Consider the following 63,640-nt stretch of genomic DNA (forward strand, 5'->3'; position numbering starts at 1 on the left):
GTTGAGGGACTACTGCAGTCTCCGTTACAACAGGTGTTACAACGATTCCTTAAACCTTTGAATCTTGTACTGTGCTGGCCACGAGTCTCCCATGTGAGAGGAATGAACTAGTATCACATGCATTCCACGTGGACACATAGCACATTTGTACGATATCCTCAAGGCTCACCCGGTGGGTCCCATCATGGATGGGCCACAACCAAAAGTCACGCTGATCTTATGACCCTAATAGTGTGATTGGAAGATGTCGTGCTGATCTTGTGATCCTGATAGTGTGATTGGAAGATATTCTTACCGAGAAAATATAAGGTTACGAAAGCTTCAACGAACGGCTCACATTTGATAGACATTTATCATAAGCTTCAACAACTTTCAACTCCTTTCATAGACTTCTTGAATCTACTAATAAAAGCAAGAAAATAGAAATAGTATTGATGAACATTTATAAATTACCTAATGATTGAAATAAACAAATCTATAACCCTTTAAAAAGAGATACTTAAAAGAAATTTAGCAATTAAATTATGATTAAAACTCCCTAAAATTCATAACTTACCATAAATATAAATTTTCTATTTCTAGTAAGCGTCCCGTGTGGCTTAACCACGTTATTCTCCTAATTTTTCTAAACACTCTTTATATTGAACCCAACTCCTGAAGCCAACAGATGAAGAGTTACAATCAAACCAAAATTTATTCTCTAAACTATCTTGGACATGAAAGTGTCTGCGACCCGCTGTACATCACATGGCCCATCCATGATGATGTCTTCGAGATGAACAACCTGGGTGCCGTACTTGTTGCCATCTCACCCTAAGGAGAGCATCTGATATTTCGCGTGTGATGTAGCCACCATCCCTCAGTTGGCCAAGGAAACTGTTCATGTACCGGACACGGATAGTACAGTGAGGAGCTCGGAAACTCTGATCACGTACCGGACACGGATAGTACAGTGAGGAGCTTGGAAACTCTGTGGGGCCCACGATGTATGTGTTTTATTCATGATGTTCATCGTTTTTCAGCTCATTTTAGGGCATGATCCCAAAATTTAAGCAAATTCAAATATAAGTGAACCACACACCACAGGAAATAATGAGAATGGAATGCCTACCGTTGAAATCTTCTTGCCAGCTACAAGTTTAGGATCTAGATAATATTTGTGCTTTGCAACCTTATGAACAGGTCGAATGACAAATAAACAGTAATGTGGGCCTTAGTAAGGTTTTAATGTTAGATGTCATTTATCTATAATAGTTGATACATCAAAATTAAGGTTCATGCAACCTGACTTGGTAGCATATTAGCCATCCATTTAAGCTCAATTACTTTTCATCCTATAATTTATCATTTTAGATGGCTGTTACCCAAAGACCAAGGGCTATTTGTCCACCCGATAGATCTGGGCCAACATAGTAAAGCCGGACACTGCATTACACATTCTCCACTGTTTATGGACTTAATATTTTCTTGCATCGAATTCACATAGAACCCAAAAGCTATGTTCATTAATTATTTCTTTCATAGTATAACAACAAGTGTACCCATAATCAGGAGTGCTACAACATGTAAATATAAAATACACAAGTTTGGATAGAATACACAAATATATATGTCATGTACGCACACACATATATGCATATCATACACTACAGATCAGGCACACACATTCAGACTAAACAAAGCAGAACTTTAGTAAATAGCACATGAACCTCTTGGTGCAATTTGCTAGAAATAAGATGTTTTCCTACCGTTAGGCGTCGATCTTCAAGATGTCGATGAACCAAGGTTCATCATAGTAGCTGTTCCGGCTATAGAATAGATTGAAATACTCAGCATGACTGAGGGTTTTGAAGAGGGCTGGATTCTCTGGGTTGATAAGATCGTGGGCAGGCTCAATTATGGCATCTTTATGAGGATAGCAGAAGGTGACGATCGTTAGCCTCTCCTTCAAACTATTTACAACCACTCTGTGATGCGGACTTTGGTAAATTCCATTACTCATTACCTGCATAATCAAGAAACTAAGGGGATTATCAAATACTCATGGTTGGAATTAGAATGGTAATCCAGCAACTGTGAGAAACTAATAACTATATGTCTGCATGCCATTTCTTCTTTAAGGTGTGTTTGGTTGCACCAAATATCATGATATTTCATGATTAATAAGTCTAATTTGGTGCAAATTTTCATGATAGTTCATGAAATTTGATGCAACCAAACATCCCCTTTAGCCAGAATACCAAGGCCTAAATGGCCCTTGAAGAACAATCAGCTACATCCATCTATTTTTAACAACATGGCTCAGAGACTGCAGATTTGCAGTTCTGTTTAGTGTGTGTTTCGGTGATTGAGCAGCATTGACGCTTTCACACAATGCTGTTTTTTTGTTCCAGAATCAAGAAATTTGCATATGCCCAAGCAGACATTTATCCAAATTTGGATTAAAGGAAATGCTGAATCACCCAAGTCATGATTTGGGCCAGCATCCAAACCAACCTATCAATCCCCACTTTGAAAGAATGAGCCAAATCACATTCAGGTGCGCATTTAAAGCACAAATGTAGTGAACAAAGTTTCCTTTCCGAATAAACACCACAACCTAAATGGATTGATAAAACTCATCCTGGTCATATGCAACTCACACAAGCCAACTTGAGCTAAGTGGAGTCCAATCTGGTTCAGAACCATGAGTGAGAATTAAAAATAGGGGGTGACTGATCCCGACTCAGCCAAGTCACCACCAACTTGGCCAAGTTGCCACTTGACTCAGGACTGAACTGAGTCAGTCGGACTCATCTTAAACCTGTTGAGTGTGTGGGAGTTTGCATGCATGTGCCTGTGACATTAGGTGTGTTACCGTTCCAATGTTCCCGACAATTACGAGAAATGCACCAGAGAGCATCTTGACGGGGACCCAATATCCATCTTTTCGAATCTGTAAGCCTTGTGTTTCGTCGAATTCGAGTAGGATAGTGATGCCTGTAAAGTCTGCATGTGCCGCCATGCCGACCACTTGCTGTGGTTGAGGGCAATGCGGATAGTAATTCATCCTTACATGGTATAGTCCATCTTCAAAATCCTTGGAGAATTTATGGGCCTCTAGCCCAAGGCCCTTGGCCATGAAACCCAGCAGGGAAAGTGCTAGCCTCTTCACCTCTCCCGAGTAACAGTCTAGAGCTTCCCTGTTTAATGAGGAGAAAAAAAAAGTTTCTTTATTAGAGATTTACTAATTCCACACACTGGCATCTGAGTTGTTCATCAGGTGGGATGGAGAGGAAATGACACGGTAGAGCCTGAAGAACTGGAATATGGTAGGCCTATCTCTCCACAGTACACGTGGAAGGATGATGCATCAATCTGAATTGTCCATCTAATACAATTCACAATACATATATTAAATAATCACATTCATCACTGACCGTTGCTTCACCTAATGAATTTTGACTAGCAACTATTTTCGTTTACTAGTATGGCTTTAAAGGTCACTAACCAAATGATGCTCATTAGGTCGATGTGTATTGCAAACCATTTTACATCCACAATATGGGAAGTAGGACAGTCCAATTGATGCATCAAGATATTATTGTATCACCTGATAGACTACCTCACATGTTTTCTTCTAGTATTTTAGACAAATTGAAAGTACACAAATTTTCATCATGTGGTGTTGTACTCTTGCTTGTTTATCCTGATGATTTAATTCTGACAATAAATGATATAGTCGGAATTGCAGAGTTTCAGCAAGTTCTTCAATCATCTTTCCACATGAAAGATCATGGCTATCTTACATACTTCCTCGGATTGGAGGATTCGTATACTGATTAGGGATTGGAATTTTCCTCCGATAGAATCTTTTTTAACAAGCCAATTCTATTACTTGTTCGGTTGATACAGGGTTTATTGGGAAACATGGGAAAAGTATAGAATTTTGTATTAATTCCTCAGGTTTTTCATTTTTTGTAAAAGAAAGGCTAGGGAATGGTAATGATGGGAAATGTAAAAAACCAACTAAAACCTCTAACTAAACTTGTTTCTAATTAAAAAGAACCATGGAATTACTAAACCAAGAAATATAAAATCCAGCAACCAAATTTGATAATTTGTCATTGACACTTGATATGCAGGCACTTAGAAATAGTATATCTGAGATATAATAACTCAAATTAAACCTACTACATTGTGGAATCTACTGTTGCAGAGTTACAGCCCAAAAATCAGGTTGTTTGAACAATCTAACTTGTCATTGGTTGACACTTCTCATTTTAACCATCCAATAAATGTCCACTAATTCAATAGTGAGGTAATCAAATAAGTGTAATATTTGGTTCATAATAGATACAAGGGGAATAATCACATACATTTTGAGAATATTCGAACTGTGTATGGTCGATCCCAAAATATATTACAATCCATAACTCAGTTGAGCAACACCAACCAAAACATGGAAGGATATTGAGTAGGGGTTGCCATAGAAACTTTCAAATGGAAATGTGTGGTCTACAGTGCCATGTATATGCCATCCAACCTATCCATCAAGTGTGCCCCACCAAAATTAAAGGACACACTGAAACTCAAACCATTAAAAAACTCATGTGGGCTGCAACAAGTTACCATATAGGTTTGGTGGGTGATTATACATTGCTCCCTGTGGTGTGTCCCACTGACCTTTTGATCGGGATGATTCTTGGGATGTGTGGTAAAAATGAGGAGGTGCACCAGGTGTATAGGTTGGATTCCATATGAACATCATAGGTGGGCCCCACATAGCTTCAATGTATGGTGATTAGTAATTACTGTATGTTTGAACATTTGTGATCATTCCCTTATATCAAAATTAGTTCCCAATAATGTCTCAGTGCCTGCGTATCATCCATCACACTCCACCAGATTATCAAAGTTTTTTCTCACAGTTTATTGGCATGACTGTAATTACCTGAATCCTTGAGGGCGATCTGGCCAGAAATTATATTTCCTGTCTTCATACGGAAGGGCATTGATGAAAAGCATATCACTCCAATCTAGCTTCTGTTCTTCTGAGTTTACAAATGTCTGACCATACCCTTCTACACTTCCTTCCTTCTGTGCGTAGCGTTTCTTTTCTTGGAGTGGAAAGTTGAAGAAATCTCGGCTCTTCTCCTTCATACTTTTAACCAGCTCATCCGCCACTCCATGGTTAACCACCTATACATTGCCACAAATATAGACACAAATTACGAAAACGCCACTGCTTCAAACAAGGTGTGAATGATCCTATGTTTAGAGCGAAACTATGATACTTTGGGAGGGTAAGATGGATCATATGCAGGCGCTCAGAAATTGCAAGCGTGGCATACTGGCATTTGTGCAACTAACACTAAACTGTCCAGATACTGGGCCTCGGATTAGATGGTTTCTAGAACAGCAATTATCCTAAAATCATTATTTCTTAACGGATTGATTAGCTGATATAAATGGACGGTTAATAATGAACGTTCAAATTTTCATAAAACAGATGTTGAAACCATTCTATGAACGTTATTTAGGCTTATTTTGATGATTTTTACCGTCTAGTTTGAGTTTTACATGTGTGCCACGCGTGCAAATGGATGTACTCGCATATCATCCCTCATACTTTGACAGAGTATCTAATAACATCGATTCCCTAGTGGGGGTGGCTAACAGTGAAGTGTGATCTGACAGTAGGTGTATTAACAAGCTAACGAAAAAAGAGAGAGAGAGAGAGAGAGAGAGAGAGAGAGAGAGAGTATCTAATAACTTTTAAAAAGAGGGATAACTTCAAACACTTCCCCTCATGTTTGGAATTTGGATGAATCCCAGGGAGCGGATTACGTGCAGCCCTTAACATGCGCCCACCTTTGACCTTGATGTAGGTATTCTATATCCACGCCGTCCATCCGTTTTGACAGATCATTTTAAGGGCATGAGCCTGAAAATGAAGCAGATCCAAACCTTAGCTGGACCATTCGGCCTATTGATAAGGTTATATATATGTGTGTGTGTGTGTGTGAGAGAGACCTTATCAATAGGCTCTTTTGATCCAAAACTTTCATGGCTCACAAAAAGTTCCACAAAAGTTTTTAATGGTCAAACATCACCGTTTCCTGTGGTATGGTCCAGCTGAGGTTTGAATCTGCTTCATCGTTTGGATCATACACTAAAGGCGAGGGTAATTTTGTCATTTGGTGTAAATTATTCCTCCAACATCTCTGGCAAGGAGGTACTTAAAAATAAAAATTGGGCAAGTGGGCCATTGATCGGCGATCCAGACTGTTGATCTGATGGGACCGAACGTGGGTGGGGGATTCTCTTCTTGGATATGCTATTATTAGTTGAACGGTCCACCTCGAAGTCTAAGGCAGTTAAACCTCTTTCATCGATTGTTTTTTTAATAAAAAAGAACAGTAAAAAATAAGCGAGATTTTTGTGGAATACCTGAAATGCCCCCCAATCTCTGCAAACGGAATAGAGCTTGTGCAGCTCTTCCGCTTGGGATTCTGCGTCCAACAGCTTAGACATGTCGACCGTAGGTATTTGGAGGAAAGGGTTGCAGGGATTGCTGACTGGGTCATCCACGTCATCCCTGAGATACCTACTTGGCACTGCATCTAACGGCTCACTCGCGAGCTCTTGTACACTTGGCACCGGCAGATTCCGTTGGAGGCTGAGAAGAGTCATATTCGGCTGCAGATCGGACAGTAATGGAAAGAAGAGGAAGAAAGCGCGTCTTGGAGATAAAACTCATGACCGGTGAATACCGGTCTTCTTGTACGGTAAAGATCAAAGATGCCGTCCCAAGACCAAGAGCCCCGTCTGCCGGACGCGGATTTGGTAGTGAGCCCCCATCACCTGTGGGGAGCGGATTAGGTGAGACCCCGACTCACCCAAGAAGGTGCGGCCCATACCGTAGCGCTCCCCCCGATAAGCGGATTGGCTGGTGTACACCAGCTATATAGCTGCTGCAGGTACGTGTCGTGCGAGGACGAGCACTGACGCTCCTGGAGCTCCGAGTTGTACGAACGGTTCAAAGGAGATCAAAGTTACATGGGCCCAACGGTGATGTATTTATTATATCTACACCGTTCATCTAATTTTAGAGATCATTTTAGAGCATTATCCAAAAAATGAATCATGTACAAAGATCTTCTCGACCACATCACAAATAGTAGTGGAGATAATGATTTTCACCGTTAAACAATTCATAGGGCCCACCATAATGTTTATTTTCTATCCAATCTGTTCATAAGGTTACAAAGACTTGAATGAAGAGGAAAAATAAATTTCATATTGATCCAAAACTTCAGTGTCCCTAAAAAAGGTTTCAATGGTAGACTTTCAATCCGCCACTGCTTTTTACAGTGTGGTCCACTTGATAATTATTGTTGGGAAAAAATATGATAAAGTCCGAAGATCCGGTTATGGAATGGACCAACTCTACTGACAACGCTCAGGATTTCGAGGCGAAAAGCTTGACCGGGACAAAGAATGAAAAAGCTTAAAGGAGATGCTTAACTCGGATCACGAGGAATAAACCCCAGTCGGGACTTATAAAGTCACGAGCCACATGGCCAAGCATATGAGATGCAAGTTGACTCGGAAGAGGAGGCAGTAACATCTAAAAGGTCAATTCAGGCCTGAAGCTTAAAAGCCACCCGACTGACCATAAAACTGACCTAATTAGGTCGGTTGTAAGGTCAGCTATCGGAGTAAGAGAGGATGACGATTACGGATCGGCTCCATCTCGCCCGACAGATGGTAAGCAACTTAATCCATAAAGCTGACCTAGACTAACTCATTGCTAGAGTTGGTCAGAACTAGGCCGAGTAAGGAAAAAAACAGTGTAAACAAAAACGCTGTCTTGAGAATCTCGTAAAAGGATCTCCGATCCCAAAGATCTCGGGATCGTATAGAGACCAAAAACAGATGAAATCAAATCTCCAAGATATCAGGGGAAGAATCCCTGTACGATGGGACCCTCCACTCCTATAAATGCAGAGAACTCCAAGTTAAAGAAGTACGCAGAAAACCCTACTCAAAAGCTCTCTTATATGACCATATCACTGACTTTGGCATCGAAGGGTCCCTGACTCTAGCCAGGGTCTCCCTTGTTTCATTTGTGTGTAGGAAATAGATCAAAGGAGAGCGCTCCAGTTTTTTGCATTAACAGATTGGCGCCGTCAGTGGGAAACGATACGAAAAGTCGTTTTCTAGGCTCTATCCATTAGTTTCACCTAGTTCTAATGGCGAGAACGAGAAAAATCGCTCAAAACAAGCCGGCTGAAGTCGATGTTGTTGAAACACTGGCACTTGAAGGTCCGCCGGATACAAGCGCCCAAGGGGCTCATAACCAACCTGATCATCGACAAGGATCTACCCCCCGTCCAGCATCCTCTATTTCAACTAGGCAGAATCAACGGAACCGAGAGAATGGTCGGCTAGATAAGGAAGTCCAAGATCTCAGGACCGATTTGAACTATATGAAGCAAATGTTGGAGCAGATCCATCGCCAGCAGGTTTCACCCCAATAGCAATATGATAATGGTTGGGCGAATGTTCCACAACAATTTGCCGACCCTCAGCCTACCGCTCCGCGATCTGTCCCTCAGCCGAGTCAGCACCAGGGTCCGGCCGAGCCTACGCAAGCTCATTCCATGACCACCCCGCTGCCAGCCTCCGATCTACGACATGAAATAGATCGAATGAGATGCAGCAGGCATCCGGTTGAGGGCATGGACAATAGTGACGAACCCTCGAAAGCCGACCTTCAGGACTTCAGGAAAGAAGTGCCGGAAGAGATTACAGATATGAAGCAGGGTCGTGGTACACATCAGATGAGGCCCGAGGCAAAAGCGTCTCTATTCATAGAAGAGATAATGCAAGCTCACTTACCAGAACGATTCCGTCTTCCTCAGATTACACCCTTCACCGGCAAGACCGATCCTACCGAGCACATCGAATCCTTCCGAACGTATATGGAACTGCACGATGCCTCGAACGCTGTGATGTGCCGAGCCTTCTCCCTCACTTTAGCCGACGTAGCTCGACTTTGGTTCAAGCAGCTGAAGCCAAAATCCATTAGCTCGTTCACAAAGCTCATTGATGCCTTCCTCACCAATTTCATTGGTGGGAAGAAAAAGCTAAAGCCGCATGTGCACCTGAATAACATAGTGCAAAAAGAGGGAGAGCTGCTGAAAGACTACATCAAGCGCTTTAACCTCGAGTCGCTCCAAGTTCGGAAACATTCGGATGAAATAACGCTCAACTCGATCATGCAAGGTGTTAGAGATAAGCCGTTTCTGGCATCCCTGGACAAGAACCCGCCTACTACTCTGGCTGAGTTTATGGCCCGGTCAGACAAGTATGCGGATGCCAAAGAAACCCGGATCATGCGCGAAGCCGCCCAAAACGCAAAAGTCCCGGCCAATGAGTCAACAAAGAAAGAAGTTGACTCGGCCAGTGGAAAGAAGCATAAAGATGATCGAACGTGTGATGATCATAAGTTGGGTAAACGGCTAGACTGCAAGTTTTTGACGTATACCCCACTCAATAAGCCTCAAGAGCAGGTGTTGATGGAAATTGAGGGTGAAGGATTCGTCAATTGGCCAGATCGACTCCGAAGCAATCCAAACCGACGGAGCAAAAACAAGTACTGTCATTACCATCGCAATCATAAGCACAACACAAGTGATTGTTATCACTTGAAAGAAGAAATCGAGCGACTCATCTGAGAAGGCCGTCTCAGAGAGCACGTCGAGAGAACTGGGACAACGGAAGAACACTCGGGTGACAACCGATCCACGGAAGAAATTCAAACCATTATCGGTGGTCCCCAAGGCAGAGGCGACTCAAACAATGCTCGAAAAAACCACATCAGGAGCATCAGTCGGCCCTAGTCCAAAATCCTGATACTTGCTCGGCCTTCGAAGGAAAAGAAAAGAGAAAAATATTGCATATCGTTCACCGACGAAAACGCTCAAGGCATTTATCATCCGCATGATGACGCATTGGTCATTACCCTTACGATAGCGAACTGTAAGGTATTTTGCATTCTCGTTGATACAGGGTCACCCGTCGATGTATTATTCACTCAGGCATTTGATAAAATGGGTGTCGAACGGTTAGTATTACGACCGGTTCACACCCCCTTGATTGGTTTCTCTGGTGGACGAACACTCCCCAGGGGAGTTATCTCATTGCCACTCACTGTTGGTAACTCTCCGCACCAGGCGACAGTAATGATCGACTTCTTGATAGTCGACCAACCATCGGTCTACAACGCTATACTCGGCCGACCCTCTCTGAGCCTTCTCCAAGCCGTGGTATCAACATACCATCTCTCCATGAAATTCCCGACTGAGTCAGGAGTAGGAGTCGTAAAAGGCGACCAAAAGGATTCACAGCACTACTACGCAACTACTGTGAAAGCTCCAGTTGAGGTAGGTAACCACGATTGAATCGTTGGACCCTCAAGCCGAGACATACGAGCGAGGTCAGCTGGTAGAAGATCTTATTCCAGTGCCTAGGAGCTATCTGAAGTCGAGAAAGCAGATCCCGAGCAATGCCCTAGAGGGGCAGACGCAAGCCGCATTGCAAAATGACCTGAAAGATTGCGACCATCCCATCAGAGGGACGATCGGGTAGTTCACTCGGCAGAGGAAGGCGAAGGATGACCAAGTCCAGAACATGGTACCCGGCCCTAATCCTATCTAGATCCGCCTCAGACAAAATTAAGGGAACCGATCCCTTCTGCTCATCTCCTGCCTCTTCCCCTTTGGTCGTCGACTCAGCAGTTCTTGCCAATCTCCGTAAGGGGACCGACTCACTAGCCCCTTCAATCTCCTCATCCTCTTCTTCCATTTCCACCCCAGGAGGATTAGGTCTGCCAGAGGCTGCCCCTCCGCGAGAGGGACCCACAGAAGCAAGGCACTCCGCCGAAGACCCAGTTGCCCTCTCCGAGTACTGGAAGGCCTCGTTGGCACCAATGGCCATCTCCGCTAGCAGTGAGGGCAATTTCGAGACATTCCAAAAATGTCTCGCTTCGCCTTCATCGCTAGAAACTCGCTCCCGGGGACTCTAAGAGGCTTGCATTGTTATGAGAATTAAAAATGAAAGGGAGGGAGAGAACTAGAACTCACTAGAGATGACAAAAAGCACGCAACGCAGACGAAAATCAAAAAAGAAAGGTGGAAATGGTGGAATGCACAGGGAGAACGAAAACGAGAGGAGAAGGGAGCGCGCGCGAAAATGAGAAAGGGGCGGCCCGCTCTTCCTTTTATAATCCTGTAACGTGGCAATGGCATTTAAGGAAGAGTTGAATCGACGGTCGTTTCGACTCTCCCGCCCGACACGTGGCGCACGCCGACTAATTGAGAAGTCGCCCGTGCCACGCGACCGAAGTTCATTAGCTGACGAAATGCTCTGACGGCTTCTTGCACGTGCAGCCTCGACCAGTGAATTGACGCATGTTCAAGACGACATATGAACATTAAATGCTCCATCATAATATCGGTCTCCGGTCCAATCTGACCCAAAACTCTACTCCTTAGCATCAACACGGTTGAAGTAATGAGTAAGGGGGCTTACTGATGGGGAAAAATATGATAAGTTCGGAGACCCGGTTATGGAATGGACCAACTCTACTGACAAAGCTCGGGATTCCGAGGCAAAAAGCCTGACCGGGACAAAAGAATGAAAAAGCTTAAAGGAGAGACTTAACTCGGATCGCGAGGAAGAAACCCCGGCTGAGACTTATAAGTCACGAGCCACAAGGCCAAGCATATGAGATGCAAGTTAACTCGGAAGACGAGGCAGCAACATCTAAAAGGCCAATTCAGGCCTGAAGCTTAGAAGCCACCCGATCGACTATAAAACCGACCCAATTAGGTCGGCTATAAGGTTGGCTATCAGAGTAAGAGAGGATGGCAATTACGGATCAGCTCCATTTTGCCCTACATATGGCAAACAACTTAATCCATAAAGCTGACCCAGATTAACTTGTTGCTAGAGTCGATCAGAACTGGGCCGAGTAAGGAAAAGACAATGTAAACAAAAACACTATCTCGAGAATCTCGTAAAAGGATCTCCAATCCCGAAGATCTTGGGATCGGATAGAGACCAAAAACGGATGAAATCAAATCTCCAAGATATCAGGGGAAGAATCCCTGTACAATGGGACCCTTTATTCCTTTAAATACAGAGAACTCCAAGCTAAAGAGGTACACAGAAAACCCTACTCAAAAGCTCTCTTATATAACCATATCACTGACTTTGGCATCGGAGGGTCCCTGGCTCTAGCCAGGGTCTCCCTTGTTTCATTTTTGCGCAGGAAATAGATCGGAGGAGAGCACTCCAGTTTTTTGCATCAACAGTTATATCTATCTTATTTTTCATCTCAAACCTTAAGACGAGCTCGTCAAATGGATGGACGGTTTGGATATAACACAGAAAACGTGATCAGACCCACAAAACTTGCTGACATCAATATAGCAGCTATATAGCTAGTGTGAGGTACACCAGCCAATCCGCTTCCTCTGTTACTTAGGCTCATGGATTATTTTAATGCATTATCTAAAAAATGAAGTAGATATAATTATTAGGTAAACCATATCATAGGAAAACAATAGTTATTGATATTAACAGTGCACGGCATAAATAAACGTGCTTCCTAAGAAATTTTTAATGGCAGGGCTTCCGATTATCACCGTTTCATATAGCATGGTCTACCTGATAATAAGACCTGCTTCATTTTTGTATTAAAACCGTAAAATGATGTGACAAAATGGATAGGCTGGGTGGACACGAAATACACACATCAAGGTGAGCCTCACAATAAGTGCTGCATTGTCTTAGGTGAGACCGGATCTCACCTAAGCCGTTCCCATCACCTGGTGGTGCGGTGACGTAGTAAGATTTGAATGATGTGACCCAACGATGTGGCCGCTTCGTCGAATCCATGGCTGTAGATTGCCCACCGTGATGCACGCGCCTTACATCTATGCCATCAATCCTTTTGGAAAACTCATTTGAAGGCGTAATCCCGTAAACGAAGCAGAGCCAAATCTCAAATGGACCATAGTACGGAAAACAGTCCAGATTAAATCCCACCATTAAAAAACTTCATGGGGTGATCCGAATGTTTATTTGCCATCCAACCTGTTGACAACGTAACAAAGGACTGGACGAAGAGACTACTCAAGATGTCCAACCTGTTGATAAGGTAACAAAAGGCCTGGTTGAAGAGATTACACAAACATCATCTTGATCCAAAACTTTTGTAGCTTACAAGAAATTTTTAATAGTCAATTACAATTGTTTTCTTTACTAGGGCACAGCCAATTGCCATTATTTTCTGTAATATGGTACACTTGAGATCTAAATTTGCTTCATTTTTAATTTTTTTCATACCCTAAAACAAATTTTCAAAACAGATCATGAACTTATATAGGATGTAAGGCATGTAGATCATGGTGGCCCGTAGTAAGGGACCAAAGATCCTAAAGCGCCCGTCGACTTGGCGAGTGCTTTTTCGGAGTGGATTAGGTGTTACACGGGTAACACCTTAGGGCTTGTTTGGCCAGTCAACATAAACGGAATTGAATAGGATTGAATGTATAGTATTCCATTACGTGGTTCCAATTTTTCAAATGATATTATCCTAAAACTTAAGTATATCCAAATCTCTAGTGGACAATACCATTGAAAAAAGTGGTGACTAACCATTAAAAACATTTCGGAGGCCACAAAAAGTTTTGGATCAAGCTGAGCTATGTATTTTCCCTTCATCTAGGTTTGATTGACCTTATCAACGGGTTAGATGGCAAATAAACATTAGGGATCTGCTTACTGTGGGCTTTGGAAAGTTTTAAACGGTGGGCGTTCAATCACCACTGTTTTCATATGCAATGGGTTCCACTCGAAGATTTGGATTTGCTTAATTTTTAGAACTACTTCTTAAAATGAGCTTAGAAACAATTGAACAGCATGGATATACAACAAATCATCAAGGTGGGCCCCAAAATAAGGGTAATATCCACTAGGTGTTCCCTACATAACACCTAATTTGCTCCCGGACTTCTATGAGCGGATTAGGTGTGACCCTCGACGTGGGAGCCACCTTGATGTATGTATTATATATATCCATCATCTATCTATTTTTCCATATCATTTTGGGGCATGAGGTCAAAAATTAAAATAGAGCTAAATCTTTAGTGGACCATACAATTGGAAACAATGTTTTGACCGTTAAGAACTTCTCGTGGGCTGCCAAAAGTTTTGGATCAAGCTAATATTTGCTTCTTCTTCTTTTTTTTCCATCCAGGTTTATGTGACTTTATCAACAGGTTGGATGGCAATTAAACATTACGAAAATATTATGGTGGGCCGTAGGAAGTTTTTAGTGGTGAAGTGTTTGATCATCACTATTTCCAATAACATGGTACACCTGAGATTTGAATTTGCTTCGTTTTTTAGCTCATACCCTAAAATTATCTTGCAAAACAAAGCATGATATAGAATATATATACACACATGCATTTATGTGCTATCATACGCTACACATCAGGCACAAACATGCTGACTAAACAAAGCAGAACTAAGTAGATATAGGAGGTTTCTTAAAAGTATATGCTGCTTGAGAAACAGAGGTAAGTGAGTACTTCATGGAAACTATAGAGCTGGTGAATGTGTTTGGCGATCTGGACCATTTATTAACTGTTGTACGTGGATAGGCCAGAGCCTACAGGTGAAAGTGATTGGATGACATTTCATTATTGTGAGTTTGGCTATTGAATGTGGGCCACCTTACTTTTGCTCGTCTTTGGATCGACCGCCCATTTGTGAGCCACTGACAGGGTGCCATCGGTGCTATGACCCTATTGATGTTGGCCCATGACCCATCCACGTGACAGTCTATCAAATCGGTGGCCGTGACCATCGCATCAAGTGTCACGTGTATGGCTGTGATATCTCTTAGAGCATAAATTACAGTTTTACTGAGTAAAATCACACTCATCGTATTATTAGTATCCTCTAAAAATGAGCGATCCAGATTTCCTGAAAGAACAATTCAGACCATCCATTTGGTGGTCCACAGCATGGACTGCTTATAGAACGGTTTTAATCAGATGATTTGGAAAAGGGATGGCTGTACAAAATGTCCAATTTGTAGAAAGATAAGGTCATGGCTTTGCTAAGCGGGACCCCTCATGAATTGAATTGTAGACCGTTGGTCAATATCATTGAACCGTATAATTCTATTTTTTACCCTTTTTTTTTCTTTTTTTTTTGGGATTTTTTTCTTATTAGTCTTGTATTAGATAATTCCTGTCAATTCGACTTTACTTGATATAGTCTTATTAACCCTTTTGTATTTGGATTACTTCATTTTCCTTGCAAATGATAAGTTTATTTTAATTAATTATTTATTTATTCCTTATATTTTACCTTAGAACAAATGTGATTCTCCCAGGAATGTAATTAAAGACTTTTGGTATATCACGGCCTGAAATGTAATTAGATCCAGATATTAATGAAAGCCTTCTAATTGCGTGTGCTCTTGTTTCGCTTCTAATGTTGTAAGTATATCTTATGAATGTTTTTATGAATAAACGACAATGAATGTGATGCCTGGAGCAATATTTATACAATATCCATCCTTGATCTAAATCCCATTCAACAAAGCCTTTTAATAAAATGAGATAGAGAATGGGGATTTTGCCTATTTTTATGCTTGAAATAGAGAGAGCTAGGGTTTTTACCTATTTTGGACTCAAACTAGGGTTTTTCATGCAAATGAAAATGAAAAAAAATACGAGGAAGAATATTTCCTCACAAAAATTTTAAATACAATTTAGAATCAAGATTTTGTATCGAAATCTTCTTGTCAAATCCTTACAAGAGGTGAACAACTATTTTAGTTTGATTTCAACAATCATAGTTTGAGAAGAAGATTTCTACCATTGGCTTTGATACCAATGAAATTCATGGAGGAGCATTTGCACAACTATTTGGGGATGAATCGCTAGTAGAAGTATTTCTCACCACCAAAGGGGCAGCCTCTGATTCTTATCTTGTGTATGTGTTTGCATCCATCAAATCCATTAATGGCTACCCCCTTTTGTAGAGTTTCGGATTGTAGCCGCTTTGAGATCTTACATTACTATTAGAAAAGTTATTTTTATGTATTTATTGCATCCATTATGAGACGGGAGGGGAGGGGTTTCATTCGTTTTTTGAATGAGAGAGCTATTATGGAGTGAGGCCATTAATAGCCATATGTTCCAACATATCAATCATCATACACATAATGCCCGAGTATATTATAACTCCTCTCTTCTCCATGCAGTGGCTACGGTAATGTAAGGGCCTATTTGTTTGCCAATTTCCTTAGTAATTTTAAGTAACTGTGTTATCATTGCCAAATCAAATATAAGAATGGTCTTTCAAATGCAAATAGATTTGGCTAATAAGTAATTCATAACCATTACACTTTTTATGTAAGTATTGTAAAAAAAATTAAAATTAAAATTAAAAAATCTCTAATCTAAACACGAACATCAGCTTAATTTGATGATAATTTATCATTTAAGTAATATAAAATTGTCATCATTATAATTTTATGATAGATAAATCAAACAATATAAAATTATCATAGTTTCTTTTAAATGTAATTGTTTTCAAGAGACAAAAGTAATTTATAATCATTCCTCAGTTTATATATATTAATGTGATAATAAGCAAAGCAAACAGACCCTAAAGGAAATATGCAACAATTACAAATTACTTTATTTGTCTCCTGGCAGCATCTACCTTCGATCATCAATTTCCATGTTTCGTTTATTGGCAATAAAATCGTAATGATGAAATTTTTACGTTACCATATGTAAAATTATTATAAAAAATACATGATGTGATGTTTGGATTTGAATTTTTTTCAATAATGGCGTGAAAAAGTATAATGACTATGAATGTCTTTATTCGTATCCGGAATACATTTGCATGTGACTAACGATTCCCATGTTTGACTTGGTGGTAGTAAAATTGTAACGATGATATATTTCCTTTACATTCCCATTGTAACGGGTGAAATAAATAGGAATGAGCTCACGGTCGAGTGTAGGGCCCATCGCATTATATATTTGGCCAATTTACTGAAGCCTTTATGGTTGTGATGGGATTTAAGGATATTCTACTTATTTTTTAATGTTTATTAAAACAAATGATTAATATTACAAGTGATTGATTATTAGGACCATATGTGGATTTCTTAGCTTTCTAGAAAGAGCATATAAACATATAAAGACTCTTTCACAAACAATTATGAGGATTGAATATATTGTTTTGAAAATTATGAGATGCCTTATTTATCTACAAGTCCTATAAATGTACTAAAGGATTATAATGTAGTCTTATCAAAACAATTAAAACTATCTCCTTTCTTACACCGCCTATTTATTCTATGATAGTTTTGATGGACATTACCTGTTCATTTATACTGCATAGAGAAAACTTTGACTTTTTAACAGAGTGTGATTGAAAATACCTAGGCACTTATTGTTGAGATGTGGAGCCACATCTAAACAGGGCCGCTCGACCAGTCGAGTGCCCTACTCAACCAATCGAGTGGCCCACTCGACCAGTCGAGGACTGGCTCAACTCAAAGTCCAATGAGCATCTGTTTTTGGGTTCCGAGGTGCTCGACCAGTCGAGATTACGCAGATTCGTTTTCAGATTTTGCGCGGACTGCGAATTTTTGAGTCTGTTTTCACAGATGTGCGAAAGGAAAGTTGCCTAAATATGGTCCCTAGGGCTTTTCTAGGGTTATTAGGAGTTATTATAAAGTGTGGGTAAAGGATTTTCTCTATACATCAAAGGGAAAAGGTTAGTATATCGCTTATAATCTTCGTTTTTCTTCATAGTGGAAGTTTGCATTCATATTTTTTTGCCTTTTTTTGAGATTTTTCCACGTATATCTTGTCTTGTGGTTTGTTTGGAATGCTTTGATTATTTTTCTAATTTATATTTCTTCTTGTTTATCGTTTGCAGGTGAGACCGAAGATTGAATCTCGATTCACTATATTGTTGGCGTGCTGCGCAACACTTATAAATTACTTAGAAATTGCATAGTGGCATATGCAAAATTTAAATTTGACTGTCCAATTTATGTATACAGGTTTAGAAATCTCATAAACTAAAACTTGCATTTACTTAATTATTTGACTTGTAGATATTTATTTGATGGAAAATCAAGTGTCCATGGATTAGGATTGTGCAACCAATATAATTTTTGCACTTAAACTTGGGAACACTAAAGTTTTAAAATTTAGCCCATGTGAATGCCACCTTGTTCGTGCGTGCACTTTTCCGACACGGTGCTCCATGTGTGAATGGTTAGTTTGGCATGTTTTCATTTCCTTGTTTGTATAATGCATTTCCAAGGTAGGTAGAATGGCACACTTGAATATTTAGAGTGTTTTAGAGTTGCCACTAGCCAAAGCAAGGCTTTGAGTCCTTAGAATCTGTTAGAAAAACAAAAATTTTGCAAAATTCTTGACTTAAATGACTCATATGTGGTTTATACCTTGAAATTTGGGTAAAGGGCCTCGGTTATGGAAAACGAATGGGTTAGGTATTATTTTCTATTCGTGCCACACACAGTCTCTACTTTACAGGATTATATGATTTTTTTGAGAATTTATGGAACTTCTGATATTACGTGAGCCGTACTATGCTAGGTTACAAGGCCGAGATAGGCAAAGTACAATAACACAAAGGTACCAAAGTAAAGGAAATGTACAACATTAAACCATATTGCACGGGCTTTTTTAGGGCCCGAGTAGGCGAGATGCTAAAGAAAGTAAAGCAACAAAGATGAAAAATGAGAGTGAGATAAATGTTGTTAGTGTATAGGGAATGGGCAAAGTTAAATACAATTTAATTTGAGATATGAGAGAGAACAAAATATCTACTCTCTGTTTTTTTTTTAATTATAAAAGGGATGGCCGTGTGTCTCTATTTTGGACCTTATTCATTGACTTGGGTGTTACTCCACTTTTAACTTCTCAATTTAAGGAGTAGTGGTAGGGAAGACTTCTCTATGGACAACAGAGAGAATTTGGATCAAACTCACTGCAGAGTAGATTTCGAATCGAACACATCTCCTACATCATTTGCCTTTTTCTGAATTCTCTAGTGTCTTTGGACAACTTCTAGTTGCTGCTCCCACCGTGTGATTGTCCCCTTCTACGGTTGCAACGGGGCCTTTTTAAATAGATGCTAGGGCGAATCGGTTGCAGAGCCGGTGAATCAACACCAGGCCAGAAATATAGTCCGCTAGGCCCGTCATTGGGCCAGCACACTTTTGAGTGAAACCGGTCAGCCTGAGATCGGTTCCCTGCAGAACCGTTTGGCGCAGGGTATTAGATGGGATTAAGTAGAATAGAATTGCAGTTGGTCCATGCAAATTTCATCCATATTTAGGGAGGATGAGAAGGGTTGAGATTAGGTGGAATGGAATTGCATTTGGTACCATGGAATTGCAATTGTCCCATGCAAGATTTCTGTGGATTTTGAAATCCACTACACATGTGGATCCCACATTGATACATAAGTTTATCCATGCCATCCGTCCATATACTCTGTTTACACGTGACATTCTGATTATATATGTGTACAAGTGAACAACATCAATTTAATACGTTGATTACAATTCCATTGCTTTCCATGTTCCCTTGCAATGGTCAATGTGAGTGGATAGGCATGTCAGGGGTGCATACTATACTGAACGGGTGGGACGCAGAAGTTACTGTGTTAGTATGTAAGGTGAGGCCCACCATTATGTTTGTTAGAAATCTAGACCTTACATCCATTTTGCAAGGTCATTTTAGGAGGACGCAGTTTGGCTAGTGATGCTGCCATAAGCATGGTAGCTAGCGGTAGGTGCTATGTGGACCCCACCATGATGTATGTTTTTTATCCATGACGTCCATCCATGAAAGATAATTTTAGAGCTTCGTCCCAAAATTAGGTAGATCTAAATCTCAGGTGGACCACACCATGGGATAATAGTAGTAATTGAATGTCCATCATTAAAAACCTCCTAATGCCCACTGTAATGGTTACTTTACATCTAACCTGTTGATTAGGTCATACAGACTTGGATGAGGAGGAAAATATATATCAGCTTGATCCAAAAATTTTATGACCCCTGAAAGTTTTTAATGGTGGGCATTTGCCGTTCACTTGAGATTTAGATCAACCTTATTTTTTGGGCACATACCATAGAATCATATGAAAGAATGGGTGGACGGAATGGATTGAACACATACATCATGATAGGGCCCACAAAACACTGACCAATACCCATTGGCTAGTTGCAGGGTCAGTAGCCAATCCCTTTCCATTCTTGGATATGCGACTGAAAATAAGGTGGATCCAAAACTCGAGTGAAGTGGGACATACGAGAGGGAAAACTAGGGAAAGAGCTTTCTACCATTGAAACATTCTTGGGTGGGGGGTCTACAACCAATTTGATACAAGTCATCGCATGCTACGTGTACCATTTCGAATTGCAGCATATCAAGCATCATATGTAGCTAGAGTATCAAATAACTTCCATAGGGTATAGCGTTGTCAACGGCCGGGCCTGGGGAAGCGGATTGCGTACCGAGTAACTCAACACCCTAGCGTACTGAGTAAACTCTGTGGGGTCCACTTTTATTTATTTTTTTTATCCACTCTTTTCATCTATTTTAAAAGATAATTTTAAAGCTTGAGTTCAAAACAGAAGCATATCCTAAGCTTAAACGGATACCATTGAAAAAATTCTTGAAGATCACAGGAGTTTTGGATCAAGTTGATGCTTGTGTTTTCCCTTCATCCATGCCTTTGTTCGGATGAGGAAAGAAAGCAGAAAATAGAAATAAATTCTAATAAATTCGAAATTGATTAATTGATGAATAAAAACAAGTTTACAACCCTTTAAATAGAGATACCAAGCAATGAGAAAGAAATCAGAATCAAACTACAACTAAAACTTCTAGAATTCACGACTTATTGTAAATAGTAAACTTACTATTTATAGACGGTCGTGATGTCTACTAGTGCGCAAGGTTTTCTGCCAAAAATAGTGTCCTATTTGGCTTCACCAAAGATGTTCTCCTAATTATTCTAAGCTCTTTTCACGTTGGGCGCATCTCCAAAGCCCAACGGATGAAGAGTTACAATCAAACTAAAACTTACTATTTATAGTAAAAACGAAATTAAAAGAGGAAACGACCATCGATCCAAGGATTTTTCACATTTGGGCAACCCGGCATAGCTAGCGTACTGAGTAAACTCTGTGGGGTCCACTTTTATTTATTTTTTTTATCCACTCTTTTCATCTATTTTAAAAGATAATTTTAAAGCTTGAGTTCAAAACAGAAGCATATCCTAAGCTTAAATGGATACCATTGAAAAAATTCTTGAAGATCACAGGAGTTTTGGATCAAGTTGATGTTTGTGTTTTCCCTTCATCCATGCCTTTGTTCGGATGATAAATAAACATCAGTGTTGACCCTAGGAAGGTTTCATAGGTGGAAATCATTATTCCACACTATTTCATGTGGTATTGTCCACTTGGGCTTTGGGTTAGGTTTGGCTTAGGGCTATACACGAAATGATTTAGCTTGGTTAGATCATTCAACTCGACTTGTAAAAGCTCAATTCGACTTAGTTCAAAAATGAGTTCCAGCTGATTTCTTGAGCTCGAAAAAATTTTGAACTAAGCTCATATTAGGGCATGAGCCCAAAATTGAAACATATTCAAATATCAAGTGAACCACACACATCCATAACTCAACTGGCAGACTGAGTGGAGATACCTGGTTTCAAAACTTGAGGTTTTGTTATCAATCCCTAGTGGGGGTGGATAACATGGAGTGTGTACTGACATGGGTTTTTTTTTTTTTTTAAACACACCCCCACACACTCACCCCATGGTAGAATTTCACCACCTGTGAGTACTTGAACCCTTGACTGGGTGTTGAAACTCCTAAGAGTCTACCACCCAAGCAAGTGTAAAGACGCTACTGACATGGTTGTGTACTAACAAGCTAAGCCAAAAAAAAAAAACACACGCCACATGAAACAGTGGGATTTGAACGCCTGCATTTGAAATCTTCTTGCCAGCTGCAAGTTTTGGATCTAGATGATATTTATGTTCTGTAACCTCATGAACGGGTCGAAATGACAAATAAACATTAATGTGGGCCTTAGTAAGGTTTCAATGTTAGACGTCATTATCTCCCGTGTTTATACGTAGTCAACTCGAGCTTTGTATATGCTTCGATTATGAGCTGGTGTGGATGGACGTAGCGGATAAAACACATATATGACGGTTGGCCCCAACGAGTATCACACCCGGTTGTGGAGCTCCCCACTACACAATCGGCGTCCTCACATACCATCTTTCCCTCCAACATGACACATATCCGTGCCATGAAAATGGTAGGGCCCACCATGAAGACCACGTAACCCAAAAATGGGTCTGTTCCCGCTAATCAAATGGGCCACATGTTGGAACCAATGAAAAACCGACGGTCTGACTCAAAATGCAGGAGAGGCCATCCTAGTGAGTTGCTCTGACTGAATTTTTGCCAGAAAGGTAAACTTAATGGAGTCTACTGTTTTCATGGTATGGATGTTCTACAAAAGTGGCACGTTTGCTGGAGGGATAGATGCTACCTAGCAGAAGTTATGTGGTGCCGGTGCCCCTTCTCTCCCCAGTTAAATAAATTACACGCATCTGATTATTCTAACGGTCCAAAAGCTTGACCACTGGCCGTGGCTGCTTTTGACCTTTGAATAGACAAGTCAATGAATGTATAACTCACAACAACCAATCAGGGTAATTTTAGGGAGTCAAGACGGGAAATCCTACACGGGGGATACGACCGATATACGGCTTGGATCTTCCACATTGGTACGTGAAGCAGTAAGCAGACTACAAAACATCAGCACCACTCATCTGATGCGGCCCTACTTGAGACAGCCACAGCTCCAAAATTTCATCGATCGGATGGTCCATTGGTCCTAGTCCGAACAGAGAAGGCAATGTATTGAAAGATCCCTACCAACCATCATCCGCAAGAATTTCGGGTAGGTGAGGCCCATTAGAGGAACGTTCGGGATCACCAGACCATTCTACTTCATTGTGGTTGCAGAAAATTCAAAATTACACTCAGAAACGAACCCAAATAGATTTTATCTTTTTTCTCTGTTGATTGAGGAAGCATGACCAAGAACTCCCGACTCCTATAAAAGAACCAATGCAATTTTAAAATGAGAAAGGACAAGCAGTTGAATTCCCATGAAACCTTTCTTCTCTGAAAGCTTACATTTCAGCTTTCTAGTAAAAATCTCATGATTCTATCAAATGCCTTGTGTTCGCCTCTTGCTTCTGTTTCTCCCGCTTTCCATCGTTGTTGTCACTGCCCAAACTTTCCGTAACGTTAGCTTAGGGTCTTCTCTCTCCACCAACGATGAAAACCCTTATTGGGTTTCGCCTTCTGGGGAATTCTCTTTTGGGTTCTATCGCCTTCCCAACGGAGATCGTTTCCTGCTCGCCATCTGGTTCGATAAAATACCAGAAAAAACTGTAGTCTGGTCTGCAAATGGAGATGAGCCGGTGCAGGGAGGATCGAAGGTTGAGCTGACAACAGAAGGCCGTCTACTTCTCACTGACGCTCAAGATGAAGAGATATGGAGGGCCGAATCCAACAACGGTACTGTAGCCTCTGCTGCCGTTCTTGACACTGGGAACTTTGTGCTGAGGAGGACCGATTCCGTCATCGTGTGGGAGAGTTTCGACGTACCCACTGACACCATCTTACCTTCTCAGATATTGGGATTGGGTAGCCAGCTTTCTTCTCATCTAACAGCGAAGAACTACTCGAAGGGAAGGTTCCAGCTTCGTGTACAGTCGGACGGTAACCTTGTGTTTTATCCTGTAAATCTCCCCACCCAATCCCGTTATGATGCTTATTGGGCTAGCGACACCGTTGATTCTGGTTATCAGCTCGTCTTTAACACGTCAGGCTATATTTACTTTACTCAAAGAAATGGAAGCATGTTCAACCTCTCAAATAATGGCAAAATGGTTTCGACGAAAGATTTCTACCACAGGGCAACACTCGATTTTGATGGTGTTTTCAGGCAATACATCTACCCAAAGAACCATTCGAGCAGCGGAAGCTGGGCTGAGTCCTGGTCTGTAGTCTGGTATGAGCCTCCCAACCTTTGCACAGCCATACGTTCGGAAGTCGGCAGTGGAGCTTGTGGATTTAATAGCTACTGCAAACCAGATGATGACCAGAGGCCTAGCTGCGAATGCCCGCCTGGGTATTCCTACCTGGATCCAAATAACACATTTGGTGGATGTAAACAAGACTTTGCTCCACAGAGTTGCGATTCAGGTGTGGAAGGTCTGTTTGAATTGAGGGAGATGACAAGCACAGATTGGCCACTGTCCGACTTTGAACGGTATAATCCCACAAATGAAGATGAGTGCAGAAAAGCTTGCTTGAGCGACTGTTTCTGTGCAGTCGCCATTTTCAGAGATGGCTACTGTTGGAAGAAGAAGCTCCCGCTCTCAAATGGGAAGATGGACCCGAGCGTCGGTGGAAAGGCCCTCATCAAAGTGTCCAGAGGTAATTTTACTTTGCGGCCTCCTCCTCCTCCTCCTAGCACAGGCACAGAGAAGAATGAGCGACGGACTCTGGTCCTCGTCTTATCAGTGCTTCTAGGCAGCTCGGTGTTTCTCAACTTCCTCTTCTTGTCAGTGGCTCTGTTTGCTGTTTTCTTCTCATATCATAAAAAGCTGCTGAAAACTCAGCCAGAGCAGAGCACGATGGGATTGAATTTGCGGTGCTTTACATACAAAGAGCTGGAAGAAATCACAGATGGATTCAAGGAAGAACTAGGCAGGGGCGCTTTTGCCATTGTTTATAAAGGGGTGTTAGCATCAAATTCACAAAATTTCATTGCCGTCAAGAAGTTAGACATGGTGTTGAAAGAAGCCGAGAAGGGATTCAGAACTGAAGTGATCTTAATTGGCCAGACCCATCATAAGAATCTCGTCAAGCTGCTTGGATTCTGCGAGGAGGGGTCGCACCGGCTATTGGTCTATGAGTTCATGAGAAATGGATCTTTAGCGAGCTTCCTCTTCGAAGGTCCAAGACCCAGCTGGAACAAACGAATGCAGATTGCTTTCGGAATCGCTAGAGGGCTAATGTACTTGCACGAGGAGTGCGGCTCACAGATCATCCACTGCGATATAAAACCCCAAAACATACTCCTCGACGACTCTTTCACGGCAAGGATATCTGATTTTGGAATATCAAAGCTTTTGAAGACCAACCAGAGCCGAACCACTACGTGCGTTAGAGGAACCAAAGGATATGTCGCACCTGAATGGTTCAGGAACATGCCGGTCACAGCAAAGGTAGACGTTTACAGTTTTGGGGTCATGTTGCTTGAGATCATTTGTTGCAGGAAGAACATCAAATCGGAGATTGAAGATGATCAGAATGCAGTGCTGACATACTGGGCTTCAGATTGCTATAGAGCAGGGAGACTAGATATGTTAGTCGAGGATGACACAGAGGCACTAGATGACATGAGGAGGATGGATAGGGTAGCCATGGTGGCACTTTGGTGCATTCAGGAGGATCCATCACTTAGGCCTTCCATGAAGAAGGTGACACAGATGCTAGAAGGAGCAGTAGAAGTTTCTGTACCCCCAAACCCTTACTCCTTCATTAGTTCAATTGGATGAAACCCTACATCCTGAATTTTATCATGTTTTAGCATGTTTTTTCTCTTTAAGTCACCATGTTTCAATCGAGATTGATTCTGTAAGTAGCATAAACAAGTTAGGCTATGGACTTGGAAATTCACTGCCTGAGACCTCTTGTATTTCTCATTACAAGTTTCCAACAATTTCTTTTTTAGTATGAATATCCACATTTTTATGGCTTCAATCATACGGTTGTATTTATCTATAATAGTTGATACATCAAAATTACAGGTCATGCACCCTGACTTTGTAGCATATTAGCCATCCATTTAAGCTCAATTACTTTTCATCCTATAATTTATCATTATAGATGGCTTTTACCCAAAGACCAAGGGCTATTTGTCCACCTGATACATCCGGTACAACATAGTAAAGCCCGACACAGCATCACACGTTCTCCACTGTTTATGGACTTAATATTTTCTTGCATCGAATTCACATAGAACCCAAAAGCTATGTTCATTAATTCTTTCTTTCGTAGAATAACAACAAGTGTACCCATAATCAGGAGTGCTACGACATGTAAATATAAAATACACAAGTTTGGGTAGAATACACACACATATATCTCATGTACACACACATATATGCATATCATACACTACAGATCAGAAACACACATGCAGACTAAACAAAGCAGAACTTAAGTACTAAATAGCACATGAACCTTGCCTACCGTTAGGCATCGATCTTCAAGGTGTCGATGAACCAAGGTTCACCAGAGTAGCTGTTCCGGCTAAAGAATAGATCGAAGTACTCAGCATGACCGAGGGTTTTGAAGAGGGCTGGATTCTCTGGGTTGATAAGATTGTGGACAGGCTCAATTATGGCTTCTTTATGAGGATAGCAGAAGGTGACGATCGTTAGCCTCTCCTTCAAACTATTTACAACTACTCTGTGTTGTGCACTTTGGTAAATCCCATTACTCATTACCTGCATAATCAAGAAACTAAGGGGATTATCAAATACTCATGGTTGGAATTAGGATGGTAATCCAGCAACTGTGAGAAACTAATAACTATATGTCTGCATGCCATTTCTTCTTTAGGGTGTGTTTGGTTGCACCAAATATCGTGATATTTCATGATTAATAAGTCTAATTTGGTGCAAATTTTCATGATAGTTCATGAAATTTGATGCAACCAAACATCCCTTTTAGCCAGGATACCGAAGGCCTAAATGGCCCTTGAGGAACCATCAGCTACATCCATCTATTTTTAACGACATGGCTCATAGACTGCAGATTTGCAGTTCTGTTTAGGGTGTGTTTCGGTGGTTGAGCAGCATTGACGCTTTCAGACAATGCTATTTTTTTGTTCCAGAATCAAGAAATGTGCATATGCCCAAACAGACATTTATCCAAATTTGGATTTAAGGAAATGTCGAATCACCCAAGTCATGATTTGGGCCAGCATCCAAACCAACCTATCAATCCCCACTTTGAAAGCATGAGCCAAAACACATTCAGGTGGGCATTTAAAGCACAAATGTAGTGAACAAAGTTTCCTTTCCGAATAAACACCACAACCTAAATGGATTGATAAAACTCATCCCGGTCATATGCAACTCATACAAGCCAACTTGAACTAAGTGGAGTCCAATCTGGTTCAGAACCATGAGTGAGAATTGAAAATAGGGGGTGACTGATCCCGACTCAGCCAAGTCACCACCAACTTGGCCAAGTTGCCACTTGACTCAGGACTGAACTGAGTCAGTCGGACTCATCTTAAACCTGTTGAGTGTGTGGGAGTTTGCATGCATGTGCCTGTGACATTAGGTGTGTTACCGTTCCAATGTTCCCAACAATTACGAGAAATGCACCAGAGAGCGTCTTGACGGGGACCCAATATCCATCTTTTCGAATCTGTAAGCCTTGTGTTTCGTCGAATTCAAGTAAGACAGTGATGCCTGTAATGTCTGCATGTGCCGCCATCCCGACCACTTGCTGTGGTTGAGGGCAATGCGGATAGTAATTCATCCTTACATGGTATAGTCCATCTTCAAAATCCTTGGAGAATTCATGGGCCTCTAGCCCAAGGCCCTTGGCCATGAAACCCAGCAGGGAAAGTGCTAGCCTCTTCACCTCTCCCGAGTAACGGTCTAGAGCTTCCCTGTTTAATGAGGAGAAAGAAAAGGTTTCTTTATTAGAGATTTAATAATTCCACACACTGGCATCTGAGTCGTGCATCAGGTGGGATGGAGAGGAAATGACACAGTAGAGCCTGAAGAACTGGAATATGGTAGGCCTATCTCTCCACAGTACACATGGAAGGACGATGCATCAATCTGAATTGTCCATCTAATACAATTCACAATACATATATTAAATAATCACATTCATCACTGACCGTTGCTTCAACTAATGAATTTTGACTACCAACTATTTTCATTTACTAGTATGGCTTTAAAGGTCACTAATCAAATGGTGCTCATTAGGTCGATGTGTATTGCAAACCATTTTACATCCACAATATGGGAAGAAGGACAGTCCAATTGATGCATCAAGATATTATTGTATCACCTGATAGACTACCTCACATGTTTTCTTCTAGTATTTTAGACAAATTGAAAAAGTATACAAATTTTCATCATGTGGTGTTGTACTCTTGCTTGTTTATGCCGATGATTTAATTCTGACTAGTAATGATATAGTCGGAATTGCAGAGTTTCAGCAAGTTCTTCAGTCATCTTTCCACATGAAAGATCATGCTATCTTACATACTTCCTCGGATTGGAGGATTCTTATACTGATTAGGGATTGGAATTTTCCTCCGATAGAATCTTTTTTAACGAGCCAATTCTATTAGTTGTTCGGTTGATACAGGGTTTATTGGGAAACATGGGAAAAGTATAGAATTTTGTATTAATTCCTCAGGTTTTTCATTTTTTTAAAAGAAAGGCTAGGGAATGGTAATGATGGGAAATGTAAAAAACCAACTAAAACCTCTAACTAAACTTGTTTCTAATTAAAAAGAACCATGGAATTACTAAACCAAGAAATATAAAATCCAGCAACCAAATTTGATAATTTGTCATTGACACTTGATATGCAGGCACTTAGAAATAGTATATCTGAGATATAATAACTCAAATTAAACCTACTACATTGTGGAATCTACTGTTGCAGAGTTACAGCCCAAAAATCAGATTGTTTGAACAATCTAACTTGTGATTGGTTGACACTTCTCATTTTAACCATCCAATAAATGTCCACTAATTCAATAGTGAGGTAATCAAATAAGTGTAATATTTGGTTCATAATAGATACAAGGGGAATGATCACATACATTTTGAGAATATTCGAGCTGTGTATGGTCGATCCCAAAATATATTACAATCCATAACTCGGTTGAGCGACACCAACCAAAACATGGAAGGATATTGAGTAGGGGTTACCACAGAAACTTTCAAATGGAAATGTGTGGTCTACAGTGCCATGTATAAGCCATCCAACCTATCCATCAAGTGTTCCCCACCAAAATTAAAGGACACACTGAAACTCAAACCATTAAAAAACTCATGTGGGCTGCAACAAGTTACCATATAGGTTTGGTGCGTGATTATACATTGCTCCCTGTGGTGTGTCCCACTGACCTTTTGATCGGGATGATTCTTGGGATGTGTGGTAAAAATGAGGAGGTGCACCAGATGTATAGGTTGGATTCCATATGAACATCATAGGTGGGCCCCACATAGCTTCAATGTATGGTGATTAGTAATTACTGTATGTTTGAACATTTGTGATCATTCCCTTATATCAAAATTAGTTCCCAATAATGTCTCAGTGCCTGCGTATCATCCATCACACTCCACCAGATTATCAAAGTTTTTTCTCACAGTTTATTGGCATGACTGTAATTACCTGAATCCTTGAGGGCGATCTGGCCAGAAATTATATTTCCTGTCTTCATACGGAAGGGCATTGATGAAAAGCATATCACTCCAATCGAGCTTCTGTTCTTCTGAGTTTACAAATGTCTGACCATACCCTTCTACACTTCCTTCCTTCTGTGCGTAGCGTTTCTTTTCTTGGAGTGGAAAGTAGAAGAAATCTCGGCTCTTCTCCTTCATACTTTTTACCAGCTCATCCGCCACTCCATGGTTAACCACCTATACATTGCCACAAATATAGACACAAATTACGAAAACGCCACTGCTTCAAACAAGGTGTGAATGATCCTATGTTTAGAGCGAAACTATGATACTTTGGGAGTGTAAGATGGATCATATGCAGGCGCTCAGAAATTGCAAGCGTGGCATATGTGCAACTAACACTAAACTGTCCAGATACTGGGCCTCGGATTAGATGGTTTGTAGAACAGCAATTATCCTAAAATCATTAGCTGATATAAATGGACGGTTAATAATGAACGTTCAAATTTTCATAAAACAGATGTTGAAACCATTCTATGAACGTTATTTAGGCTTATTTTGATGATTTTTACCGTCTAGTTTGAGTTTTACATGTGTGCCACGCGTGCAAATGGATGTACTTGCATATCATCCCCCATACTTTGACAGAGTATCTAATAACTTTTAAAAAGAGGGATAACTTCAAACACTTCCCCTCATGTTTGGATGAATCCCAAGGAGCGGATTACGTGCATCCCTTAACATGGGCCCACCTTTGACCTTGATGTATGTATTTTATATCTACGCCGTCCATCCGTTTTGACAGAGCATTTTAAGGGCATGAACCCGAAAATGAAGCAGATACAAACCTTAGCTGGACCATCCGGCCTGTTGATAAGGTCACACAAATCAATATGTGTGTGTCTCTCTCTCTCTCTCTCTCTCTCTCTCTCTCTATATATATATATATATATACACAAAACTTTCGTGGCTCGCAAAAAGTTCCACAAAAGTTTTTAATGGTCAAACATCAATGTTTCCTGTGGTATGGTCCAGCTGAGGTCTGAATCTGCTTCATCGTTTGGATCATACACTAAAGGCGAGGGTAATTTTGTCATTTGGTGTAAATTATTCCTCCAACATCTCTGGCAAGGAGGTACTTAAAAATAAAAATAAAAATTGGACAAGTGGGCCATTGATCGGCGATCCAGACTGTTGATCTGATGGGACCGGACGTAGGTGGGGGATTCTCTTTCTTGGATATGCTATTATTAGTTGAACGGTCCACCTTGAAGTCTAAGGCAGTTAAACCTCTTTCATCGATTTTTTTTCAATAAAAAACAAGCGAGATTTTTGTGGAATACCTGAAATGCCCCCCAATCTCTGCAAACAGAATAGAGCTTGTGCAGCTCTTCCGCTTGGGATTCTGCGTCCAACAGCTTAGACATGTCGACCGTAGGTATTTGGAGGAAAGGGTTGCAGGGATTGCTGACTGGGTCATCCACGTCATCCCTGAGATACCTACTTGGCACTGCATCTAACGGCTCACTCGCGAGCTCTTGTACACTTGGCACCGGCAGATTCCGTTGGAGGCTGAGAAGAGCCATATTCGGCTGCAGATCGGACAGTAATGGAACGAAGAGGAAGAAAGCGCGTCTTGGAGATAAAACTCATGACCGGTGAATACCGGTCTTCTTGTACGGTAAAGATTAAAGATGCCGTCTCAAGAGGGCCCATCTGCCGGACGCGGATTTGATAGTGAGCCCCCATCACCTGTGGGGAGCGGATTAGGTGAGACCCCGACTCACCCAATAAAGCGCGGCTCAATCCGTAGCGCTCATATGTTACGTATTCTCTGTACACACTCGTCCATAGATTATTTTAGAGCATTATCCCAAAAATGAAGCAGATCCAATTATCAGGTAAACCATATCATAGGAAACAATAGTTATTGATATTAACGGAACATAACATAAACAAACGTGCTTCCTAAGAAATTCTTAATGGCAGGGCTTTCGATCATCACCGTTTCCTATGCTATGGTCCAACTGATAATGAGATCTGCTTCAATTTTGTATTAAAACCCTAAAATGATCTGAAAAAATGGATAGATTAGGTGAATACATAATACACACATCAAGGTGGGCCTCAGGATAAGGGCTGCATTGTCTTTGGTGAAACCGGATCTCACCTAAGCCGTTCCTATCACCTGGAGGTGCGGTGACGTGGCAAGATTTGATTGATGTGACCCATCTTAAATGTCTATATGCCATCCAACATGTTGATAAGGTAACAAGGTACTGGATGAAGAGACTACTCAAGATGTCCAACTGGTTGATAAGGTAACAAAAGGCATGGATGAAGAGACTACATAAATATCAGCTTAATCCAAAAAATTTGCAGCTTACAAGAAGTTTTTAATAGTCAATTACAATTGTTTTCTTTATTATGGTACAGCCAATTACCATTATTTTCTGTACTATGGTACACTTAAGATTTGAATTTGCTTCACTTTTATTTTTCATATTCTAAAATGAGTTTTCAAAATAGATGAACACAGATAGGATGTAAGGCACCTAGATCATGGGGGCCTACAGTAAGGGACCAAAGATCCTGAAGGGCCCGTAGACCTGGCGAGGGCTTTTTCCGAGTGGATTAGGTGTTTCCTGGGTAAAACCTTTGTGGCATCCACATGAATGTGTCATATTCCTTTATGTGGTTCCAATTTTTCGAATAACATCATCCTATAACTTAAGCATATCCAAATCTCCAGAGGACAATACCATTGGAAAAAGTGGTGACTAACCATTAAAAACATTTTGGAGGCCACAAAAAGTTTTAGATCAAGCTGAGCTATGTATTTTCCCTTCATCCAAGTCTGATTGACCTTATCAACAGGTTAGATGGCAAATAAACATTATGGATCTGCTTACCGTGGGCTTTGGAAAGTTTTTAACGGTGGGCATTCAATCACCACTGTTTTCCTGTGTAATGTGGTCCGCATGATATTTGGATTTGCTTAATTTTTAGAACTACATCCTAAAATGAGCTTAAAAACAGTTGGATGGCATGGATATACAACAAATCATCAAGGTGAGCCCCAAATAAGGGTAATAACCGCTAGGTGTTCCTGACATAACACCTAGTTTGCTCCCGGACTTTTATGAGCAGATTAGGTGTGACCCTAAACGTGGTGACCACCTTGATGTATGTATCATATATCCATCATATATCTATTTTTCCATATCATTTTGGGGCATGAGGTCAAAAATGAAGCAAAGCTAAGGGGTCGTTTGGCACTTTGGATTAGAGGGGATTGACCGTTAAAAACTTCTTGTGAGCCGCCAAAAGTTTTTTATTAAGGTAATATTTGTTTTTTTACTTTCATCCAAGTTTATGTGACCATATTAATAGGTTGGATGGCAATTAAACATTACAAAAAAATGTTATAGTGGGCTGTAGGAATTTTTTAATGGTGAAGCGTTTGATCATCACTATATCCAATAATGTGGTACACTTCATTTTTTAGCTCATGCCCTAAAATTATCTTGCAAAACAAATCAACAGAGTAGATATAGAATATATGTACACACATGCATTTATGCATATCATACGCTACACATCAGCCACACACATGCTGACTAAACAAAGCAGAACTAAGTAGATATAGGAGGTTTCTTAAAAGTATATGCTGCTTGAGAAACAGAGGTGAAGTGAGTACTTCATGGAGACTATAGAGCGGGTGAATGTGTTTGGCGATCCGGACCATTTATTATCTGTTGTACGTGGATAGGCCAGAGCCTACAGGTGAAGGTGATTGGACGACATTTGATTATTGTGAGTTTGGCTATTGAATGTGGGCCATCTTACTTTTGTTCGGCTTTGGATCGACCGCCCATTTGTGAGCCACTGACAGGGTGCCACCGGTGTTATGACCCTACCCATCCACGTGATAGTCTATCAAATCGGTGGCTGTGACCATCGCATCAAGTGTCACGTGTATGGTTGTGATATCTCTTAGAACATAAATTACATTGAGAAATTTGCGACTGTACGACCCATTTATGGCCCATTTAGGAAACTACGCCCACCTCATTTTCCTTTGCGAGAATACGCCCGAGCTGTACGGAAGGCTTGCCAAAGTCGAAAATGCCCCTGCTTGTTCCTTCAAGCGGATATGCGGCGCTCGAAGACAAGCGCTGACACTCCTCGAACTCCGAGTTGTACGAACGGTTCAAAAGATATCAGAGTTACATGGCCCCACAGTTACGTATTTATTATATCCACAACGTTCGTCCATAGTTCGAGATAAGTTCGGAGCATTATCAAAAAAAAAATCCTATCCAAAGATCAACTGGACCACACCACAGAAAGCAACGGGAAAACTGATTTTAGCCGTGAAAAATTTTATAGGGCCCACCATAACATTTATTTTCCATCCAATATATTCATAATGTCGCAGAGACCTGGATGAAGAGTGAAAACAAAATTTGTAATGATCCAAAACTTCTGGGACCCCTAAAAGGGTTTCAATGGTAGACGTTCAATCTTCCACTGCCTTTTACAGTGTGGTCCACTTGATAGCTAAATCTGTCTTATTTTTCTTCCCAAGCGTTAGTGCGAGTTCGCCAAATAGATGGACGGTTTGGATATAACATATACCTCATAAAAGGACCCACAAAGGCGGTGGGGATTACAACGGAAAAAAAAAAAAGAGCTGGTATCTTTGGCTACGGATTATAACCGTAGCGATAACCGCAGCCAATGCTTTTTCAATATGTCCTCTACTATACATCGAAGGTCTTTCGATATATACTTCGATATATCGAATGTCTTTCGATTAATCGGAAAAGGTCCAAAACTGTCCAGCAACTTTGCATAAAAAATCCTGCAATTTTCGATTAATCGAAGTGTATTCGATATGTATCGAAGATATAGCTCCAGATTAAACAGTAGTCCGTAACAGTCTATGCAAATTTTTTATTTTATTTTATTTTTTATTTTTTATTTTTACATGGAGAACTTTATTCTACCTACAATTTTCTCTAATACATATTTATATAAATATGTATATATAAGCATATAAAAAAATTCTCTCTTTTTTTCATTTATTTCTCTATTCATTTAACAAGAATATCTTATAAACCAAAATTAGTTACTTGATGTACCCTATATGATTTTGGGGTAAGAGAAGATACTTTAGCCAACTAACCTAGTTATTTTCTAAGATTCCATTAGGTCGATAGTGAAAATCCATTTCATTCACTTTCGGTCAATTTCAATCGATTCGATTTTCAGTGCATTTCACACGAATTCTCACTTCGGACAATTCCATGCATTTCACGGCATCCCAAACAATTTCGTGTTGATTCACGGTCGATTTGAGGCATTTCGCGGTCACTTATCAGATCATTTGCGCGGTCAAATCGCTTCCAACCATGATCAAATTCATGCACTTCACGGTCATCCCAAACAATTAGTTGATTCACGGTCGTTTGAGGCATTTCGGTCAATTCCTTCACTTCACTGGTCATGAGCAATGAATCATGATTTGATGTGATATTGAGTGCGAAATGCATGCAAATGACCGTGAAGTGAAGGAATTGATGCGAAATGCCTCGAAAGATAGTGAATCAACACGAAATTGTTTGGGACGACCGTGAAATGCATGGGAATGATCATGGTTTGAAGCGATTTGAGCGCAAAATGCATGCAACTGACCGTGAAGTGAAGGGAATTGACCGCGAAATGCCTCGAAATGACCGTGAATCAACACGGAATTGATTTGGATGACAGAGAAATTCATGGGAATGATCATGGTTTGAAGTGATTTGACCTAAAATGCATGCAAATGATCGTCAAGTGAAAGGAATTAACCGCAAAAATGCCTCGAAACGACCGTGAATCAACACGGAATTGTTTGGGACGACCGTGAAATGCATGGAATTGTCCGTGAAGTTAAGGGAATTGACGGTGAAATGCATGGAAATGACCGTGGAGTGAAGCGAATTGACCGCGAAATGCCTCGAAACGACCGTGAATCAACACGGAATTGTTTGGGACGACCGTGAAGTGCATGGGAATGATCATGGTTTGAAGCGATTTGACCGCGAAATGCATGCAACTGACCGTGCAGTGAAGGGAATTGACCGTGAAATGCCTCGAAACGACCGTGAATCAACACGGAATTATTTGGGATAACCGCGAAATGCATGGGAATGATCATGGTTTGAAGCGAATTGACCGCGAAATGCATGCAAATGACCGTGCAGTGAAGGGAATTGACCGTGAAATGCCTCGAAACGACCGTGAATCAACACGGAATTGTTTGAAATGACCGCGAAATGCATGGGAATGATCATGGTTTGAAGCGATTGACCGCGAAATGGCATGCAATTAGCCGTGGAGTGAAGCGAATTGACCGCGAAATGCCTCGAAACGACGTGAATCAACACGGAATTGTTTGGACGACCGTGAAGTGCATGGGAATGATCATGGATTTGAAGCGAATTGACCACGAAATGCATGTCAATGACCGTGGAGTGAAAGGAATTGACCGCTATATGCCTCGAATTGAACGTGAATCAACATGGAATTGTTTGGAATGACCGCGAAATGCATGGGAATGATCATGGTTTGAAGCGAATTGACCGCGAAATGCATGTAAATGACCGTGGAGTGAAGCGAATTGACCGTGAAATGCCTCGAAACGACCGTGAATCAACACGGAATTGTTTGGGATGACCGCGAAATGCATGGGAATGATCATGGTTTGAAGCGATTTGACCGCGAAATGCATGAGAATGATCATGGTTTGAAGCAATTTGACATGAAAATGAACGTGGAGTGAAGGGAATTGACCGCGAAATGCCTCAAACGACCGTGAATCAACACGAAATTATTTGGAATGACCGCGAAATGCATGGAAATGATCATGGTTTTAAGCGATGACCGCAAAATGCATGCAAATGACCTTGGAGTGAAGGAATTGACCGCGAAATGCCTCAAACGACCGTGAATCAACACGGAATTATTTGGAATGACACGCGAAATGCATGGAAATGATCATGGTTTGAAGCGAATTCGCGAAATGCATGCAAATGACCGTGGAGTGAAGGGAATTGACCTGAAATGCCTCGAAACACCGTGAATCAACACGGAATTGTTTGGAATGACCGGAAATGCATGAAAATGATCATGGTTTGAAGCGATTGACCGCGAAATGCAAATGACCGTGAAGGAAGGGAATTGACCGCGAAATGCCTCAAACGACCGTGAATCAACACGGAATTGTTTGGAATGACCGCGAAATGCATGGGAATGATCATGGTTTGAAGCGAATTGCCCGCGAAATGCATGTAAATGACCGTGGAGTGAAGCGAATTGACCACGTGAAACGACCGTGAATCAACACGGAATTGTTTGGGATGACCGCGAAGTGCATGGAAATGATCATGGTTTGAAGCGAATTGAAAATGCATGCAAATCACCATTGAGAGAAGGGAATTTACAGACAAATGCCTCGAAACGACCGTGAATCAATACAAAATAGTTTGGGATACCATGAAATATGCGAAATGACCGTGAAGTGAAGGGTATTGAGCGTGAAATAATAACAGTGAATCAACACGGAATTGTTTGGGATGACATCGAAATGCATGGGAATGATCATGGTTTGAAGCGATTCAGAAAATGCATGCAAATGACCGAGTGAGTGAAGGGAATTGATCGCGAAATGCCTCTAAATGTGAATCAACACGAATTGTTTGGAATGACGCGAAATGCATGGAAATGATCATGGTTTGAAGCGATTGCAAATGCATCATGACCAGTGAGTGAAGGGAATTGCAGAAATGCCTGAAACGGCGTGAATCAACACGGAATTGCTTGGAATGACCGAAATGCATGGGAATGGTTATGGTTTGAAGCGAATTGCGAAATGCATGTAAATGATCGGGAGTGAAGCGAATTGATCGCGAAATGCCTCGAACGTGAATCAACACGGAATTGTTTGGGATGATCGCGAAATGCATGGGAATGATCATGGTTTGAAGCGATTTGGCACGAAATGCAGCAAATGGCCGTGGAGTGAAGGGAATTGAGCGCAAAATGCCTCGAACGACCGTGAATCAACACGAATTGTTTGGAATGATCGCGAAATGCATGGGAATGATCATGGTTTGAAGCGAATTCGTGAAATGCATGTAAATGGCCGTGGAGTGAAGCGAATTGAAATGCCTCGAAACGACCGCGAATCAACACGGAATTGTTTGGGATGATGCGAAATGCATGGGAATGATCATGGTTTGAAGCGAATTGACCAAATGCATGTAAATGGCCAGTGGAGTGAAGGAATTGGCAGTGAAATGCCTCGAAACATCGGAATCAACACGGAATTATTTGGAATGATCCAAATGCATGGAAATGATCATGGTTTGAAGCGAATTTCCCGCGAAATGCATGCGAATGAGCGTGAGTGAAGGGAATTGCTAATGCCTCGAAACGAGCGTGAATCAACACGGAATTGTTTGGAATGAGTGAAATGCATGGAAATGATCATGGTTTGAAGCGAATGTGCGAATGCATGCATCGATGGAATGAAGGGAATGCCGAAATGCCTCGAAGCATGTGAATCAACACGGAATTGTTTGGAATATCGAAATGCATGGGAATGATCATGGTTTGAAGCGATGCAAAATGCATGTAAATGACCATGGAGTGAAGGAAATTGACTGGCATCGAAACGATCGTGAATTAACACGGAATTGTTTGGAATGCGAAATGCATGGGAATGATCATGGTTTGAAGCGAATTGAGAAATGCATGCAAATGACCATGCAACTTAAGAGACTAGAAGAAGCACACTATGAACACAACTTGGAAAACATGGAGTGTGTACTGACATGGGTGTGTACTAACAAGCTAACCTAAAAAAGTAAAACAAAAAAAATATAAAAAAATATTAAAAAAATACATTAGAAAAAAAACAAAAAAATTACACTTCGATATATCGAATAGAACACGATATATCGAAACTCTTCGATATAATCGAAACCTAATCGATTAATGGTAGAGTAAGTTGTCGATTATATCGAAATCTAGTCGATATAATATTAGTAAGTCATCCTTACAACCGACCGATATATCGACTATTATTCGATTGATCGAAAATAGTCACACACTGTCCAGCGACAAAATACTTTTTAAATTGTATTATCGATATAATCGAGTAGATGTCGATATATCGACTAGATTTCGATATATCGAAAATTGTCAGAAAATGTCCAGCATCAAACTGCTTTTTTAGTGCAATTTTTTTTTTATTTTTTTTCTAATGTGTTTTTTTATTTTTTTTTCTTTTACTTTTTTAGGTTAGCTTGTTAGTACACACCCATGTCGGTACACACTCCATGTTTTCCAAGTTGTGTTCATAGTGTGCTTCTTCTAGTCTCTTAAGTTGTATGGTCATTTGCATGCATTTCGCGGTCAATTCGCTTCAAACCATGATCATTCTCATGCATTTCTGTCATTCCAAACAATTTCGTGTTGATTCACTATCGTTTCGAGGCTTTGCGGTCAATTTCCTTCACTCCATGGTCATTTGCATGTTTGCGGCCAATTCGCTTCAAACCATGATCATTCCCATGCATTTCGTCATTCCAAATAATTCCGTGTTGATTCACTCGTTCGAGGCATTTCGCCAATTCCTTCACTCCACTGGCCCATGCATTTCAGCAAATTCGCTTCAAACCATGATCATTTCCATGCATTTCACTATTCCAAACAATTCCGTGTTGATTCACTGCCATTCTTCACGGCCAATTCCCTTCACTCCACGTCATTCGCATGCATTTCGCGATAATTCGCTTCAAACCATGATCATTTCCATGCATTTCGCATTTCCAAATAATTCCGTGTTGATTCACACTCGTTTCGAGGCATTTCGCGGCCAATTCCCTTCACTCCACGGGCATATTCATGCATTTCACGGCCAATTCGCTTCAAACCATGATCATTCCCATGCATTTCGGCCATCCCAAACAATTCCGTTGATTCACTGTCGTTTCGAGGCATTTCATGGTCAATTCCTTCACTTCACGGCCATTTACATGCATTTCGCTAATTCGCTTCAAACCATGATCATTCCCATGCATTTCACTTTCATTCCAAACAATTCCGTGTTGATTCACTATCGTTTCGAGGCATTTCGCGTCAATTCCCTTCACTCACTGCACAGTCAGTTGCATGCATTCGCTTCAAACCATGATCATTCCCATGCATTTCGCTGGCATCCCAAACAATTTCGTGTTGATTCACATTCGTTTCGAGGCATTTCCGCCAATTCGCTTCACTTCACGGCCATTTACATGCATTTCCTCAATTCGCTTCAAACCATGACCATTCCCATGCATTTCGATCATTCCAAACAATTCCGTGTTGATTCACTGCCGTTTCGAGGCATTCGCTCAATTCCCTTCACTCCACCGTCATTCGCATGCATTTCGCACAATTCGCTTCAAACCATGATCATTTCCATGCATTTCGGCATTCCAAACAATTCCGTGTTGATTCATGGTCGCTTCAAGTGAATTTCGGCCAATTCCCTTCACTCCATAGTCATTTGCAGCATTTTTCTGTCAATTCGCTTCAAACCATGATCATTCCCATGCATTTCGCGTCATCCCAAACAATTACGTGTTGATTCACTGTCTTTCGAGGCATTTCGCGGGCAATACCCTTCACTTCACGGCCATTCGCATGCATTTCGCAATTCGCTTCAAACCATGATCATTCCCATGCATTTCGCGGTTATCCCAAATAATTCCGTGTTGATTCACTTTCATTTCGCATTTCACCGCCAATTCCCTTCACTTCACGTTCATTCGCATGCATTTCGCCAATTCGCTTCAAACCATGATCATTTCCATGCATTTCACGTATCCCAAACAATTCCGTGTTGATTCACTATGCTTCGAGGCATTTCAGCAATTCGCTTCACTCCACTGGCCATTTACATGCATTTCGCACAATTCGCTTCAAACCATGATCATTCCCATGCATTTCGTGGTCATTCCAAACAATTTCGGTTGATTCACTATGCTTTCGAGGCATTTCACGCCAACTCCCTTTACTCCACGGCCATTGCATGCATTTCGGCCAATTCGCTTCAAACCATGATCATTCCCATGCATTTCCTTCATCTCAAACAATTCCGTGTTGATTCACTCGTTTGAGGCATTTCACAATTCCCTTCACTCGCACGGCCATTGCATGCATTTCGGCCAAATCGCTTCAAACCATGATCATTCCCATGCACTTTCCTAGTCCCAAACAATTCCGTGTTGATTCACTGCCATGCACTTCGCATCAATTCACTTCACTTCAGGCCATTGCATGCATTTCGCGATCAATTCGCTTCAAACCATGATCATTCCCATGCATTTCATGCCCAAACAATTCCGTGTTGATTCACTGCTTTCGAGGCATTTCGCGTTAATTCCCTTCACTTGACGATCATTTGTATGCATTTACGGCCAAATCACTTCAAACCATGATCATTCCCGAGGCAAATCACGGTTGTCGCAAACAATTTCGTGTTGATTCACGGTCATTTCGAGGCATTTCGCTCAATTCCCTTCACTTCACTGGCATTTCCATGCATCGCGGTCAATTCGCTTTCAAACCATGATCATTCCCATGCATTTCACGCGTCCCAAACAATTTCGTCGCTTCACTTCACGGTCAGTTGCATGCATTTCGCGGTCAATTCGCTTCAAACCATGATCATTCCCATGCACTTCACGGTCGTCCCAAACTATTCCGTGAAGTGAAGGGAATTGACCGCGAAATGCCTCGAAACGACCGTGAATCAACACGGAATTGTTTGGGATGACCGTGAAGTGCATGGGAATGATCATGGTTTGAAGCGATTTGAGCGCGAAATGCATGCAAATGATCGTGAAGTGAAGGGAATTGACCGCGAAATGCCTCGAAACGACCGTGAATCAACACGAAATAGTTTGGGATGACCGTGAAATGCATGGAATTGTCCGTGAAGTGGAGGGAATTGACGGTGAAATGCATGGAAATGACCACGAACTGATTGAAATTGACCGCAAAGTGAATGAAATGGATTTTCGACCATCGACCTGATGGAATCTTAGAAAATAACTAGGTTAGTTGGCTAAAGTATCTTCTCCTACCCCAAAATCATATAGGGTACATCAAGTAACTAATTTTGGTTTATAAGATATTCTTGTTGAATGAATAGAGAAATAAATGAAAAAAGAGAGAAATTTTTTTTTATATGCTTATATATACATATTTATATAAATATGTATTAGAGAAAATTGTAGGTAGAATAAAGTTCTCCATGTAAAAAATAAAAACTAAAAAATAAAAAATAAAAAATAAAAAAATAAAAAAATTTGCATAGACTTTTACGGACTACAGTTATGGCTACAGCTATAATCTGTAGCTATATCTTCGATACATATCGAATACACTTCGATTAATCGAAAATTGCAGGATTTTTTATGCAAAGTTGCTGGACAGTTTTGGACCTTTTCCGATTAATCGAAAGACATTCGATATATCGAAATATATATCGAAAGACTTTCGATGTATAGTAGAGGACATATTGAAAAAGCATTGGCTGCGGTTATCGCTACGGTTATAATCCGTAGCCAAAGGTACCAGCTCTTTTTTTTCCAATTGTAATCCCCACCGCCTTTGTGGGTCCTTTTATGAGGTATATGTTATATCCAAACCGTCCATCTATTTGGCAAACTCGCATTAAGGCTTGGGAAGAAAAATAAGACAGATTTAGCTATCAAGTGGACCACACTGTAAAAGGCAGTGGAAGATTGAACGTCTACCATTGAAACCCTTTTAGGGGTCCGAGAAGTTTTGGACCATTACAAAATTTGTTTTTCCTCTTCATCCAGGTCTTTGTGACATTATGAATATATTGGATGGAAAATAAATGTTACGGTGGGCCCTACAAAATTTTTAACGGTTAAAATCAATTTTCCCGTTGCTCTTTGTGGTGTGGTCCAGTTGATCTTTGGATAGGATTTTTTTTTTTTGATAATGCTCCGAAATGATCTCGAACTATGGATGAACGTTGTGGATATAATAAATACGTAACTGTGGGGCCCATGTAACTCTGATATCTTTTGAACCGTTCGTACAACTCGGAGTTCGAGGAGTGTCAGCGCTTGTCTTCGAGCGCCACATATCCGCTTGAAGGAACAAGCAGGGGCATTTTCGACCTTTGGCAAGCCTTCCGTACAGCTCGGGCGTATTCTCGCAAAGGAAAATGAGGTGGGCGTAGTTTCCTAAATGGGCCATAAATGGGTCGTACAGTCGCAAATTTCTCAAATAGTTGTTATCGAGTCCCAAGTCGGATAGAGTCTACAGCCTCACGTAACGTGTGCTGAAGGAACGAGTCCGAATCCAATCAGGTCATCTGCCAAATCACTTGCAGATTCTTCGTGATAGCATCGTATCCATTTCAGCCCATATATATCTCTCTAATATCTGTAGATTCTTCTTCTCCATTGTTTTCTACTTTTAGTTTTCCTCCATTTCGAGTTGTGTGCGGCTCAAATGAGATAAGCCTCTTCTTTCCCAAATCATAAGGGTCTGTTTGGGCGGTGGGATTAGAAGGGATTAGGTGGGATGGGATTCATCTGGTACTGTGCCAATTCCACTCCACGTTTGGGGAGAATGGAAAAGCTTGGAATTTCATTAAATAGAATTGCATTCGGTCTCGTGCCAATTTCACTCAATGTTAGCAAGTTGTTGTAGGTCCCACCATGATGTGTGGGCTATATCCACACCGTCCACCCATTTATCAGGATTATTTTAGAGCATGGGCCAAAAAATCAGGTAAATCTAATGCTCAAGTGGACCCTACCATATAAAGCAATGGGGATTGAATATTTACCAGTGAAAACTTCTTTGGGGCCACATAAGTTTTGGATCTACCTCATTTTTAAGCCCATGCCATGAAATGAGGTTACAAAACAAATGAACAGGTTAGACATAACACATGTTTGTTATTCTAAATAATTTCAAATGATGGTGAGTATATCCATTCAATGTATTATCAATAAAGCAGGGCATTAATCTTATCGCATGGCAATAGGGGACAATCCTTGCCAAAACGCATGCATTGGATTGCCAATTACACATGTTTAGGGCCTGTTTGTTTTTCAAAGAAATGGAAAATACCTGGGAAATAGTAATTATTACAATTTTACTGCGTTTGAAAATTCATTGGAGCTTGTGCCTGTGAAATTGGTTCAAAAGATGTAATTTTAATTTTTGAACTGCAAGGTAATGCCAATGATATATCCATTCCGTAAGTCTGTTTTATTACAATATTTTGGAGCATGAGACAAAAAATGAAGCAGATCCAACACTCAAGTGGCCCACGCCAAAATAAACAGTGCCCTACAAAGTTTTTAACGGTAAGTATTCAATTCCCTTTTTTGTATGACGTGATCCAATTGAGTATTGGATATGCCTCAATTTTTTACTCATGCTATGAATTCAACTGGAATTATGGATGAACGGTGTAGATAAGCGAAATGCATCACAGTGGGACCTACAGATATTTTGTAATATTCTTGGTTTTCGTGTAAAAAAAATAAGTAGTCAAATCAAGTAAGATGTAAATGCAAGGGGAAGTAATTATTATTTTTTACACTGCATTTACCATTTCACTGGAAAATCAAGCACGCCCTTAGGATTTCTACAATCCTTCTTCATGTGTCCAAACATCCTACAGTTTCAATACTTTAATTTTCATTTGCCCTTACCATTGGATTTGGATCTAGGTCTTCAAGATCTTATATCTCGCTCAAAATCTTTACCCCTTGTAATCAGTGCATCGGAAGATGCCCCCATGTCGCCGTTTAACTCGTCTTTGGATCGACCGCCCATTTGTGAGCCACTGACAGGGTGCCATCGGTGCTATGACCCTATTGATGTTGGCCCATGACCCATCCAGGTGACAGTCTATCAAATCGGTGGCCGTGACCATCGCATCAAGTGTCACGTGTATGGCTGTGATATCTCTTAGAGCATAAATTACAGTTTTACTGAGTAAAATCACACTCATGGGATTATCAATATCCTCTAAAAATGAGCGATCCAGATTTCCTGAAAAAACAAATCAGATCATCCATTTGGTGGTCCACATCATGGACTGCTTATAGAATGGCTTTAATAAGATGATTTGGAAAAGGGATGGCTATACAAAATGTCCAATTTGTAGAAAGATAAGGTCAGGGCTTTGCTAAGTGGGACCCCTTGTGACTTGAATTGTAGACCGTTGGTTAATACCTTTCTAAGGGGCCACCTTGACTTTCACGTGCAGCCCATAGAGCTTTGCTAACCTTAGACATCCATGAAGAAAATGACAGATTGTAGAAGGTGTAGTTGAAGTTTCTGCAACCCCAAACCCTCCCTCCTTGGTTGGGTTGATGCAATGAAACCCTACATCCTGCACAGGGTGCATGTCAGCACTTGTGCTTTCTTATTTCTTCGGGAAATCTTTTATGTTTTTGCTCTTTATGTCGCCATGTTTCAATCAGGTTTGCCGCTGTAAGTGGCAGAGCCAAGTTGGCCATGTGCATGGACTTGTAAATTCACTGCCTGAAACCTCTTGTATTTTTCATTACAAGTTTCGAACCGTTTCATTTTTAGTACGAATATGATGCAGGGATGGATGTGATGAGGTCGATCACCATCTTCCCCAACGGGATAACGACTACGAATCCACAGAGCTTATCTGGACTCCTCACATAGATTCCTCGAATCCACGAGGAAGAATAAGAAAAATAGAAATAAATTCTAAAAATTTGAAATTTGATTTAGACATGAAAGTGTCCGTGACCCGCTCTACATCAGTATATCCACATTTCATATGGCCTCCCAATAGAGTTATCACCCAGTGTGCCTGTAGGAAAGAAAGTACTAGAATAAGAAAGGAAAATTTTAGAATGAAGAAGGGTTATCTGTAAGAGTCTTACTCCCTTTGGGTGAGTTAGTTCTATGTGGGACACTTCCACTCCAGCTTTGGGGCCTTTTAAAGCCTTTCAATTACAACAGCCCATTGTGTTTATTACATGATAGACTATCTCATAGTCAGTTCCACAGTTATCCAATGACTAATGAAGTGAAGGCATTGTCATGAATCCAAAACCTCCCTCATCTTGGTCTATTATGACTAACTAACAAGTTAGGATTTTATGGCCTCATATGCCATTTATATTTGTCCATAATACTGCATCCAAACCTATTAGACATCCATTTAAGCCTACTTCCTTTTAATCCTACAACATGAGGTTAATTTATCATCATCTTTGCCTATTACTAAAGACCGAAGACTATTTGTCCACCTGAACCATCCGGTCCAATGTAGTAAACCCTGACCCACCATCACACGTTCTCCACCATTCATGGACAATATTTTCTTACATCGAATTGATATAGAACCCAAAAGCTATGTTCACTAATTCTTTCTTTTGTAGTTGTAAAAAGTGTGCTAATAATCTGGAATGTGATGACATGTAAATATAAAATACATAAATTTGGATACAAATACATAGTTATGTCATGTATGCATATCATACTCATTAGGCACATACATGCCGACTAAACAAAGCAGAACTCAGTACTAAATGGCACATGAACCTCTTGGTGAAATTTGGGAGAAATAAGATCTTTTTTTCTTCTTTTTTTTTTTTTACCATTAGGCATCAATCTTCAAGGTGTCAATGAACTGAGTTTCACCGTAGAAGTTATCCTGGCTAAAGAATCGATTGAAGTACTCAGCATGACTGAGGGTTTTGTAGAGTGCTGGATTATCTGGCTTGATAAGATTGCGGGCCGGCCCAAATATGGCATCTGTGTTAGGATAGCAGAAAGTGACAATCGTTATTCTCTCCTTCAAACTATTTACAACGGCTCTGTGTTCTGCACTCCTGTAAATCCCGTTACTCATAATCTGCATAATCAAGAAACTAAGGCGGTAATCAAATGCCCAAAGTTGGACATAGGATAGTAATCTAGCAACTGCAAGAAACTAATAACTATGTCCACATGGCATTTCTTCTTTAGGGTGGGTTTGGTTGCACCAAATATCATTACATTTCATGATTAATCAGTCTAATTTGGTGCAAAAATTCATGAAATTTTGTGCAACTAAACACCCTCTCAGCCAGGACACCAATGGCCTAAATAGCCCTCCAAGAACCATTACCTACATCCATCTATTTTTAGTGACATGGCTCATTAGTTGCAGATTTGCAGTTCTGTTGGGTTGTGTTTCAGTGCTTGAGCAGCACTGATGCTTTCAACTTAGGCTACAAAATGCTGTTTTTTTGTTCCGGAATTCGAGAAATGTGCAAGCCCAACCAGCCCTTCATCCAAATTTGGATCCAAGGCACCCAAATCACGATTTTGGCTGGTATCCAAACCCACCTAACAATTCCTACTTTGAAAGCATGAACCAAATCATGTTCAGGTGTGCATTTAAAGCACAAACGTAGCGCACAAAGTTTCCTTTCTGGATAAACACCTCAACCAAAATGGATTGATAATTAGTCCCGGTCATGTGCAACTCGTCTGAGCCAACTTGGACTAAGTCGAGTCCAATATGGTTCGGAACCATGAGTCAGAATTGAAAATAGAGGGTGACTGAGCCCAACATGGCCAAGTCACCACCAACTTGGCCAAGTCGTGAACAGAGTCAGTCAGAGTCACCTTAAACCTGTTGAGTGTGTGGGAGTTTGCATGCAGGTGCTTGTGACATTAGGTGTGTTACCATTCCAATGTTCCCAACGAATATGAGAAATGCACCAGAGAGGATCTCAACAGGGACCCAATATCCATCTTTTCGAATCTGTAAGCCTTGTGTTTCGTCCAATTCAAGCAAGATAGTTATGCCTGAAATGTCTGCATGTGCCGCCATCCCGATCACTTGCTGTGGTTGAGAGCAATGTGGATAGTAATTCATCCGTACATGGCATTGTCCGTTGTTGAAATGCTTGGAGAATTCATGGACCTCTAGCCCAAGGCCCTTGGCCATGAATTCCAGCAGGGAAATTGCTAGCCTCTTCACCTCTCCCGAGTAACTGTCTAGAGTTTCCCTGTTTTTTAAGGAGAAAGAAAGGTTTCTTCATTAGAGATTTGCTCATTCCACACACCGGCATCTGAGCCGTGCATCAGGTGAGATAGGGAGAAAATGATACAGTAGAGCCCGAGGAACCGGAATATGGTAGCCCATCTCTCCAAAGTATACTTGGCAGGATGATGCATCAATCTGAATCATCCATCTAGTAATTGGCATCACATCTATTAGATAATCACATTCATCACTGCCCTTTGCTTCACTTAATGAATTTTGACTGGCAACTATTTCTGTTCATTAGCATGGCTTTAAAGGTCTTTCATCAAATGATGGCCATTTGGTGGATGTGTATTTCAAACCATTTTCCATCCACAGTATGGGAAGCTAAATGGATGGTCGGGTTGTATCATTTCCTCCAATGGAGACTTTTTAAACCAGCTACTGTTATTAAACTTGTTCAGTTGATACATTGGGTTTTCTGGGAAAACATGGGAAAAGTCTAACGTTCTGTTTTAATTCCTCAGGTTTTTCATTTTTTGGTTACTGTAGGGAATCAACTGTCATTGAGTTACAGCCCAAAATTCAGTTGTTAGAACAATCTAACTTGTGATCGGTCGACACTTTTTATTTTAACCATTCAATAAATGTCCACAAATCCAATAGTAAGGTAATCAAATAAGTATAATATTTGGTTCATAATATATATAAGAGGAATGATCACATACGTTTAAAAATATTCGAGTTGTGTAGTGTCGTTCTCAAAATATAGCCTGATCCAGAACTCAGTTGGGCAACACCAAAGCAAACATCAAAGGACATTGAGTAGGTGGTGGCCACCATAGAAACTTTCAAATGGAATGTGGGGTCCACCATGTTGAATATATGTCATCCAACTCATTAATCAAGTGAGCCCCACTAAAATTAAAGATGCGCCGAAACTCAAACCATTAAAAAAACTCATGTGGGCCACAACAAGTTAATATATAGGTTTCAAGTGTGATTGTACGTTGCTCCCTGTGACATGTCCCACCGACCTTTTCTGATTGTAATGATTATTAGGACATGTAGTAAAAGAATCCGGATCTTCTGCTTGCGACAAGCAGGAAAATCCTACTTTCCTGCATTGTGATTGGTCCACATCATCATTGACATTGTCAGCGCTGCGGCATTAAATGCAGTGTGTGATGATATAGTCCACTTAGATTGCAACAAGCAGGATTTTCCTGCTTGTGGCAAGCAGAGGATCCTAATTCGTAGTAAGAATGAGGAGGTGCACTGGTTGGATTCCATACAAAAATCACAGGTGGGCCCCATGTAGCTTTAACATATGGTAATTAGTAATTACTATATGTTTGAACATTTGTGATCATTCCCTCATATCTAAACTAGTTCCTCATTGTTTGTACGGTTTATTTGAACTACTCGTATGCCATGAATGCAATTTCTCAGTGCTCACGTATCATCCATACACTGCCAGAGTATCAAATTCTTTTTCTCACAATTTAAATTTATTGGCATTACTGTAATTACCTGAATCCTTGAGGGCGTTCTGGCCAGAAACTATAGTTCCTGTCTTCAATGGGAAGGGCATGAATGAAAAGCATGTCATTCCACTCAAGCTTCTGTTCTTCTGAGGTCACGAATGTCTGACCATACCCTTCTACACTTCCTTCCTTCTGTGCATATCGTTTCTTTTCTTGGAGTGGAAAGTTGAAGAAATCTCCGATCTTCTCCTTCATACTTTTTACCAGCTCATCCGCCACACCATGGTTAACCAGCTGCACATTGCCACCAATATCAACACAAATTACAGAAAGTCCACTGCTTTCAACCTGTGTTTCCAGGTAAGTTTTTATACTTTGGCAGGGTATGACAGATCATATGCAGGCACTCGGAAATTAGACGCATGCCATATATGCAAGTAACATTAAACTGTCCATATACCAGGCCTCAGATTAAATGGTTTCTAAAACAACAATTACCCTGAAGTCAATATTTCTTAATGAGTCGATTGGCTGATGAGATTTTAACCAAAATGGCTTTATGGTATGGTCAAACACAGTAAATGGCTTCATTCTCAAATATATTCCTTCGTTGGCCCTCTAACCACATTTTGGAGAATTAGTGAACGAAAATGCCCCTGCTTTGGAACCTAGTGTTATACATACCTTTGAATGCTGGAGAAGTGCTTTTGTAGCTTGGATCCCAAGGCATGTTATGACCACCACTTGGTGATTGGGCTTACTGGAAGGTAGATCCAATCCGTTCATCTTCTTTGTGACCCACCATTTCTTTGGGAAGGTAGTAACCTCATATGGATATGAGCTCTCTATGGCCCACAAGACCCAACAGATAATAATAGTGGCTCTTCATTGCTAACTATTCCATGTGGTGTAGTCCACATGATCGGTGGATGTGGGTCATTCTTCTGAGCATGGCCCTTCATCAAATTCCAACTTCAATGTACCGAAGGGATTCGACATGTATCCCACGGTGGGCCCCAAAAGACGTACTCCGAGGACCCTTTAGGTAGGGTCAGATGTCATTTGAGGACCATTGTTGTTTTCCTGGGACTCTTCTTATTCCTTTTTTAACATATCTTTTGGAGGAGGTTGTGGTGGCCCCCGGAAGACATGTTTGAAGAGGAAAAAGTCTCAAGAAAACAGCAAATTAAGAAGAAGAAAAAGAAGCCGAAGGAGGTGGTGGTGGTCCCCAGGAGACATGTTTGAAAAGGAAGAAGTCTCAAGAAAACGAAAACGAAGCTTTGTACGGGCACTAGGTTCCATTTGCATCCGCTAATTCTTTAAAAAGTGATCAGAGGGCCAAAGAAGGAATATATTTAAAGGAAGCTATTTGTTGCGTTTGGCAATACCAAGAGGTCAATTTGGTCAAAATCCCTTAGCTGGTATAAAATGGACGGTCAATAATGAGCTTCAAATTCATTCTAGGCTTACAAGCTATATCTGCTGATTTTCATCATTTTTACCCTTTAATTTGATTACATGTGTGGCATTTGTACAAACGGATGTAAACATAGATGATTGGATTGACCTGATTTTTTAGCACCAAATATGTAAGAAAAAATAGATCTAAAAAAATAGAAAAAATCAATATTCTTGTTTTGTCCTGTAATATTAGTTTTTGTTTTTTTGGTTCTGTAATGCTGTTTTTAGTCTTACATCAGATAAAAAGTAGAATATGAAAGTCTTTATATTAGACCCAATTCCTTGTAATTTGTATTGGAAGGCAAGGGTATGCCCTGGGAGCAATTTAGCACGCGCGGCTGCAGTTCAGTATATTTGGCTCCCTTTATTCTGTCTCTTATTTTTCTATTATCTACTTAACTCAGTAATTTAGAACCAATGCAATATTTACAATGAAAGATCTGCCCAATACCATTTATACGGACCACACAAGGTTAAAATAAGCTCCTACAATGAGGGTATTTTTGTTATTTGATGCAAATTCCTCCACGTCTCTACCAAGGGGAGGTTTACAATTCTACCCAAAAAAAAAAAAAGGACAAACCATGGATCGGCGATCCAGACATCTGATCTGATGGGACCGAACGTGGGTGGGGGATTCCTTAAAGATGCTGTTAATCGAACTGGCCTAAGGCGGTCAGACCTCCTTTCATCTTCTTCTTTTTTAGAAAAAAGAAATTAAAAACTTTATAATTAAAAAAAAAAAAAAAAACGCGAGATTTTTGTGAAATACCTGAAATGCCCCCCAATCTCTGCAAATGGAATAGAGCTTGTGCAGCTCGTCCGTTTGGGATTCTGCGTCCAACAGCCTGGACATGTCGACCGTAGGTATTTGGAGGGACGGGTTGCAGGGATTGCTGACTGGGTCGTCCACGTCATCCCTGATATATCTACTTGGCACTGCATCTAACGGCTCTCTTGCGAGCTCTTGTACACTTGGCACTGGCAGATGCGCTTGGGTGTTCGAGGGAAGATCCATAGTCGACTGCAGATCGGACCCAGAAGATAATGAACAGAGAGGAAGAAAGCCCGACTTGGAGAGAAGACTCACGACCGGTGAATACCGGTCTTTAAAGACTGACTCAGATTCGGTGGTGACACCTATTGCCGACGTCCGTACTGGTCGTTGCTCTTTGGGCCACAAAATGATGTATCTGTTTTATCCACGCCGTTCATCCATTTTTTCCAACTCATTTTAGCTTATTAAATTTTAAAAAGATTCAAATCTTAGGTTGATAATAATATCTCTAGAAACAGTGACGATTGATCATTAAAAAAAAAAATTCAAAACTACAAAAGTTTTAGATTAGGCTAATATTTGTATTTTTCATTTATCTCAGTTTTCTTGACATTATCAACGGATTGGATGGCTTATAAAAATTATAAAAACTTTACTATAAGCTGTTGGAGGAAAATTTACAAGTTCGAAAATCAGCTTATGGATTGAGCCAATTCTATTGAATCGTCACTTGCAGTGAAACTTGAGCATAATAAGGCTTCTACGTCCAAAAGCAGACTGACCTTCAATAAAAGTGATACAAATGCAAGGACATTCAAAGAATGGGACTACGAGTCCGCCCAAAGGTCGGCCAAAGGTCAGCTAGAGAACGCCTAGAGGTCGCCCAAAGGTCATCCAAAGGTCGGCTCAATAACAAGTGGAACCCAAGCTTAACACGGTCTCCATGCACGGAGGCAGGCTAAACTCCAAGTAAGGAAGTACAAAGATACTTGAAAGGCTACTAAGCCCAAGTACGTGGTTGAAGGGACGACCTAATTCTTAGGTCAGTTAAGGGATTGTTATAAACAGCCCATGAACCAGCCACATGTCGATTACGGATCGACCATAGCTCGGCCATAGATCGATTACAAACTGACCATAGCTCAGTTATAGATCGATCATAGGTCAGCTATAGATCAATCACAGGACAATCACAGATCAGCCATAGATTGATCGAAGATCAGTTAAAGGATGGTCGCAGTTCGGCCATAGCCCGCTTACAGATCTCCATCGACTGAACAAGCGCTCCTAATGGAGTTAAGAAGATAAATCGACGGAGCAAGAGAAATGTAATCCCTACGATTCGGCCAACGGTCAAACATGGTGAATGTTGATCTTTCGAACAAGAAGATATCGGTTGTCCCTAACTCGACATCCGCCTCAGGGTACGACCTAAAACCGAGCTACAAGCTCTGAAAGATCTTTGAAGATCTCCCGACATTTCGAAAGATAAAACCAAATCCCGACGATCACGAGGACCTGAGATCTCGAGATTCTCGAGGAGATTTTGGATTGCAACAAATCTCCAAAATATGAGGGAGACCCCCCTTATAATGGGATCCCCTTTTGTCCTATAAATAGGGGAAGAACTCACATCTCAAGGTACGCTCTGAAAACTCAAAAGAAAACTCCCCATAAATTCCTTTTTAAGACCACAAGCCTGACTTAGGCATCGAAGAGTCCTTTGGACGAACTAGGGCCTCCTTTGTCCCTTCCTTTTGTGCGTGCAGGTTTAAGGGATAACACTGTGAAGGACCAGTCGAAAAACTGCATCAACAGTTTCGCACCGTCTGTGGGAAACGACATTTTAAGCCGTTCCTGCTCTACCATAAAAACCCCAAACAATCTACAATAGCAAAAGGAAAGAAGAAAGCCCAGTCTCCCCCCGCAGCAAACACTGTCGTACCCTTGCCTGCCCAGGCCACACAACCCGTCGAACGCTCTGAGCAACAGGAGAGCCACCATGGCTCCCAACAACATCAAGCCACATCAGGATCAAGCCGACATGGTCAGCAAAGGTATGGGAGGGGCGGACGATGGGACGCTCTCGAAAGAGAAGTTGAAGAGATCACAGCCGACCTTGTCTATTTAAAGCAGATGATGGAGAATATGCAGTCACGTCACGTTCAGGAGCCCGACCATCAAGGGAAGGGACAGTCGAGCTACGTCTGACCTTGTGCCAACCCTCCCCAGCCTTCGGTCGTGCACGTCGCCTCTCAACAGAACCCTTGACGTACCTCTGTTGAGCCTATTCCATCTCACGTGTCAGTAACGGTACCCCTACTTGCTTCAAACCTATGACATGAGATAGATCGGCGAAGGCGTAACAAGGCCCCAGTTGAGGGTACTGCTGACAACGACGAATCTTGGAAGACCGAACTGCGAAGTCTGCAATGACAAATCACTGACATGAATCAAACCTATCGAGGCAACACGAGTGCCTCGGAAGAGTCGGAGTCCCCCTTCATGATCAGTATTATGCATGCATGATTGCCAGACAGGTTTCGATTGCCTCAAATCACTCCTTATACGAGTAGTACCGACCCGACATAGCATATGGAGTCTTTCAAGACCTATATGGAACTCCATAATGCATCAGATGCAGTCATGTGTCGAGCTTTCTCACTAACTCTGGCCAACGTCGCCCGACTTTGGTTTAAACAACTAAAGCCGAGGTCTATCAAGACGTTTTCCGAGCTCAGTGAGGCCTTTATCACTAATTTCATTAGAGGAAAGAAGAGATTGAAAGCACTAGCCCATCTAATGAACATAGTTCAGAAAAATGGCGAGTTGCTGAAAGACTACATCAAACACTTCAATTTGAAAGCCCTGCAAGTGTGGAAACATTCCGATGAAACCCCGCTGAACGCTATCATGACCGGGCTGAGGGACAAAATGTTCCTCTTCTCTCTAAATAAGAATCCTCCCACCATATTGGCGGAATTCCAGAACCGATCACAGAAGTACGCTAATGCTGAAGAATTCCAGATTTTACGAGACGCCGTCCAGAACAAAGGCTCCACGGCCAAAGAACAAGCGAAGGAAGAACTGGACTCGACCAACAGAAGCAAGAAGCGGAAAGATGACCGCTCCTGTGACGACCGTAGGTCGAGCAAACAGCCAGATAGCAAGTTCACAAATTACACGAACGTTTCGTTCAGTGGTCGATCAAGCTGCGAGGCAATCCCAACCAAAGAAGCAAGAATAAGTACTGTCATTTCCATCGAGACCATGGACATAATACGAGCGACTACTACCACCTCAAACAAGAGATTGAGAGGCTGATCCGGGAGGGGCACCTTGGCGAACATGTAGAACAACGGGTAAGTCGAACCTCCACAGAAGAACAATCGATCGATAACTTGCCTTCTGGAGAGATTCGAACAATACTTGGAGGCCATAAAGGTGCAGGCGATTCAAACAACGCCCAAAAAAACCATGCAAGGAATATCGGTCGCCCAGAAGCAGAAAATATGGTCCTCACCCGACCATTGAAAGAAAAAAAAGCTGAAAAAATACAATGTGACTTTCACCGATGATGATGCTAGAGGTGTTCACCACACTCACGACAATGCGCCGGTGATCACCGTAACTATAGCTAATCAGAAGGTCTTTTGAATCCTTGTTGACACAGGATCCTCGGCAGATGTACTTTTCCTCCAAGCCTTCCATAAGATGGGCATTGGACAAGCTTCACTTCGAGCTGTGAAGACTCCCCTAATCGGGTTCTCTAGAGGACAGGTCATGCCTGAGGGAGCTATTCAGCTCCCCCTTACAGCTAAAGATGATAAGAACCAAACTACAGTGATGGTCGACTTCCTGATAGTCGACCAATCATCCGTCTACAATGCGATCCTTGGTCGACCATCATTATATCTGCTCCGAGCGGTGGTATCGACCTACCACCTCGCAATGAAGTTTCCTATCAAACAAGGAGTAGGAATAGTCAAAGGCGACCAACAAGCTGCTCGGCAATGCTACGCCACGACTTTGAAGGTTCCCCGAGAAACAATAATGATCGAGTCATTGGACCCACGAGAAGAATCTCAGAAGCGTGGCCGACCTATGAAAGACCTAATCCCAATTCTTCTGGACGAATCTAATCCTTCCAAAGCAGTACAGATCAAGTCGTCGCTGATGCCGCCATTATGAGACAGGTTGATGTCCCTCCTCCGACGCTTTGTCGATGTTTTTGCTTGGAATCATGAGGATATAACGGGCATTAATCCCGCTGTTATGATGCATCGGCTGAACATTGACCGCTCCTACCATCTGATCCGACAGAAGCGAGGTAAAAGAGGTTCCACTAGACAAAGTGATGAGTTTCACTAGATAAAGTGACCAAATTGCCGGACAAAGTGACTTAGCTCTACTTAACAAAGTGACAAGGTTGTTGGACAAAGTGACAAGGTTCCACTAGACAAAATGATAGCGTTGTTGAATAAAGCGACAGGGTTTTAATAGACAAAGTGACGAAGTTCTACTAGACAAAGTAACGATTTTCCACTAGACTAGGTGACGTGATTCCACTAGACAAAGTGATGGGGTCTTACTTGACAAAGTGATGAGATTACCGCACAAAGTAACAGGATTCGCTAAACAGAAAAGGGATTCCACTAGACAAAGTGACAGGATTGGGGGATAAAGTGGCATAGTTGCACTAGACAAAGTGATGGGGTTCTATTAGACATAGTGACGGGGTTGTTAGATAGAGTAACAGAGTTCTACTAAACAAAGTGACAGGGTTCTATTAGGTAAAGTGACGGGATTCCACTAGGTAAAGTGACGAGGTTGTCAGAAAAAGTGACGAGGTCCCACAAGATAAAGTGACGAGGTTGCCAAACAAAGTGAAGGGGCTCTACTAGACAAAGTAACATGATTACTCAACAAAGTGATGGGGTTCCACTAGACAAAGTAATGGAATTGTTGGACAAAGTGACATGGTTACACTATCCAAAGTGACGGAGTTTTTTGTAGATAAAGTAACGAGGTTTCACCCAAAAAAAAAAAGGATGGGGTTCTACTCGGTAAAGTTATGGGTTTTCTAGACAAAGTGAATGAGTTTCAAAAGACAAAATGACAGGGTTGCTGGACAAAGTAACGAGGTTATCGGACAAAGTTATGGTGTTTTACTTGACAAAGTACGGGATTAACAAACAAAGTGATATCGTTCCATTAAACAAATTGACAGAATTCTATAATATAAAGTAGTGGGGTTCCACAAGACAAAATGGAGTTACCGACTAAAGTGACGAGGTCCCACTAGAGAATGTTACAATGTTTTCCAGAGAAAGTGACAAGGTTGTCGGACAAAGTAAAAAAATTCTACTCGACAAAGTGACGAGGGTTCAACTAAGCAAAATAACAAGGTTGTGGGACGAAGTGATAGGGTTCTGTTAGATAAAATGACGGGGTTGCCGGACAAAGTAACGATGTTCCACTAGACAAAGTAGCGGATCGTCGGACGATGTGAACTGGTTCCATTAGACAGTGATAGGGTTGTTGGACAAAGTTATAGGGTTCCACTAGAAAAAGTGACAAGATTACTGGACAAAGTGTGATGGGATTGCCAGATAAAGTGACAGGATTCCACTAGATAAAGTGATGTGATTGGTGGACAAAGTGATATGGTTCCACTACATAAAGTGACAAGGTTGCTGAACAGTGACGAGATTTCACTAGGTGATGGGTTTCTACTAGGTAAGTGACAAGGTTGTTGAACAAAGTGATCGGGTTCTATATAATTTAAAGAAATGGGATTGGTAAACAAATTGACGAAGTTCTACAAGATTAAGTGACGGTGTTGGTGGACAAATTGATAAGGTTCCACTAGACAAAGTGATAGGTGTTCACTCCCCAAGTATAGGGTTGTGATGTAGTAATAAACTCAGTGAGACCGAGGTCGAATCCCAAGGGACTGATACCTGTACGTTATCTGAAACTAAGTAGAACTAGAACTAGATTAAGATGAAATCTAAATCAATTGTAATTTGAGTAATAATTGTGAAATATTAATCTAAAACTTAAGGAATTCAGAGGAAGGAAACTAGGGATTCAGAGGATCCACTTGTAGATATCAGGGAAGTCTACGCTTGATTCATGAACTCAACTGGACTTCGAGTCCCATCTTCATCCAGTTGGAAGATATATCACTAAAATTTAATCTGAACTGTTGTTGATCTAGTTTTCAAGAGATAAGACGGATGTAAATTAGAATGGATTCCATCACAAAACCATGCCCATGAGACAAAGCAAACAACAGAATTAAACCAATCCACAGCCAATCTGAGTGATGTATGAATGTTGGGAAGGGTTCTGTCATCCAACCATGTCCAAGGGGCGATGGTAAACAACAAGGCTTCCTAACTGCATAATCACAATAATGAAAAGGAAATACACAAAGCCATTGCAGATTTATTGTAATTTCAGTCACAATAAACCATTAAAAACTAAATATATTCCTTAAAATCAAACCAAGATCAACATTAGTTTAGTAATGAATCAAAGCCATAGAGTCTTCCCATCATGCTACAAGCTTCACCTCTTAGCCCTAGCTAAGAGGTTTAGCCCAACATGATTGAACTAGATCTCTCCAAAAATAAAAAACAAACAGTAAATAAAACAATTCTAAAAATTACTCTCTTTCTAACATTTTCAGCAGCTACTCCTTGCTGGGATCTGGATTCAATCCCCTTTCTCTCCCGCACGTCTCCTTTTTATAAGCTGATGGAGGTCGGTGGGGACTTACGCAGCTGAAGTCGGTGGACACGAAGCACAGCTACATGCGAAGCTTTTACGCAGAGTTGGTGGCTTTCTTACGTAGCAACCATCAGAAACAGAAAACTGGGAGTCCTTTCCAGAATCTAATCCGGACAGGCATCTTAGGAGTGGTCGGCCGTCCCATGGGCGTAATTTGGACGATCTAGATGACCGGGCTGATCCTCGCCATGCTCCTCAAATGGCCTACAGCATCTGGACTCGGATGCACTGTAAACGGGGCCTGCGGAACTGGTGGTACGACGTTGGTGGGGCCCCTGGTTGAAGAAATCCACACCGTCCATCAGTTTCTTCTCTAAATTTCAGTTGGGAATGGTTGTTTTTTTTCTCGAGTTTAGTGTGGCCCATCGAATCAAATAGTTCCACCATCGATCTTGTGTTTGGAAGATTAATAACTGTTCTTCACTGCCTTCTGTGATTTCGTCACCTAGGCCATGATCATAGGGCCCTTTCAAGCCTGATTGACGGTCCAGATCATCCAGAACATGGACCATGGTGGCCCACTAGGACGGACCGTAACCTTTGTTGTGAAACAGAGTTTCCGGTTTCGTGCTGTGATGGTAGGTGGGCCCGTGATCAGTGTATTCTGGAAAATCCACTCCGTCCATTGGAATTCTCTCGAAAAACCGTTGGGGAAGGGCGAGACCGGTTTGATTTCGGTGTAGCCCACAAGACTTGGCGTTACACCGTTCATCTTGCGTTGGGACTTTAATTTCGTTCGTACACATGCATGGGAGTAAAAGTTCACCTTGATGAGGTCTTAGCCATCCCCTGGAGTGAATGGATGGTTCGGATCATCCGATTGGATGATGTGTGGGGTCCACTATCAAAAAAACAGACGAACAGCATCCGTTCGCTGTTCCCACGCAAGAAGAAGACGGGTCGGCCCGTCTTTGACCGGGCTGACCGTCCGGTGCACCTCTTGTGCACATGTACCCTGTGTACATGCAATATACACGTGGGGCCCATAGTGATGTTCGAGAGAAATTCGCTCCGTCCATCTGTTTTGCTACCTCATTTAAGGAGTTGAAACCAAAATTGAAGTGTATCCAGATATCAGGTGGGCCCCAAATCAGAGTTTTATGGGATAATCTATCTATTGGGCCACTTCTACAAGTATCCAATGGCTGAAATTTTATGTGTACGGTTGATCTATGGTCCTCAGTCCATGTATGAAGTTTCAAGTCGATCAGATGGTGGGAACATTGTGATCTTGCATTCTGGACGTTTTTCAGGCCTGTTTGAAGTGAGTGGCTGGAATTTCTCTGATCTCTGGTGTGTAAATCCTCAATCTTGGTCCCATGGAGTCCCGTCCACTGCCTTGGTGATGCCAGAGTGTCAAATCCATACCTTTAGCATCCTTTTCAATCCATGCTCGTCAATTCTCCTTGCATCACAAATACGATTAAAATAGCCCATTAAAACAGTATCATGTTCATAATTCAGGTAATAACTAGGGTCTAATATGCAATATTTGACCCTCAACAATAGGGTTGCCGGAAAAAGTGACTAGGTTCCACTAGACAAAGTGACAGAATTGTTGGACAAAGTGACGGGATTCCAAGATTCCATAATGCAAGTGACGAGGTTTCAAAAGGTAAAGTGACGAAGTTGGAATAAAGTGGTAGGGTTATTAGACAAAGTAATAAGATTTCACTAGACAAACTAATAAGTTATTGAACAAAGTAACTTGATTCTACCAAAAATGAAAATAAAAAATGATAGAATTGTCAAAAAAAAGTAATCTACTTTCATTAAATAAAATAATAGAATTGTCAAACAAAGTAACAGAGTTTCACTAAACAAAGTAACAGGGTTACTTAACAAAGTGACAAGTTAGTTGGACACCCACCATAAAAAAATTCTTGGTGGCTACAAAAGTTTTGGATGAAGCTAATATTTGAATTTTCTCTTTATCCATGTCTTTGTAACCTTCTCAACATGTTGGATGACAAATAAACATTACAGTGAGCCTTAGGAATTTGTTAATGGTAGGTATTCAATCAACATTGTTTCCGATGATGTGCTCCACCGGAGATTAGGATCTGCCTCATTTTTGGGCACATCCATCATGTTGAGCCTCACAGGAAAAATTTTTATTCGCGCACAGTACTGACATGGGTGTTGTGTGTTGCGTTAGGCAGTCTGAATCTCTTTTATTGTATCCCCCTATCCTGCTATGTTGGTAGCCCCTAACCATGGGGCCCACCTCGATGTATGCATTCTATGTCTAGGCCGTCTATCCATTTTGCCCATTCATTTTACGGAATGGCAAAAAAAATTGAAGTTCATCCAAATCTCAGGTTGACTGCATCACAAGAAACAATAGTCATTGACCTTAAAAACTTTTTTGTGGGTTTTGGCTCAAGTGTTAAGATATGGAGCCACATCCGGGACCATCCTCGACCGGTCGTGAGCCATGGTCGACCGGTCATAAGGTCTGGCTTGACCGGTTGTGGACCGACTCGACTCAAAGTCCAGCAAGCACTGTTTTTGATCCCGAGGTGTTCGACCGGTCATGGCCCATTCACGACCGGTCGTAGGGTCCTCTCGACCAGTCGTGCAGGCTGCACGACGAGTCAAGGTTACGCAGATTCGTTCCGCGATTTTGCGCGGATTTCGTGTCGCAAGTCCTTTCGCAACTGGGATGCGGAAAGGGGAGTTTCCAAAACTATAAACAGGGGTTCCTAGGGTTTTTTATATTGAGAGAAAAAACAAGGAAAATTATTCTAAAGTATGGGCAAGGGGTTTTCCATGTGCTTCCAAGGGAGAGGTTAGTATATTGCTTTGTAATCTTCGTTCTTCATAGTGGAAGTTTGCATCCGTGATTTTTTATCCTAGTTTGAGGTTTTTCCATATATATCTTGTCTTGTGGTTTGTTTTGAATGCTTTGATCTATTTCTAGTTTATATTTCTTCCTGTTTATCGTTTGTGGGTGAGGCCTGAGATTGGATCTAGGCTCACTGCGTTGTTAGCATGCTGCGCAACATCAAGTTGATATTTGTCTTTTACCTTCATCGGGTCTGTGTGACCTTAACAACAACAGAGGATGACAAATAAACATTGGCACTAAGAAGTTTTCAATGGTTGACATTCAATGACCACTTTCCTGTGGGGTGGTCCGCCTAAGATTTGTATCTGCTTCTGTTTTTTTGGATAATGCGCTAAAATCATCTGAAAAAATCAGATAGACGGTAGAGACAAGCAACACATACATTGAGGTGGGCGTACGACCAAGGTCCCAGCGATATCACTGGATCCTGATGGCAACTAAGAAGCGTCCTTGAATAAGATGCTGGAAGTGGGCCCAGGTTCCCAGCGACATCTGTGAATCCTGGGTCGCAGCTAAGACGCGTCCTTGGGATAAGGTACTGGAACTAAACTTTCTGGATTAATCAGCCAGTATCTCGTAAATAATTCTTTATTTTATTAAAGTGTTGTGCTGACTTCAGCAAAGATTACCTTAGTAAATAGATAACAGCGGTGATGATGATGATGATGATGATGATGATGATGATGATGTTGTTGTTGTTGTTGTTTATATATATATATATATATATATATATATATATATATATATATATATATATATGCAAATGTAGATGTTAAGACGATTTATTCTTATTAAGCTCACAACGTACCTTTTCTGCTAGCCATAAAATTCAAGATAGAACTTGATGAACCCAATATGAATTTTACATATACAACATAGAGGGCTCTAAGAGCTTAGGTGTTCTAGGCACAGCAAGATTTGGCTTTGCAGAGAAATATGAATAATTACTAAACTATAATTGTTATTACGGGGAGTTTGGATGTTAGGTTACACAAGAAAAGTTACTTCTACCTTAAGCAGCTTATCTTGATTTCTATTTATTAAATTGAAGTGATTAAGTAGCTTTAAATAATAATAAAAAGTTATTTATGATTGATCATAAACCAAACTTACTTATCTAAGATTTGGTACATGTGGAAGCTTGTGATATGTATTTATATATACACAAATATAAACAGCCACCAGAGTACAACCGTCATTGAGCTTCATATGTTTTAAGAAATTCTTACTATTTAAGTAATTTTAGATAATAATAAAAATTAAAATGAATTTATTTTAGTAAGCTTCACTTTTTTTTAATCTTACAAAAGTTAGATCAATATTTCAACACGTAAGCCTCAATAAAATTGGGGAATGTTTCTCAATTGCGTAAGATTGTGAGGCACCTGAAGAGTGAACCAGCATCGTTTCAAGGACACAGGCTGTCCACTGTGGGACCTAACTGATGGACGGCTTGGACCTCATGACCTTCTACTACATCGGCATACGTGGTGGCGTGTGCATAAACCGGAAGCGGATTGGCTGGTGTACCACACATCAGCCATATAGCTGCTGTATGGAGGTCAGCAAGTTCTGTGGGTCCCATCATAAGGTAGGTATTATATCCAAAACGTCCATCCATTTGGCTAACTCGCATTAAGGCTTGAACCGAAAAATAAGACAGATCTAAAGATCAATTAGATCACACTGTAAAATGCAGTGAGATTGAAAGTTTACCATTGAAACCCTTTCGGGGATCACATAAGTTTCGGGTCAATATGAAATTTGTTTTTCCTACTCGTCTATGTATTTGTGACCTTATTAACAGATTGGATGGAAAATAAACGTTATGGTGGGCCGTACAAATTTTTTAACGGCGAAAATCATTTTCTTTGCTGCTATTTTTGGTGTGGTCCATTTGAGCTTTGGACATGATTCATTTTAACCTTATGACTAAAATGATCTCAAAAAATGGATAAACAGTGTGGATATAATAAATACATCATTGTGGCCATGTAACTTTGATCTCCTTTGAACCGTTCGTACTACTGGGAGCTCGAGGAGCGTCGGCGCTGGTCTTCGCACGACACGTATCTACATCAGCTATATAGCTGGTGGTGTAGTACACCAGCCAATCCACTTCTGCATAAACCGGGAACAGATCTGTCAGCCCCACCATGACGTATGTGCTTCATTCAGTACGTTCATTCATTTTTACCGATTATTTTAAGGCTTGATACAAAAAACTATAAGAATATAAATCTCAAGTGGACCACACCATACGAAAACAATAGTGATTGGATATCCACCATTGAAATCCTCCTAAGGCTCACTGTAGATTAAGTCATACAGACCCAGATGAAGGGAAAAAACAAAGATCAGCTTCATCCAAAACGTTTATGCCCCCCAAAAAGCTTTTAGTGGCCAAAATTCATTCAACATTGTTTCTTGTAATATAGTC

General features: G+C 41.0%; 4 protein-coding genes across 7 annotated transcripts; 1 reads left to right on the forward strand and 3 right to left on the reverse strand.

The window, feature by feature from the left end:
* Window positions 1-1,485: 1,485 nt before the first annotated feature.
* On the reverse strand, window positions 1,486-6,766 carry LOC131219949 (oxoglutarate-dependent flavonoid 7-O-demethylase 1-like). Of its 2 annotated transcripts, none has more exons than XM_058214934.1 (4): window positions 6,433-6,766; window positions 4,934-5,181; window positions 2,858-3,182; window positions 1,486-2,005 (listed from the first exon to the last, which is right to left on the reverse strand). In XM_058214934.1, the coding sequence occupies exons 1-4, from the start codon at window positions 6,673-6,675 to the stop codon at window positions 1,751-1,753; spliced, it is 1,071 nt and encodes a 356-aa protein (XP_058070917.1). In that variant the 5' UTR covers window positions 6,676-6,766; the 3' UTR covers window positions 1,486-1,750. The 2 variants fall into 2 exon arrangements, with proteins under 2 accessions (XP_058070917.1, XP_058070922.1); XM_058214939.1 differs by having other exon boundaries at window positions 1,862-2,005; window positions 2,893-3,182.
* A 16,573-nt stretch (window positions 6,767-23,339) lies between these two features.
* Window positions 23,340-26,086, forward strand: LOC131219961 (G-type lectin S-receptor-like serine/threonine-protein kinase LECRK3). Its single transcript, XM_058214944.1, has one exon. It carries the CDS (start codon window positions 23,411-23,413, stop codon window positions 25,808-25,810), a length of 2,400 nt encoding a protein of 799 aa, XP_058070927.1. The 5' UTR covers window positions 23,340-23,410; the 3' UTR covers window positions 25,811-26,086.
* Window positions 26,087-26,265: 179 nt separating this feature from the next.
* LOC131219982 (oxoglutarate-dependent flavonoid 7-O-demethylase 1-like) lies at window positions 26,266-31,474 on the reverse strand. Of its 2 annotated transcripts, none has more exons than XM_058214964.1 (4): window positions 31,048-31,470; window positions 29,694-29,941; window positions 27,618-27,942; window positions 26,266-26,764 (listed from the first exon to the last, which is right to left on the reverse strand). In XM_058214964.1, exons 1-4 carry the CDS (start codon window positions 31,288-31,290, stop codon window positions 26,510-26,512), a joined length of 1,071 nt encoding a protein of 356 aa, XP_058070947.1. In that variant the 5' UTR covers window positions 31,291-31,470; the 3' UTR covers window positions 26,266-26,509. The 2 variants fall into 2 exon arrangements, with proteins under 2 accessions (XP_058070947.1, XP_058070953.1); XM_058214970.1 differs by having other exon boundaries at window positions 26,621-26,764; window positions 27,653-27,942; window positions 31,048-31,474.
* Window positions 31,475-46,245: 14,771 nt separating this feature from the next.
* On the reverse strand, window positions 46,246-51,866 carry LOC131219969 (oxoglutarate-dependent flavonoid 7-O-demethylase 1-like). 2 transcript variants are annotated; one of them, XM_058214952.1, is made up of 4 exons: window positions 51,546-51,865; window positions 49,359-49,606; window positions 47,523-47,847; window positions 46,246-46,703 (listed from the first exon to the last, which is right to left on the reverse strand). In XM_058214952.1, exons 1-4 carry the CDS (start codon window positions 51,789-51,791, stop codon window positions 46,449-46,451), a joined length of 1,074 nt encoding a protein of 357 aa, XP_058070935.1. In that variant the 5' UTR covers window positions 51,792-51,865; the 3' UTR covers window positions 46,246-46,448. The 2 variants fall into 2 exon arrangements, with proteins under 2 accessions (XP_058070935.1, XP_058070942.1); XM_058214959.1 differs by having other exon boundaries at window positions 46,512-46,680; window positions 51,546-51,866.
* Window positions 51,867-63,640: the final 11,774 nt, after the last annotated feature.

The sequence above is a fragment of the Magnolia sinica genome, chromosome 1 (genome assembly GCF_029962835.1).
Source record: "Magnolia sinica isolate HGM2019 chromosome 1, MsV1, whole genome shotgun sequence".
Taxonomy (NCBI): domain Eukaryota; kingdom Viridiplantae; phylum Streptophyta; class Magnoliopsida; order Magnoliales; family Magnoliaceae; genus Magnolia; species Magnolia sinica.

Bases quoted from the DNA above. Each gene is read 5' to 3' on its own strand.
- LOC131219949 (XM_058214934.1), bottom strand. From the start codon at position 6,675: ATGACTCTTCTCAGCCTCCAACGGAATCTGCCGGTGCCAAGTGTACAA. The intron at 5,182-6,432 runs GTATTCCACAAA...GGCAATGTATAG, and splicing joins GAGATTGGGGGGCATTTCAG to GTGGTTAACCATGGAGTGGC. The intron at 2,006-2,857 runs GTAACACACCTA...TTGATTATGCAG, and splicing joins TTGTCGGGAACATTGGAACG to GTAATGAGTAATGGAATTTA.
- LOC131219961 (XM_058214944.1), top strand. From the start codon at position 23,411: ATGCCTTGTGTTCGCCTCTTGCTTCTGTTTCTCCCGCTTTCCATCGTT.
- LOC131219982 (XM_058214964.1), bottom strand. From the start codon at position 31,290: ATGGCTCTTCTCAGCCTCCAACGGAATCTGCCGGTGCCAAGTGTACAA. The intron at 29,942-31,047 runs GTATTCCACAAA...GGCAATGTATAG, and splicing joins GAGATTGGGGGGCATTTCAG to GTGGTTAACCATGGAGTGGC. The intron at 26,765-27,617 runs GTAACACACCTA...TTGATTATGCAG, and splicing joins TTGTTGGGAACATTGGAACG to GTAATGAGTAATGGGATTTA.
- LOC131219969 (XM_058214952.1), bottom strand. From the start codon at position 51,791: ATGGATCTTCCCTCGAACACCCAAGCGCATCTGCCAGTGCCAAGTGTA. The intron at 49,607-51,545 runs GTATTTCACAAA...GGCAATGTGCAG, and splicing joins GAGATTGGGGGGCATTTCAG to CTGGTTAACCATGGTGTGGC. The intron at 46,704-47,522 runs GTAACACACCTA...TTGATTATGCAG, and splicing joins TCGTTGGGAACATTGGAATG to ATTATGAGTAACGGGATTTA.